The sequence below is a fragment of the Corvus moneduloides genome, chromosome 6 (genome assembly GCF_009650955.1).
Source record: "Corvus moneduloides isolate bCorMon1 chromosome 6, bCorMon1.pri, whole genome shotgun sequence".
NCBI lineage: Eukaryota > Metazoa > Chordata > Aves > Passeriformes > Corvidae > Corvus > Corvus moneduloides.
Genome location: NC_045481.1, coordinates 57,426,820 through 57,498,908, shown reverse-complemented (window position 1 = coordinate 57,498,908; position 72,089 = coordinate 57,426,820). Strand labels below are relative to the sequence as shown.

Below are 72,089 nucleotides of genomic sequence, written 5' to 3'. Positions count from 1 at the left end.
TAACATGCTTTGTTACACTGCAGTATTGAGAGATTATTAAGACTTAAAAAAGGTATATTTTAGTGCATTTATCAAGAACTATATTGTGATTCTTCCTCTGCTACATATAAGAAAAGTGTGCTAAACATGTACATGGGTCACTGCACACAGTAGATGAAGCATGAGAATGGGAGCTGTGTTCCTCTGCATTCTAGTCCTAGCTTTGACAATCATCATCTTGCTTCAGGCACATCACTTGGAACTCTTTGGTTGCAGCTTCTCTATCTACAAAATAATTAAAAATATTTTACTGTGTAAAGCTCTCACCATAAATTAAAGGCTAAGGGAACTATTATGTCCGAATTAAAAGGAGCTGAAAACAATTTTTAACTGCAAATTCTGAGGCAAACTCAGTCCAGAGGTAACCAAATGTAATCCATATGAAAAACACCAGGAATTCATTAAAAGCCTCACAGACTGTCTTTTTAACTGCATAAATTGACAGAGCAACACCAGGCCCAAAATGCTCAGCTAATTAAGCAGGTTTGTAGGGAAATAAGTTTATAAATTGATGTGCTGGGTAATAGACTTACATCTGAAATTAACATTTGTGTGTGTGTTTGTGAGATAAGAGTTCAACACTTCCGACATTTCTTCACAATAGCCGTGCCTTCCCATTCTGCCACCAGGTTTTTCTCCTCTCTGCAATTTCCCCAGTTTCTCACATAGTCACAGACTCCTAATGCCCCCTTTCAAAAAGCAGTGCTATGCATTCAAAACTGATGGAAAAGTGGAAGAATATTGAGTGCTCAGCTGGTCACATAGGACACTCACTGCACCTCAGAGAAGGCACTACAGAGCACACAAGCATGAAAGTACTTGCAGACTGCATAAGTCTAGGCTTATATATTCACAGTGCCACTGATTTTTGCTCCATTTTATTTTAGAGAGCTTTCTTCATTCCAGTTAGCATAAGATCTATTTACCTACTTTGGTTTTTAAAAGGTCACCTTTTCCCTGGGATAGAAATCTGAAATTCCATTTTATTATAAAAGCTCTAAAATGGAAAAGTGGCACTGTGCTTCTGCTTGAGTTTTACTGCTGCCTATTTTTTACTTAAAAGTACCTGGACAAAAAACCCCCTAGGAATTAATGTACAAATTGTATTTTTTATACAATATAAATTACATTTACAGTAAGGGGTAATAAAATCAAGAGGAAGAACAACACAGACCAGATTTCCCTAAAGAATTATAATACCTGAAATTCAGGCTTTATCTCTTCTGACACAGCTTAAGTTGAAAAAAAATCTGCGCAAGCTATTACATAAATCTAAGAGATAACTGCATGGTAAAAATCTCTAACTGCAACCCACAACTATCTAAACCGCTATGAAAAACATATGTTTGACATAAAAATAACTGGCATTATGTTACCATGCAATGAAATCTCAGTATAAGTCATAGTTAATTATACATTCAGGGAAAAAAGTGAATAATTTAACCCACATCTCAGAAAAACTCAAAAGAGCGAAGCAAAAAACATCCATCAATCCATTGTATCTCCACAGCATATTTCTACACAACCGTAAAAGGAATAAGCAACAAAAAGTCTTATTCTTTACTAATTGAAGGATACATCAAAACTCTAATTAAAAATGTTCTGAACTGAGATGATTACTCAAAGGTGAGATGGCGTGCCCTAATAATAACTTTAAGCCCCAGCTAAGTTGCCACAATAAGTTCAGGTTTGAGTTTCAGGAGCAGGGGGGTACAGAAGCAGGAAACTGCCATGTAAATTGTCCAGCCATGGTTTGTATGCAAGTAGGGAAAGCAGACACTACCCTGACCCGTGCTGTCCTTTCTGTTCATTTAGATTTCTTAAGCAACTCATTGATTACTGAGATTCTAAGAATCTTAGTAAGTATTCTTTTAAGAGGGGAATTCAGAAATTCATTTGTATATGAATACCATAACTATCAAGCCATAGAAATTACTCTCCTTCGAGACACAAGGCAGTAATTTTATTCATCTATCCACCCTCTGATTAGGGACTCTTAAGGGAGTCTACCCATCTGTGATCCTTTTGGTCAATGGTGAAATGTGATCCTGTCAATGGCTTTTTAGCTATTCCTACAAAGAATTTGGCTTTCCATTTTATATAATTTTATTAGCAAGGTTCTCATTATTTATGTGATTATAAGTTAGAAGATTTCATGGTTCTTTTGTTTATATATAGCACAGTGGCTAATTGCTTTTTGTGGCCTTGAGGAAATGAGGAAAGTCATTTTATTATCTACATTCATGATACTTTGATCAACTCATGTATAGGAAAGAAAGGCTTTACTTTCAACTCATGTGGAATGTCTGGGATATTAAATATGAATTCAGCCTCAACTAAATCACAAATTAAAGTATTGTTTCCAGATTCTGGACACCAGAAGACATAGCCCAGTTCAGAGGAAAGTGTAGTTCTTTGCTGCACAGGAGATCCAATTTAACATTCCTGATGGTTTCCTCTGGCATAAAAATCTACTATTTGCTTAATGTGATTATAGGATTATGGTACCGTATTTTGTATTTGGGAATTTACTTGGCTTTACAGCTTTTAATCTATGACCTAATTGAACAGAAGTCATTTCCTCTTCCCCAAATTTCACTCATACTGTCTGCACCACTCATTCCCTAATGAGAGATGATTCTAAGATGTTCTAAAGTTAGTACTTGTGCTGATTTTACCTACACAGAAAGGTTTGAGATTATTTCCTGACCTTTTGTAGCCTGCAGGAATGGCTGGAATACAAATCACATATTACAGGGTTGAATTGTGCTAAAAATGACAGGGATTCCCAAGAACACAACAGAGACCACTGTACCAGGTATGAACATGTTGAGATAAAATAGTGATATGGGACGAAGAACAGCCAAATAGTTTGGTTGTTCCTTTGATGTAAAAAATGTTGCAAAAACCTTTTCCTTTCCTCCTTTGTCTTTTCTAACACCAGATATCGTCCCTTATTATTCTCTCGTACCTCTATGCAGTCTAGCTATAATTAATGAATCATCATCTGATGATATCTAAACAAGATAACTCCCAATTCTTTTTGCTCATTTGAAATATTTTAGCTTAAGCAATTCAGATTAAAAAGAAGTTTAAAAAAAATATCCAGTAAATAAGCAGGGTGAAAAGAGAGTCACCAAAGTGGAAAAAAACCAAGAATGCTATTAGGAAAAAAATCCAAACAACCAGGATGTGCAGTGAAAAGATACAATCTAGTTCAGGGAAAAAAATGCAGAGCACTGCATGTAGGTCAGTACCTTCCAGAGTTTGTGTGCACCTCTATTCCTTTCAGTGGGTCTTTTTTACATATTGTTTTCATAATTTTGTTCATAATCACTTTGGAAAGGGAATAAATTAAAACATGGATAAGGTTTTGAAAACCAGAACTATTTTTGCAACTCTTCCAAAGATAGAAGTAGATTTTGAGATGCCACATAGTCATAAGATCTGCTTACCCTTAATGCAAATACTAAGACCATAGTCACTGTTCCATCTTCTGAAAATATAGCAATTATTTTTGGTCATCCTGCAATGCCAGCCCAGACAACTTTTAACACATCTGAAGACATACATATATACACATTGGCTTGAAAGATTTGATCAAAGCTCACTGAAATTAGTAGGAGATTTCCATTTGTTTCAATAGGCTTTGAATGAGGGCAGCAGCATTGGGGTTTTGAATATTATTGCAATGCTGGATGGATTTTACTGAGCACTTTACATAAAGGGACACTACCTACTGCAGGAAGCCAGATTAAGTGGAGATAAACATATAGGTTTAAAAAGACTTGCCCTCAAAGTTTGGCTTGCTTCGTCTTTACTGAGTTTGAATTATCCTATAAATAGAGCAAAGATGAAAAGAAGTATAAAACATTGGGCAGCATATAACCCTCTGTAAAGAAAAATGGAACAGCAATAGAAAAAAGGGAGCATACTAATAAAAACACATAAAGTAACATGTAGTATACAAATCCCTCCTTGAATAAGTTTCTTACACAGCTACTCAATTTCAGATGCTGGAGTAGCCCTGTGAGCCTTAGGGTTTCCTGGTGTTCAGACACACAGGCACAGAGCTGTGTATTGCACTGTGCAGGCACATATCCAGTGCAGTCCCAGCACTGGTTTGCCATGCAGAACAGCGAGCAAGCAGCAGTTCTACAGCCTTGCAAAAATTCTCATCAAAAACACTATTAATCAAAATACTGTGTAATAATTCTTGAGTTGAATATTCTTTCATTAAATCAATTTATGCATCCAAATGCTGACCATCATCATACAACATAGGTTCTCAAGGATTAATAGGATACTCATGTTTGATGAGAATTTACTTAATCAATTTATGGATTAAAGGTTAGCATCTTGACATTTTAGTGGTTAAAATGCTTAAAAGTAAGGATCTCATAAAAACAGAATAGATATTTAGGGAAAGATTTTTAAATGGCAACATTTAGAAATAGGGTAAATATATTTAACATTCACTTTTCCATTCCATCAAATGATGATGAGAATATATAACTGACTGTGCTAATGCACTTTAAGATCTGTTAACAAAAGACACCATCAGAGTTTTTCACTTGAAATGGAGGACTTGCATACAGAAACACCTTTCTTCATTTGCCTCTGTTATGTGCACCTCTCAAACCAGCACCTCAGTCACCTCTTCGGCATTATGGTAGTGAAAGCATTGACATCTTTCTTGCACAGCCATGAAGTCTTCGGATGATCTGGGTCTAGATTTACCATGGCAGTCACAGACTGCCTACAGAAGCCTACAGGAAGTCTGCTTACACTTCCTGCTTGCAGGTCTCCATGACTTCTTTTACACATGACATCACTTACCTCCTGCAAACGTGTAAGTGGTGGCTGTATTTGCCATCCCAAGTATGCATGACTCAGGAGAGAGAAACAGGATTATTCAGATTTCAGTCACACGTTAGGGAAAATCTGACTTGAGGACAGTTGAAATACAGTGGGTAATGCTGTGAAGAAACAATCTGAACAGTGCAGCATAGAGAGATTTTTCTATCAAAAAAAAACTAAGAAGGGGGGAAAGTATTTATACAGCTTAAAATGGGTGAATAATTTGGGACATCAGTATGGAGAAGAGAATGGGGCTGTACTTGGGAAAAAGAAGCTTATTCTTCTGACTCTTCCCTACAAAGTCCTCTTGTGGCAGCCCAATGTGAGTGCATACACAAAACATAGTATAGCCATAGAAATGATAAAATGTAATGCAGAGGGTGAGGAGACATGGTTACAGCTCTGTATACGTCATGATCCCTATTTCAGGTTCCATTATGCTTTTCTGAGGAAGTCCTATGTTCTCCCAAAGGTGACTACTGTTATGGGTCTAAAAGATTCTCCATCTCCTCTCTGCTCACCTGAAGACTCACAAGAATCTGTTCCTCTAAGTTCATCACTGAGTAACTTCTTTATGAGTATAATTTTCACTTAAACTGTTTCATTGTTTTTCTTCCACCTATTCATGTACAGGTCTAAAATTAAAATTTAAAAAATGTCTGAGGTCAGTACATTTTTTTTCTGCTACCTACTTATAGTTATTCTTTTTACTTTCCCTATGCAGAAAGAAAAGTGAATAAAGTACATGCCACTGTGCCAGGGAGACACGCTGGATTATGACAAATCTAGGCTATCTGTAGTACAAGAGATTTTCTTGTCACTTCACTATAACTATATGCAATGAAGAAAATCAAGCTTTTCAGTGTTCTGCAAGAAAATTATAATGATAGCACCCTGCATTTCAGTTCAAACTACTGTTCTGTATTTTATTCCATTGATTTGCAGAAGAAAATAGAACCCTTTGCTGAAGACTCTTTGTACCATCTTTCTGAGTTTAAGAATGATGCTCTTTTCAGAATTATAGGGAACAGTTCCAGGAGGGGAAAACTGTAATGGGAAAATGTTGTGCACTGCATCCTCCAAAAAGAGTAATTTTTGAGGAACTCTGCTGGTGGATCCCATAAAATAAGATGATACATGAATAATTTCAACTGCAACAGAGCTATGAGAATAAAGGCATGAATATACTGCTCTTTTTCACTTAAGCAAGTTTAATTGTCATTTAGATTCCTTGGATCAAAGAGATGTAATTAAGCTGCCTTTCCTCTCCCATCTGTTAATATACATACTGTGGAGAAAATGAGGAGCATAGATAGTAACACCAGAGCATTAGCACTTGTGAAAAATGTTATACTGGCAGAGTAGAAAGCAAAATGATCTACAGTGCTGAGAGCAGGGATGGTCCACAATATAACCTATGACATTCTGTATTTGGCATGTTCCAATTCAGGATGTTTCAAATATTTTATTTGCACTTTCAGTCCAAGTTGTTAGTAAATTCACTAGATAAAAATGGCATATTTTTCTAATGGAGTCAGAAGCAAAGTCATGTGTCAGTTGCCTGGCAGGATTTTACACTCCTTTAATGATGGAATCTCATTATCCCTCCTGAAGATTTGATCTCCACATTATATTCAGTTTTATCATGATCAGATTTCTCACTTCATCACCAAAGGATAACTGAAGTAACAAGTATTTACTGTAAATTTTGCTTTTGTCTCATATCTGGCATTTTAACTGTAGCAGTGCAAGTGGCTCCAGCCATTCTGTCTCCTGAGGAGAACTCAGACAACCTGCTGTGGTGGTCAGCAACCCAAGTTTAGTATATAACTTTGAGAATCCATACTTTCTTTATTCTGATGTTTGCATGTTTTCCCCTGATTGGTTAATGCTTTCCCCTCCCTGTTTTATGTGTGAAGTTACGTATATTCATTTCCCTTCTTTAATATGTATCAGTTCTAGAAAGTTCTCTGTTCCTCGAGGCCCCATTGGATCCTTCCCTAAGTCCCGCCTACATAATGTTCCCATTGGTTCCTTTGCTGTCAACCCCACCTACTTGCCTTTACTCCATTGGTTGAGATCCCTTTCCCTGCCTATCGTACTCAGTGTAAGACCCCGGGACCCCACCTACCAATTCGTCTCGTTGTCCCTGTCATTTCAGTGGAGTAAAGCTGCATGGAACACATACGGACAGTCCCCTCTCTTTTTTGTCTTTGCTCACATGCCTGCTGAACAGGGACAGGAAGACACAGCCCCTTTTGGGTAAGGAGTTCTGCTACCCCTTTTTATTGTGTGTTGGGCACTGAGTGCCGCCTTCCAGAGGGCTTTCAGCGTTCACCTCCGGGCTTCTTTGTGAGCTGGCATGCGAGGGGTAAATCCCCTTTTGCCAGCTCACAGCTGCAAAACCCCTCATTTAACAGTCTTAATTTTATTTTTGTGGTATCTTATTTTATCTTTTAAAGTCTTTCTTCAGTTTAAATTTTTTCTACTTTTTCAGTGTCATTTAAAACAAGGTTGCCGAAATTTAACTGAGAAGCATTTAAGAGAAAAATAGGCCTTAACTCATTAAACATATTTTTCCAGTTGAAAAATTCTGAAGGAAAGCAGAAGCTGTGAATCCAGTTACTTAACATATTGAATGTCAGCCATAATAGAAAATTTAAAAAGAAGTATTAATCAAATTTAGAGGGTTTTTATTAGTTTGGGTTTAGTTGTTTCATTTGTTGAGAGTGTGTTTGATGAGAAACATGACTGGATCAAACGACCTGCAACCCAGAGCACCCAGTTTCTGTCTCATGCTCTGCTTATGACCTTGAGGCCATCATGCAATTTTTCCATTCCCCTCTTTCTACAGTCTCTCTCTTGTTGTGATGGATTTGCAGCTGCCTTGAAATAATATATTAATACTTCATGTTGACCTGCTACAGGGAAGATGAATGGTCTGAATAAATTCAGTGAGGCCCTGTCTGGAGAAGCAGACAGGAAGAAAATGCCTGTTTCAAGACAGGCATCTCCATACACAGTACTCCTAAGGAACACACTCAGAACTCTCATTTATAGTCAGCCTACAAAACTCCTTTTGTATAAAGAGCCTCAAGAAAGAAGATTCCCAAAGACCTGAAGCACAGCTTCAAAGTTGGCTACTCTCCAGCAAAGAGAAGCAGTAGTTCTTTCTGGGAATAAGATTCACATATAGAATCCTAATGAGACCATTAAAAAAGCTTCACCTGCCAAACCATCATCTGTGCACGGTGAGACTTACGGTTAGGTAGGTTTGTAGGCCTGCTAGCAAAAAGATTTTTTCCAAGTCATTTTTGTTCACTGAAAGCTTTGTTTCCAGTGTTAAAAGAAATACTACTTCGATGAAGAAAGACCCTTGCCACACATTCTACCAACACCAGCATTTAAGGTGCTCTAGCAATCTAGTCAAGAGAAGACAAAGAGATGTACTTTTATGGATAAAGGATTCTCCAGATTTAACATTTGGCTATTGAATTGTTTTGGTAGATTGCCTGACAATATGCGAGCTTTGTGGTAAACAAATCTGAAAAAAAGCAATATATTCTATATTTTTAAATGAAGAGGAAGATGTGGGTGTAGAAGAAATGTAGGGACTATCAGCCAGCTACTGACACTTCAGTTGATGTAAAAATACAGCAATTTCTCAAACAAACTACTCACAAGCAACTGGAAGAAAAAAAGGAAACAACGCACCTCTTTACAGGTGTAAAAGCCAACTCAGAAAATGGCTACCTCTGGCACCTGATGAGAAAGAAAAGGCTTTGTCTGAAGTCTTACATGAGCCTTCTGTACTGTTTGACACTGGTTTGAGTACTACTGGTTGTTTTCATTAGCACCTTGCCTGGTTTTGTGTGGCAATATGTTACAGCTTACTGAAAGTAGAATGCATGGGCAACTGGAAAAGTGGAGTGGAAAGAGGAAGCATTCCTTTCATATCTCAACAGAACCTAAATTGATGACTGCATATGCTAAAGTCAGTTTATATTTGTCAGGAAGCTTGACAGATATGTGGAGTCTTAGTCTTGGTCTAACAGTAGTGAAACAGTGACATTCCGCCCTGGTAATGGGAAAAAAAAGTACAATTCATTGTGCACAGGAGTAAGTAACAAAAACTTTTATACCATGTTATCCATCTCAGCTTTAAACCATGACAATGAAATCCTTTGGAGCAAGTATATCTTTTTCTCCACAACCTTTTGAAAGCAGCTTTCCACAAGGAAGACCCCATCTCACTCTAAGGCAATTCTGTAGGTGTTACGATTACATAAAAGATTATGCCAATAGGCTTGCTTGCTAAATTCATTGTAGTTATATATCAAAACTAAAATAAGGTGCAATTAACAGTATAATTTTATTTCTGTACATAATTTCATTCAAGTTTTCTTTTACTTAAATGTCCTGATGTTAATTTCTATACTCTCTTTCTTCTCCACAAACTACAATATATCTAAACCATGATTTATATTTTTTTTGTGCAAGAGAAATGTTAAGGATTAAGGCCAAGATTTTTAAAATGCTGCTGCAAAAGAAAAATCCAGAAATTTAAAATCTTGTAAGCCAAGAAAGAAAATCAGTGTTATAAAAGATGACAACATCACTAAACATGAAGTGAGATTACTGTGGTAATGATTGACCAAGTCATGGTACAGGATTTCACAAAGTGATGTAGGGTAACATTTAGTCAAGGCAGACTAATCCTAGAGATCCAAAGGTGGTAGGTTTTAAATTTTTTTTTTTTTTTTTTTTTTTTTTGAGGGATCTAGCTTCCAGATATGAGACAGTTTGTTAAGACTGTAGTCCCACAGGGCAAGGATGACAGTCTTACCAGCACCACTACTGACCACCACTATTCCCTGGTGTGGTATCCACATCAGAACCCAAGCGGCAGGCTAAGGAATCACTCAGCCATTATCATTTTGTCAAGCATCATGCAAGGTCATGTTCATTGAGCTGTACCATCGTTTTCTGAGCCCCTCGGTTTCCAACATAAGTGGAAGTGTTAAGGATGATCATGAAAAAAAAAATCCTGTTATTACAATTGTGCCTCTTCTGATACACACTATCTACCTTGTCTTCATAAAAAGAAATTAGAAACCAAAATTTTAAAAAAAGGAAAATATAAAAAAATTTAAAATTAAAACTTTCCTATTAAAATGACAAGTGTGCAAGTAGACCTAGAATTGAAAATAATTTGCAGAATTTTTTGCATCAAAAAACTAAATAATCAGAAGAAAAAGAACAAGAATGAGAACTTTTAAGGGCATTTTAGGATAGATAAGCTAAAATTAACTAGCTCAATTGTAACATGAAACCAGTATGAGGTGGTTAGATGGAAAAAGTATGTTACTTTTGGGACACAGCTGTCAATATTCTGTTTTTTTCCATTTGTATCAACTCCACATAAAACCCAGAAGACATAAGTCTTTACTGTACTTAAACACGAATGATTTATAAGTGTACAAAATACCCATAAGTATAAAAAAAAAAGACATTCATAATTCTGACCTAAAGTGAAGTCTACCCTCTGCCCACACACAAAAGCTTCAGAGCTGTTAAATTTTATTTCTCCAAAGAGAAACTAAACCCCCGTTTCACATGTTCATAGTGCAAAATTTTTATTTAGTTACCAGTTGAAGAATCAGCTATACTAAAATTAAAGGAACAGTTTTATTAACTATCACAGTGGTGTTCATAGTGCAAATCTAGGGCAGAACAGTAACATTCCCTGTAAGAGGCAAATAAAACAAGATCAAGCATTTGGAAGAAACTCACTACTGTAATATCTGCACTTGTCCACATTTAGCAGCACTCACCATCTGCATTTGGCCTGAATGTCATTTCTGCATAAATTATGTCAATTTGCACCTTAAGTACTTTCTATAGCTTTGTGTCCACAGCAGAACAAATCCAGCCTATCTGCTCCAGCTTCTGTTCCCTTTCTCATTCCATCTCTGAACCTTTCTTTCCAACATCTGTGTTCATCTTTCTCTATCACAAAAGCTTCCTCTCCTTTTTTAACTTTTGGATTTGAAACAGTCTGCTTCTATTCTCTGTACCTTACCTAACTTTTACAGATTGACATGCTTTATCTGGTTTTACTTAGATTTGCATGATCTTTAGGGTAGAGAAAGTATGGTTTTCAATGCATGCTAAAGTCCTCTGTAAATGTATAATTGTTACTGCTAGTGTATTATTACAGCTACAGTTCATGTCCAATCCACATTTCTTTCTGATCACGTTTCGTATCTTTTACCATTCAGTTTATTTTCAAGATTTTCCTTTTGCTGCATATTAGTGCAAAGACTTGATTATAAAAATAGAAAATATAAATGTTTGCTACTGTTATTCTGCTGTGCCAAGCAGCTTTTGCAGTACTTGGTTCTAAACACCTAATCCATCAGACACTCAGGTTTTGAAATCCCTGATGTACCGGCCATGACAAAACTATCTTAAGAGCAGTATTTATGTACACTCTGGTCTTCATACAAACCTTGTGATCAGCTTTCTGCACAAACCAAAAAAAACCCAATCACGCTATAACCTGTTCTGTAAAATCTTGTCCCTTTTTCAGCATATTATGTTCTTGCAAGTCCTCCAGTATTTTTGCAAGATTGAGAGTGACAAATAACAGACATCTTTTCTATGGAATTTTCTTTTATACACTTCACAGTTTCTGCAGTCCCAAATGCAGAGAAATCTTTTCCCATCCATTCTACAAAAAGCCTTCTTCTGTGAATTCTGGTGGATATAGCTCTTGTCATAAATATTTTCATTCTGCTTATAGGGTAATTTCTACAGGAATCTAACCTACTAGCGACACAAATTTGCAGCAATTTAACTGTATATTCAGGTCACAAGTATAACTCAATCTACAGGAGGATTCCAAGCATTCCATGTGTGTACCAACCTACCCTCACATCCCTCACTTGGCAGTCTGGAAAATCCTGTGTAAATCAGTATTTTGACTGTCAAATGTTTCTTCATCGTAAGTACTACACACAGAGCCCCTATCAAAACCCTTAAATATTATTCATTATTACCAAAGCTTTTTCATGTATGATCAAGTAAATTTCAGTCATTCAAGAACTGCAATTACAATCTGCAGAAGGATGCTTGAATTAACATAGCCTGAAACTGTACATTAACAATTTAGGAGAAGATAATGATGATGATAAAAATATCCTGAAAACCTAGAATAAAAAATAAATAGATAAAGCTTTAGATGTTGGATGACAAAGTATTTGAAGTTGACAAAGATGATCAGAGTTAACAAGGCTGTATTGTAACTTCTTTGGAACTGGGGAAGCCTTAAAATAAATCATTCAGTAAACACAGGGATGAAGAATTAAGTAAACTGTGATCTGGGGATCTTGCCAGAAATCCCTCATATTTAAGTATGAGCTCAACAAATTACCTGGCAACACAACTGGAACATGTTCTAAGTACAGAGCCTTAAGCCAGTTCACATTTATTCCTTCCAAAACAGGATGGCAGATTAAGACTTGGAAGCTGAAAAAGTGTTTCAACAAGCACAGTTATTATTGCACCTCCGCCAACACCATCACTAAAAATTACTGTCTTCCAAAGAAAAACAAAGAGCAAGTTGAATCAAGAAATACAGGTCTTGAGCCAAGTCTTGCAAAAGTAAAGTTACCAGTCTCATTGACACCAACAATTTCAGTTTTGATCCATAAACTTCAAGAAAAAGTAACACAAAACACTATTTATTAATTAGTATCAGTACAGCTATGAAGCTATGTACTTGTTTATTACGATTTTTTAATACATGCTTTGAGACCGTTGCAAATTTTTAGTAGATATTATTGCAAAAATGAAAAAAAAATAGAATTTATCACAGTACAGAAAAGCAAAATTAAGTAAGAAACAGTAAGAACTTGGATTTTACATGTATATTATTCCACATAGTAATACACTTCAAGTATTTTAAGTTCTATACCAGTATGAGAGATGTCATAATTGTGAGCAGTTTTACAGTGGTAAGAACTTACTCTGAAGCAGCCAAAGAGCCAGAGGAAAGCATATATAGACATATATAGATGGCATATATTAGCTCAATGACTTTTGAATAATTCAAAGAAAATCTTCTAAGACTGAAAGCTTAATATACTGGTTTGCTTTAAAAATGATGCCAATAAGGTAGAGCTTAAAACATGCCTACAAAGCACCGCACGGTGAGCCTCCAGCAGTAATATTATCGAGATCATCCAGGGGATACCATATATTTCCAGCCAAGTGGAAAAGGTCATATCAATACTGACCCTAGAGAAATTCAGTAAGGTGTTCATTTGTAGGAGAAAATATAACTATCCACTACAGTTTCGCAAGAGTTCTGACAGTCTCTCAGTGTTTTCAGTGTATAAACTTATACAGGGTTTTCCTCTAATGTAATACGGTTCCAGCTGAAATGCAAGTCTTGTGGTTTAATCCCCAGCCAGCAACCAAGTACTGCTGCAGCCTCCCCCTCTGGTAGCATGGGGAGAAGAAGCTTCATTTCCAGGTCACACAATATTCTGAGTTGGAAGGGACCCATAAGGAACTTCAAAGTCCAGCTCTTACATGAATGGCCCATCCAGGGACTGAACCCACCACCTTGGTGTTATTTGCATCATACTCTGACCAACTGAGCTATTCTCATCAAAGAGTTGAGTAAGAAGAGTTTCAGAATTGAAATACCAAAAAACAGAATAATAATTGTAAAGAAAAGGGAGGCTACAAAAAGAGAGGCAGCAACAAGGCCAAAGAGGGACAGGAAACTAAAAAGTCATGGATAATACCACTGCTCATCACCAGCTGGACAGTGCCCAGGCAGTCCCTGAGCTGTGATTGGTCCCCCCAGCCAACTCCCTCCAGTTTCTATACAGGACATGACCTTCTATGGACGGAACATCCCTTTGGCCAGTTCGGGTCACCTGTCCTAGCCATGCTCCCTCCCAGCCTCTTGTGCACCTGGTCACTGGCAGCGCATGGGACATGGAAAAGTCCTGGAATTAGGGTAAGCCCTACGTAGCAACAACCAAAACAGCAACATGGTATCAATGTGGTATCAGTTAATCTCATACTGCATCCAAAACACAGCACTGTACCAGCTATTGGGAAGAAAAGTAGCTCTATCCCAACCAAAACCAGGAAAACAAGTTTGAGTGTTTCAGTCTGTCTGTAATGAGATGCTTTTTGAGATAAGGGAAAAGACAGCAGGGTGAAGCCACTTGAGCAGGTGCTTCCTGTACAGGGCCTGCTGCAGGGGTAAAAACACCAACTTTCCAGAGCGTCTGTTTGGAATTTATCACCACTACACAATTCTCTCCTGAAAAGGAATTTCAGACTTCAAACCTACTGCGCTTTTCTCACAAGTCACGCTCTGCATACTGTACATAGTTTCTCCTACATTCAATACTATGGGTATTACCTAGTTTTGAGATAACCTTTACTCAGTGTCTCCAAATATAATGAAGACATTTAATGTCACATAACACATATATTTCTCATGGCAGGCAGATGGTGTTATGTATAATCTGTAAAATGTCCTTGAAAAATTTGCATGATTACATATAAACTTGAAAAAAAGAATAACGTGTAACAGCGCTAGTGTTGTAGCAACTGTGTCTTCTACAATTCTGCTTTCTGTTGAAGCAAAAAGAGAACCAAATATATTGGTACAGTCTTCCTTCTCAGTTTTCTGCCCCAAAATCTGTAACACTGTCTTAGCTATCACAATAGGAGCATAGGAGTTGAAAAAGTGCAGAACTTCCTGGGCTAAGCCATGTAAGGCTTTGAGACATTCATTGGTACTCTAACTTGCACATAAAAGTGAACAAGAAGCTGGTGCCATGTTTCAATACCAGTATAAAATCTATAAAAGTTACTGCTTATGAAAGCCAGTATTTCAAAATCCTTTTTGTAGCAGAAGATTTTCTGTAGGCTCACTTTGCAAGGGGAGCAAACATAAGGTTTACTTTCACATACCTCTCCGTGTTGACTCCTCCTCATAATTTGAAACAGTAGGAGTATGTGTCATTATCTGCTCAAAAAAATCACCCATGATCTGTACAAGTATAATAATACATTCTCATTTCATTGTCATCACAAGGCGATTGTAGGTGTGCATAGAGGTGCGTTGTATAGCAACAGTTGTTTCTCTATGCAATGTTGGCATTTAGTGTAGGATGCTTTGAAGGGTAATCTCAAGAGCCAAGAGGAGGTTTTTGTGCTTCAGTTGAAGTGCCGAAATGTTATATTAAGTAGGATATTGGTATCAATACATGTAAGTTGAGCCATTATATTTCCATGGTGGTCCTGTGAAGCCTCACTACCTGTTTGAGCTGTAAGAAACTCTTCCAGGTGTTAAAGGCATAATGCTTTAATGATTCTAGAGATGACCCTATGTGCTACATAGTATTTCTTGTCACTTATTGCATGCTTGCAACAGTTACAGGTTTCACTGTAGTGCCAACCCTTTTCCTTCATCAGATGCTTCTCTAGATATTAGCTTAACCCACCTTCTACCCAAGTAGCAAAGAATTTCTGCATTTGCTGAAGAGCAAAAGTGAAACCTGATTTTTTCTCTCATGAACAGCAAAACTAAAACCTGAACATTTCTCCTTGAACTGGTACAGTGTCAAATGAAGTTCAGAATCCTTCCTAAGAGGAAAAGTTACTACCTGATTCCCTAGGACACCTTACAAGGGAAGCAGGACACACAACTTTGATACAACATTGTCTCCTGAAAAAGACACTGACCTGAAAGAAGCACAAAGAGCACACTACTTAAACTTATCTCTGGCTCCAAGCCATCAGTGAAAACAGTTAAGCATCTGCTGTTTCTGGCATTCAAAAACCAATGAACAGGAGACCATAATGGTTGTCTGCTGTATAATTTTCTAAGTATCTATATATTTGTTATGTTTGATTTATGATGTTTCCATGGCACAAAAATATTTTGTCTGACCTGACTTTTCAGAAAAATATTTGAAATATTTCACAAATGTGGTATGTAACATCACTTTTTAGTAAAATAGTTGTATTGTAAATTAATGGCCAATCCATTTACCTTTTTGCAGCATCACAAATTATGCAACAAGCTGCTTTTGTTGGATTCTTATTGCAGCCTCCAGTGATGTGATGAGGAATTTTGTTAGGTCAAGCTTGAATATGTGTCCTGTATGTTACAGAGGCAATCTTCCACATCCAAAAAAGACTGAAAGAGACTGGGAATTAATCCTCTCAATATGGTTCCTGTAGACTACTACACATTAGCTCATCCCTAATGCAGTTCAGTCTGTAGCATGCAATAAAGAGATTGTGTGACCCATTTCAGGCTTCATAAATTTCTAAGATTTTCTTCCTGACGTGCTTCAGGATTGGCAAAACTTGACTGACTCCTCTGTTGCTGAACTCCCTTCTGTGCCTCCACAGAGCTGTTGCTGTACTTGAGCAAGACATAACACATCACCTTCAGCCATGTCTTTGGCCCTGATGAGCATCTAGTAAGAGGCACTAACATATCAATCTAAATAGACAGACCTAGATCTGCTTCCTTCCGTTCTTTTCCTTCCTCACTCAACAGCACTCTTGCACAGCAAGAACTTTATCTATCTTCCAATTAAGCAACTTATATTTTACCACCACACTGCCATATGCAAAGCCTTTTTTTGAAAAATAAAACCTTTCATATAATAAATTGGAGCTGCTCTTTTTGTTTTGTTTGGTATCTTTTCCAAAACATTCACGTACTACAGAAAATAATCATAACATTCAAAATAACACTTTAAATATTCAGCTGCTATCCTAAGGGTACAAAACCACTAAAAAAAATTTCACAGTCGTGTAAATTATTCATCCATTCTGAAGTAAATACTTTAGAGCATATCAAGCTGGGTTGTGCTCAGTAGCTGTAGGATTGACAGACACCAGTGAGAGAGCAGCTTGAGAACTTGCTCTTGGGTGCCTATAGCAACCATCAATAATAAAAACGTCCCCGAACTACCAACATTCCTGCAATTTTTTAAGTATATATGAGACTTGGTTTTTAACAAAAGGAGCTGGTGTACTGGTGGGAAAACCCTACATGATCATGTAGGGTTCCTACAGCAGAGAAAAAAAAAAAGAAGGAAAGGAGCTGAAACCAGTCTAAGGCAAATATATTCAGTGGCAAAAGCATACATATTCCTGGAACAGGAAGGCAAGTGGCAGATTATTAACATGAAGTGGTGACAGCATGATGCTATATGAGTCAAATTGCCTGTTATTGTTAAGAATGCAATTAATTTTGTAAAATGTTGTCCTAGGCTGACAGACAATTATCAGAAAAGTTTAAGAACTCAATCAAGTGCCAGAAAATGGCAGTGAGTGGAATAGAAAGTGTTGAACTGCCTGATTTCAGATAGAAAGATTGGCAGGAGAAAAACAAAAACAAGAGAAAAATGAAAAAAAGAGATGTAGGATGTGGCATGCCTTTTTGTGTGACATTTTCTGCAATGCATCTGCTTCTCAATTATCTTTTAGAAGAGAAGCCCGTTCCCAAGGCTGAGTTTCAAACAAATAAATAAGTGTCTTCTGACACATTTCATTTATTCTTTGTCTTTCTCAGAAACGGATTGTGTAAAACTAGTTCTTCTGAAACTTTAACCGTGACTTTGCTCAGGACTACCGCTCAGTCATTATTCCAAAAGACAGTTTATTTTAAAAATATTTAGTTATCCTGCCACTTTCTAAATATCAAGCAATTAATCAGTCTCTCTATAGGCCTTTTAACTATTAAACTGAGAGCCTATTCCCATATCTACCATGCCAACCACCCCTAAGTACTTTGGACCAAACTTGCAATTCTTCTCACCCATTCTCAGTAAGAAAATTATTTAAATACAGAACTCCTTCTGATATTAAAAAAATGATCATTGTCAAAAGGTCAGTTTGTTCCTTTCCATTTGAGCAGAAGAAAAAAAAAAATTTTTTTATAGTAGTTTGATCTCTTTCAGTTCATTTTCAAAAAATAAGTTTATCTTTACCATAAGATGTCTTTAAAATTATGGTATGACCTCAAGAGATTTACTGTGTACTAGCTGTGATCTGCTTCCCACTTGTCTCATGATTTTGGAATACTAAAATTTATTACTCTATATTAATTTATTAAGATTTAACTCCTTAATCTGTACCATTTTACTGTATGATTCAGAGGGGAAATTCTGCAAACATTACAGTAACAAAGAGGATATTAAATTGTCATTGACTTGACATTTTCTTATTACTGAATTGCTTAACATGTTACATAAGTGTTCTTTCATTGTTGAGATCTCTTTCTTTAAAGTAGGGGTACTTCAGAAAGTTCAGTGATCTTTCCTTCTGATATTTTTGAAATATAGGAAAGTGAAAAAACACCAAACTTTGCAGAAATGTATCTTTTAGTCCACTTTTTAGAGAAAAGCTAAGTCTGATCAGAGACTGAAGCAAATTACTAAGTAACAATTAATTATCCACCAATTGTTCCTGTGACTTAAGCTTTACTACAGCCATTTCTCTTCCTTTTTAAAGACTTAATACCAAAGCCAAGAAATCACACTGAAACCAAATAAATTATCCACTGAATTGTAAATTGGTTTCTAAAATATTTTTGACTGAAAGAAAACTTGTTTTCATTAGAAATAACTGTTAAACAAAACTGTTGCAGGTCCTGACTTGACAAAGTCTGCTCTGTACTTCCAGCACAGCTGCAGCACAGCCTCAGGAGGGACTAAAGGCTTCAGGAAGTATTTTCTCTGTAAAATACTCCATCCACAGTCTGTGTAGCACTTGTAGCACTGCATTCTTCCAGACCTAGGCTGACTGAAATTTATACCATCTGAAAACCTTCCTCTGTTAGAGCATGCAGATCCAGAGTGGTAAAAATTTCCTTCAGCTACACAGAGATGGGGGCAAAGGGTAAGTACAAGCAAAACTCAAAGAAGATACATTTCACACAAACAAGAAACCCCCAAGAACTTAAACTTTGTCTGCAGCTACTTGAGTTTAATCCCACATGTAACTGGAATTTGATGGAAAGAAATAAGGGTAGAAGTTTGACCTTGAGTACAAAGAACCTGGAAGCTAATAGAAGTCCTCAGACTTCCAAAATCTGGATTTCAGCCACACTGAATGGACAAAGTTGTCTCATAAAATATAACAGACAGCCCCAAACCTGTTTGGTTTGGATTTTTTCCAGAAAAGAGTTACATACCCATTTTCAGCCATGGTAGCTAAAATTCAGCTAAAACACAGTAGATAAAAGAAAACTTGACTGAAATTTGAGGACAAAGGCAGTCTGGTAACTTCTGATCATAATTATTTCTTTTCAGGAATGCAGAGGAAAAACAATGTCAGAGTTTTTGCTGGACTGATCAGATCCTTAACTCAGCACACCCTGAAAATGCATAACCAAGAATAACATACAGGACCAAAGGCTCTGGATAATATTAAACAGAAGACACTTAACCAAGGATAACAATCAGCACAGAAGATTGTGTTGTGTAATTGCCCCTGGCAGCATCAAAGCAGTACTGGTGTGATTAAAATAGAAACCTATAAATTTACTGGGAACAAATACGGAAAAACTGTGGTTTTCAAAAAGCCAGGACCTTGAAGATCCATGAAATGTGCACCCAAGGCCCTCTGGATAAGAGTAGGAAGAGTGTCCTTCCAATGTCTCTGACACTACAGCGTACTGAGAATTCTTTTTCTGAAAAATACAATCACGAAGCATGTCACAGGGAATGCTGAAGTTTGAATCCTTATTTCTGTCACACAGACATAAATGCAGAGAAATTCCATTGACTATTGCTGTGAAAAGAAACAGTCTACTAAAATTCTATCTAAAAATACTAACTTTAAAAAACCAGGAATGGATAATAGCAAATTGACATACATCAACTGAGTATCTAGAACAAAGGGAGCTAAGAGCAAAGAATAGGTAGAACACATACTTAAGAACTAAACAATCCTATTGAATAATATGGGATTGTCTTTTTTTCATTAAAAACCAGTTGATACTGTTGAGAAGGTCAAGCCTGTTGCAATGATGGGCACATCCATAAACTGGAGTGGACACCTGTTACGTATTCAGCTTTTGACAGAGCTGCTGTACAGCCACAGTAAGGCTGATCTAAGTGTTGACCCACATGTTATGATCTGCCAGCAACAAAATTTGTTCCTATACTCCTACCTTTTGCATACTTGTGTCAATCTGAGAATACTTTTTTCTTAATCTGAGACAATAGACATTTTCCTTCTTTTTATTACACTCATCAGGAATGTTCACATAGTACTAGCAAAGAGGTTTTTGTAATTTCTGTATCTAGGTTCTATTCATGAATTTTCTATTAGATAAAAAAGTGCCAAGTCACTTTATAGACAAAGAGGCAGTGGTACAAAATGCTTACAAGTGACCACTCAGATTTTATAATTCAGCACACTTGGACAGTCATGATTAAGCAAAATTTCATGGGACAGGGCTCCTTACCTGCACCTATCTTTGGGCTAATCACTTACTCATGACATAAAGGATTTTTTAATATTGGAAGTATTAGAAAATCCCAGTGTGTAACCATGACCTAAACATGGCTCAGTGATGCCAGACCACAGAAAACAAAAAGAAGGAATGATGATTCACAGGCAAGAAAATAATAGAACAGCACTTCTATACAGAGAACTATCCTTTACTTGAGGAGAAAGCTATTTAAATTGAAAAACATAATATTCATACTCTTAGACTTGCATGAAGAACATAGTGGCTTTATGGAATAACAGCAGAAGCAGCACGTTCACAGCAATGGCTGCACATGAATTAATATTTCCTCAAGTCCATGACAAATTGCTCAATGAAAAGTGTTGCTTCCCCCAGAATTAGAAATAATTAGAACAAGTTATTCAATTAAGAATATTCCAGTCCTCACCTTATGAAGTGTATGCTCATTGCAAATCATTAACTTTTTCAATTCAGAAAACAGTTTTCCTCTGCAGCTCTAATAATCAGTGGCAGACAAATTTTAAAAAAAATATGTATTTACTGTCCTACTGAGGCAAAACATACATACAGGAAATACAAAACAGGAAAAAAAATAAATACATTTTAAGGTTGCATATTGAAGGAACTGTAGCACTGTACATGCTAAGGGTGGCATTATGGACATACTTCATGTTATGTTGAACTAAACATTGGGGTGAACAAGTATGTCCTTCACAGGGTTTAGGGACTAGTTACAAAAAGCACTGTCTGCAGAGGCCTACTGCAGCGTTGGACTGCTCCTTTCAAACCTGAGAGTGGGAAACCACTGGAGCTCAAGGGCCTGGGCTGGGGGGTCCTCACAGTTCTTACTGCTCTCAGCAACACTGAAGGTCATTCACTAAATTATAATTCAAATAAAATTAGGATCAAAGGACTGACATCACAAACAGAAATACAAAAGTTTGAAAGAACTGTCTGAATTTGAGTTCCCTTTTTCCCACTAGCCCAGCAGGGGCTGAGTTTCTTTATGATGAAGGCCCTCAGCAAAGGTCTGAGAACTGAAAACGTGAGGGATGGTCAGCATTTCTCTGTACTCACATGGCAGTGACAGGAAGTCCCGTGTGCAAGGGGAATATAGGCTGCAACAGTTAAAGCAACACGGGGACAGCAGAGATTTAGCAGAGAGTCATGGGAGTTGTGTGAGCTGGACAGAACATGAGCAGCGCTAGTAAAGGACCCACATGCAGGTAATACAGTGTGGTTTGTGTGCACACATGTACAGCCCCTGTGTAACTCTGCCAACCAGCTGAATCCTCCCATTACTTTCCTCTCTTCCCCATCTTCTACTCCTCATGCACGTGAGTGTGTGTGCCCACCTCATCGAATTGTGCATTTTGGTCAACCTTGCTTTCTGTCCTCATTCCGTTTCAAGACCCTCTGTGCAAGCTAGAAAATTTTTTATAAAATATCTCTGTATGGGTTATCAGCATTGTGCTACTTTGTATAAGTTCTGCCTCAGTTAGTAGGACTGCAGTGGTGAAACCAAGGGAAGACTCAACCTGAGGAGATATATTTTCTAGTCATTACCCTTTGAAGTGAGGATAATGAGTTTCATCACAAATAGACTGTCTTTGAATATATCAAAACACCCAACATAGCATTATTGAAAAACCCAAACCACTGAGTATCTTTTCTCAACAGACACCTGTGTCTGCACAGACATCCTGACCCTGGATCTATGTAGCTCCATCCTTATCACTGTCTTGTCACCTGCACTGCAGCCATTCCACTTCAGGGGGTCAGCTGGCACAAATAGTGGTTAAACAAGGTCTATCCAATGTTTAAGCTTAAGATGAGTAAAAAAAGAAAAACCAATTCCTTATTCAAGGGCAGAGAAAAGTAACATTACAAGAAAAATTTAGCAGCCTAAAGGAACAGCCTCACAGTCAGCTATCGCTACTTTTTCCTTGCATTGATTTTATCTCCAAAACTCTGTTAAACCTTTGATTTTGCAATCCACCCTGAAGAAACTATAACCATTTATAAAAAATTTAAATAGATGGAAAAAAAAAAAGAAGAAAAAAATTAATTAAATGTTTAGACTAGAATGAGAAAAGAATCCTTTCAGATCAGAGTGAGGTTCTTCACTGTAGCTTGTTGGCATTAGTGGTTACTTTCTGTTAGGCTGACATCTTTGTCATTATATCAAGTGTAACAACAACAAAAAAATGCCTCCCTTTAAAGCCCTCTTTGAGGCTTGTGGTCTGACAGATGGATAGATTCCTTCAGCCTAGATCTCCTTAGTCTCTTCAACTTTTACTGGGAGATATGTTGTTTCTCTTAAAATTAGCTTGCTGTTTATTTAAGTGAAGAACTAGATGTCTGAACTGTACTGGGCATGTCAGAAAGACGTTGCCTCCCAAGGTGGCAAAAGCAGCAGATAATCTGCTGGCAAGCTGCTCCAAATACATTCCAGGCAGCTTGTCTTGTGAGGAAGCTTTAAGTTCAGTGGAAAGCTAAATACCAAAGCTAGAAAAATCCTTCTATTCATAAAAGAAAGATTCAATTTAAAAGTCCTTCTAAATTCAAAAAAAGAGACCAACTCATTGAAGCTTCAAAAGTTTACCTCTATTCTTCCACCATGAAGTGAGTCAAATGTATAGGAATTATATTCATGAACATGGCCAGGCACAACAGTAAAGGTGATGCTGATTTTCACTGTTAAGATATTACTACACTAATGACTACCTGGATTTTACAAGAGAACTCTCTCAATTATTTTACTTAGAAAATTTATTAATGAAAACAACACTGTCCAGGGAAGTGAATTAGTGTTGGTCCACTGAAATAGCAGTTACACAATTTATTTTATTCCTGCCAGCAGATCCACAGTTAAGATCCCTCAAGCAAACAGAATCCAGAGGCACAATTGAGTTTAAGTACAGGATTATGTTCAGTCCACTATTTGATTAACTTAATCCTGATCTCTAGAACTGGCTTCTTTCACCAAGTCATTCCAGACCACTGAGCTGCTGAGATATAGAAAGCTTCTGGAAGTGGCAGTTATAGACAGAAAAGAACATTTTTCACTCAATGGAATTCAGGGACTTCCTTAATTTATGCCTCTAACTGAACTAATTTGATTAAAGTTTTGTTCCATTTTCTTTTAATTAGCCAGGGCAGCTTAAATTAATTATGTCTTATGTATGGATGCTGTACCAGGATGTTTCATGCAGGAACAAATATGAAATTAAAAAAAAAAAAAAAAAGTCTAAAGGTTGTTTAATCTAAGCTACCAAGAAAGATGCACTGAAATGTAGTATTGATTTGCCTTCATTGATAAAAATGCAATGTCCCGTTCACCACGTGGCGGTTTAAAAGCTATCGTGGCCAGTGCTGCATGAAAATCTCCACACCAAATTGTGTGTAACGCTGCTGGGTGTACACTGAAGGGTAATGCTGTGCAGCCACCAGCCTGGAGCAGTCATTGCTCTGCTCCTGATGACAAGGACACAGTCTGTACATGAACCTAACTCAGGGACAGAGAGGTGAAATTTTTAAGTTATCTGCCTCCAGTGCCTATTTGCGTAAAGCTAAATACAATCTAGTACACATTTAGATATGGGTATGTTCTGAGTTAATCAATTCCACCAAGCTATTCTCTGGTGTAAATAAAAGAAAAGTCTGGTCTGAACTGTGCATGTATTGTCTCTGCTGGTAGAAAATGTAGGCACGCCTCATGGACAACTGGACAATTGAAAGTTCTTGGTGTAGCATTCCCCGTTAAAAGCAGTTAAATCTGTTGACCTCATTTGTCTTTGATGGTTACATCACTTCGAGACAACTGAGGACAAATCTCACTTTCCAGTGCTACTGTTCCAAGCTGTTCAGCAGCAAGCACCAGTAGGTAACAAGCGCCATGCCACATCCTCACAGTCAGAGCTGATGGAGAAAGAATACCTGCTTTTTAGCCAGAGCAAAAATCTGCAAATTGACAAAGAAACAATGGTAAAAATTCAAACCTCTGATTTTTTAAAGAAAGATGGGGGTTATACTCTCCCTCTTGTTGTACATAGGTACAGTATTTCTTCTCTTTTCTACCAGCCATCACTGGTTTATTTCTTTCTACCTGGTGAGTCAAAGTTTGAAGCATAGCTTTCTGTAACTTCTTCCTCCATAGCTGCTGTCTTTTTTTATAGGTTCCTTGCTGGATACAGCAAATCTGCTTTACGCTGTGGCAGTCATACCACATTATATATCACAGAGCACAGCTTGCTTATTTTGCCATGGCTATTGCAGACAGCTAGCTAATATGGTGAGAAATACTGTGCCCCAAAACAAACTGCATATGAAATTGTTAGGACAGGGGCTGTATGCTAGCACAATGTAGAATTAAGCTTGCATACCACACTTGTAAATTAGTGGGAAGAAGAATCATAGCTGGCTATTAAAATGTATTGCTTTTAATGCAAGGGGCTCTCTTATGTTTGTTCTTAAACACTGGGGGTTTCTTCCTTTTAGTTTGTATTGAAAGCTTGACATTCCAGACTGTGAAGTTTAAAAAAGCTGACCTTGAAAACACAGTCACATTTATTTTTGAATGTTAGTTTAGCTTCACACCCTGGAAGTGGCTTCCTGCCTTCCAGATTTTGCTGAGCATTGTATGACCAACCATGCCTGAACTCACTGCACAGCTCCCTTCAGGCCACACTACAACCATTCAGAACCCATCCACTGACAGCTTGAAATACAAAAAATGTCTGTTTTAGTAACCCATGCCACGATTCTAATCACCTCCACCCTCCTTCACCAAACAGTGACCTGCTCAGTTGCACCCCTGATCATTTTCAGAGGTGGCAGGCCAGCTCTCTGTAGCAAAATTTTTCTGGGATCTTCCTCAGCATCAGCTCAAGGGCATTTTTACTTCCTCACAGACTTCATGCAGTGCTCCCACTGATTTCACACCCAGGCAGGTACTTCCAAAGGAGGACCTTTTCCACCTAGAAAGCTGAAGCAGTCTTGCTGAAGGTTTTGCACTCCCCACACAGAGCAAGCAGAGCACAGCTCCCTGACACCTGCTAAGCTGTGAGAATTCTCTTCATAACAGCAATCTGACAGGCTGACATTAAGGGTGAAGGGGTTGCTCTGTTGATACCAACTTGTAACATTTCCATGAAAATTCCCTAACAGCAGTAGTATTACTATCTACGCAGTAATATTGATAGGCACTGCGAGAAGCAAACTATGAGAAAACATGCACAGTGTTCTATGGGGAAATGTGGGATCCTGTCAGTGTTGTTGACACAGCTGGACTTTAGCAGTAGGTACAGCGCTCAATTCAGGCATTAACTTTATGCTCTCAGGCTTTCCCGGGCACTAAAGATGCTGGGCTAAAGACACTCAGATATAGACAATTCCCAGAGATGGCTGTTGAAACACAGAACACTGTCCTAATTCCTGAGATTTCCAGGTAGCTGCAAGCTCTGAACAATTAAATTTCAGATAGCTGTGAAAGAATCTACAGTACATTACATTTAAGTTTATATTTCTTTCACATATGACCCAGTTCAGAAAGGCTTACTTGGAAGGTATTTCTCCATCTTACAAAGTCACTTACTCACCACTCAAATGGACAATACCCTCTTCCTCACACCTCATGTTTCACATTTAGCGTCACATTTAACTAGATTTACAACACTGTCTTTAATAGAATTGCTCCTGAAATGTACTAATGCAGTCCATAATTAGGGAATAAGCACATGACATAGCAAAATCAGGATAGAGTAGTTTACCTGTTTATGACTGAGAGATGAGCTCTTGTAACTTATTACATGTACACTCTTAGTTTATCCCAATGACGAAGTAAACCGGGCTAACCTAAGCCCAAACTGAAGAATGAGAGGACAGTAAATGGCTGAAAAATTATTAACATTGGGGGTACTGGCCGTTATCTACTGTGCTACAGAGAATACTGTTAAAATAAACAGCAAGAAATTCCCCTCACCACCAAATTCTCAGGGAACAATTATTGCATCTCCAACGAGAAGAAAGGAAATAACCATTAATGATTATTTTTCTATGTTAGGCTAAAACACCTGTTACAGCTTAAGGGATTTTTATTTGTTTTCACTGCACATAGTGCTGGAACACATATTGTGCAATAATACTGTTATGTCAGTGCTCTTGTAGAATCACAATTTCTTCTTAGACAGCTGCAGCATTTACACGGATTTATTAGATCCAAAAGTCCACATAATCACATCACCTGAATAAAAATTAGGCATCTGAAAGTTTTACATAACCACGGCATTTGCAGTTGGACAGGATGGTGCAGAGCTCATGCTGGAGTAGCCTTAAAAAGCAAACAGACTTCAGCAGTGCTGAAACTGCTGGTACTGCTTAACTTAAACCAGAATAACCAGAAGTTGAATCTTTGTGTAACACTATGTTAGTCCCTTCCAAAGACACAAGCGAAATCAGAAATCAGGGCTCTCAGATTAATTTGTCTTTGGCTCATTATGACACACTCAGTCTTCGCTTGATCCTTACTCCAGGTAGGCTGGTATGAACTCATTTAACTCCACTCAATTAAACAGAGAATTGCAAAATTATGCCAGCTGATATTTCAGGACTGTGATTCTTCATTAAAAGGGTTCTGCTAAATATCAATTTATTTTGCTTAATAAAATGAAATGCTGTGCTATCCAGCACATTGTCAGAATAATGCTTTCAAGTACATGGGGGATGTAATTCTCTGCATAAAGACAGACTGAGAACAGCAAGATTCACAGCAGGTGTGAGAGCTCAGTTCCACAGCACTGAGAGCAAAACACTGCAAAATCTCAGTGTGGCAAACTGCACCATACACAGGCACAGGACCAAGCTTGTATCCTTTAGAGCTCTCAGGATAACATACAGAAAGATGAGAACAGCATGTTCTCAGTCACCCTAACACCCTGGTGCAGACCCACTATGACTGGACATTAGCAACTACCACACCAAAAGCCAGCCAATCTTTTTAGCCGTTTTACAGCTGCCATTTAAACTACATCAGTACTGCAGACAGCCCAGGAAAAGGAGTTATTGGACCTGGTAGACAACAATAAATAACAATCAGTGGGTACCATCAGTCATGATATGATTTAATACTGGGCTGAAGGTGCTTTCAAAACCAAAAGTATTTATAGATAGCTGGCTAAAAACACTGACAACAAACAGCCATAGAACAAAAAAAAATGTTAGCATTTTCTGGATGTCCTTTTTCAAAAGCAAATATACAGTGATTTACTTCAAAGCAGCTAGAATAACTGCTGAAGCTGATGTTTATAAAATCTAAATACAGTTGACACAAATGAAAAAAACTCTGCTTTCAGTTACACATGTAGAACCTCTGTAAGGAGCAGAATTTGTCCCCAAGGGAACATACTGTGCCTAAGAGGAAAAGGGCCTTAGAGCCAGACATAAGCTAACTGGCCCAGTTCTCTTCTCAGCTATACCCCCTTAACTGTGCTTCTGCAGCGAAAAAAATCATGGCACTTCTTAAAAATAATCAAGTCAAAGGAAAAGGGTATTTTAAAACTGAGTATCAACTTTGTCAGGAAAATCAAGGGGACAAACCATCAAAGACAGCTTAAAGATTCAAGTAAGTAAATATTGGCATTTTTTGGTGGCATATTGCCCCAGCTGCAGTCACACTCTTGAGACATTCCCAAGTTTAGGGAGAAACTGCAAGGTGTTTGTAAGGAATAAATGAAAAATGTCATCCCATAAGTTACAATCAGATTTCTGCCACTGTGCAGTAAACAGCATCTCCATCTCCAAAAAAACACTGGAACAAATAGAGAAAGATGTAAAAGGGGAAGTGAGAGAAGCAAGAGAAGAGTTCAAGTTACGGTGACAAACAATTCACGTTCATATCCTGTAAAACTGGAAAGTCAAAGACTTCACATCTTCCAGCTCCATCTATGTGTTATGTGGCTTCTTCAGGGCTACAGCTGGCCCATACTTTGGTCCAAATTCACCAGTTCTCCACAAGTTTTTTCTGTACTTTCCTCTTATTCATTCTTCAATACTGCACACCTTTTTCTTTTTTTTCAAGTCATTCTTCAGCACTGCTCTTATCTCTTTTCAATTACTGAAATCATTGTTCATCAATTTTAAATGAGCTCAAGGAGCTCATATAAATAATTTTAAAATCCATCTTTCTGTTATAAATTAGTATTTCCAGAATTCATTCATTCTTCCACTCATTCTACTATGTCACTAACCTTCTACCCAAGAATTTCCTGAATATTTTCCACTTTTGGTCTAAATTAAGAAGTTGACCTCTGAAACTCTTCAGCATTCTATTTTTACCACCTTAGACATGAACATGAGCAGAAGCACATAAAACCGATCTCAACTTCTACTGAGTTGGCAAGAAAAATTCTCATTCACTTTTAGAGTAATTTAGGAATAACAATTCAACACTAACTCTCTACAGTGTTACAGTCTACAACTGGGAGCCTCAAAACATTCCTCTGAATTTAAAAGGCTTTGCTGAATCACCAGAGTTCCTTTCAAAACACCTTTGATCTTCAAACCTGGAGGGAACTTTTAAAGTTTATTTTTTCCTCGACTGCCTTCACTGGCTGACAGAGCATGTGCTATAGCCACCTTGAATCCTTATAAACCACCGGGATGCAGTGCTGGAGCAAACTGGGTGAAGCCATCAATGTGCCTCCTCACACAGGTTCCAGCACTGCCAAGCAGCCCTCCCAAGGGCATTTTGAATATCAGACAGGGCAAATTTTCATTTTAAATAACCCATAGTGCTATTGAGAGCATTGGAAGCTGCCCAGACATGAGCTTCCAGTGTCCTGAAAAGCCATAATTAGCCTGATTGCTCAGGGAAAGGATGACAGAGATAAACTTGCCAGTTAGTGGTCATTCAAGCACAAAGACCTAAAGAAAAACCACTGCTTCACCAACTGCTTGGAACAGGCCAGCACTGGAATGCCAACAAACTCTGGCTTAGTTTGGGAAAAACAACTCACCAAATGGAATGAAAAGGAGCAGAAAAAAGGAAGAAGACTCTGCAATTTCCCAGCAACATCCAGCCCCACATGAACTAGTCCTCAGCATTAAGTTCTCACTCAAGGAAATGACTGGTAGAGCTCAACATTGTTTGTAGTAATAACATAAAGTATGTATAATTAATACAGTCCAGCTCTCATACCTTATAAAATAGTAACATTTCTTATGTAAATGCAGAGAGTGCCATATTTAAAGCAATTGTCAAAAGATGACACAGTTCAATTTAAAAAAAACATATTTCTTTCTGTTTAGCCTGTACTGCCTAACCCAGACTCACCAATAATTTAAGGCAGGTACCTCCACAAAACAAACTTATTAAAGTAGTTCTTAAGCAACCAAGAACAATCAAGACCCATTGTGCTCTAGCAGTATTTTGTTACCCTCTTGAATTGTTACCCTCTCTACCTTGCACACATTACAGAGCAGAGGTTATTCTGTGGCTGACCACAGTGAATTGCTCTTTTATCACTAATGCATTTTCTTTCACGATGCTGCTTCAGTAGCACTTTGCAGCAAGTTCACACCAGTTTCTGAATTTCTTGCTTCTGGTGTCACTCTTCCTTATGCTGCCAGCTTCCACCACCTAGCTGCTCCCACTTTTCCTGAATGACTGTAGAGCACAGCCTCTGGCATTGGAAACACAGCCCAGGGCTGCCATTCTCAGAGGATGCACTTCACCCCACAGATAGTCACCAGTATTTCCTACTCTGCAAGTATAAAAATATAAAAATAAAATATAAAATATAAAATATAAAAATAAAGCCTATTGATTCCTATTGCATTTAATACTTTTTTTTTTTTTTTAATAAAAAGATGCCACATAAAAAAGGGTTGGAAGACAAAGTGCAGAGCACATTTCCAAATATCCATGAATTAATGTTAATGTGTAGATAATTTTTTTTTTTTTTAAAGTCTTCTAAAGTGCATGTTACAATAGTAAGTGACTAAAGTAATTTCTCTGATGCATGGAAGTACACAAATATAACAGAAAACTATTTTTAAAGTATTATATATTTTACATGCACAAACTAATTCACTATCCAGCATAAAGTACTGCAGCATTACTTCCATTAAATGAAACTAATTTTCCAGAGAGGCAAAGAAGAAGAAGCCACAGTTCTGACTGAGAAGCTACTGACCAACTATAAACTATCCATTATTATCAACTGGTCATTACTCTAACAATTACAAAAATAACTAAATACTTCAGCTACTAAGTCAGAACTGTGTTAACAAACTGGTGCTTGATTATTAGAAGACACTTCCAGTATGGAAAATGGAGAAATTTTCTTTATTCTATCTAGAATTTTTTTCCAGTACCTATTCTTATCTAGCAGTGTTTAATCACGGGTTCCATTTACACTATTCAAGTTTTCTGTAACTAAGTTTTAGTCTAAAATATATACTTTGCCTGTGAGCCTCTATTAATAGGAAACTCAATATCTAAGCCATAAAATGCAATCTCTAATTTTAACTAATGTGATGGCAAATGCTAACTCAGGACGACGAGATGCCTCTCCCATGGTGTCCCACAGGGACATCAAGCACAAGGAAACTACATTGCAGCACATTCCCAGTGATAACAGACATGCTCTGGTTCTTTCACCAAAACTCTGCTGAAGTGCATCAAAACTTCCTGCCTGGGAGAATCAGACTCCACCATCTATGTCCATGAAACTCATCAACGGTGAGTTCAGCAAACTGGCATCAGCAGAAGCAAAAAAAGAAGTAAGAACTACCTCAACCAGAGGGCCACACTCAGTGGCTTATTTATTACTGACTGGATTGTCTCTACATTTTAGGATGTTTTAAGCTATTTAACAGAAAACTGTGTTAACAGCTATTATTCATACTGGCTTTCTGTTTAAAAACAGCAATTCTTTTCTTTTGCAACTTATATCGACATGTAAATTCTTATAACTAAACAAACATCAGTACAAAACACTATTATTGTGAATATAATTTTCTATTTTGCAACACTGGGTGAAGCAATTCAGTAAATTTAGAAACCATCCATAATAATAATGAACTACACATTTAAGCCGTCTTGCATCATCAGTTTTCAAGCAGAACACATTAGTGAGTGATCACACTAATCAGAATGTACTACAGCTTGATAATGTTTTTCATAATTAGAATTATTTTGTCAGTCATTTTAGGCCAAGTATTTAAAACACAAAATTACAAATATTTCAACAACTAAAATCTCGAAACCTCATGGGATTTTTTCCTCACTTCTCATGAGTGTAATTTTTCTTGTGTATTTGTATTTCTTTGGAGTCCTCTCAAGAATGGCACCATAGCACGAGAACCAGAAAAAAAACTTACTAGAAAGAGAAGTAGAAAGAAGCTCTCCAGCTAGAAAAATTTAGCAAGATACTGAATTCGTTTTTATATCACAATCATTTTCCAAGTCCAATTTCAGCTATTCATTTTATATAGCATTTCCCAATTGCTCTTGAATCTATTTATGTTCTTTGACTATAGATTTTGCTATGTAGTTAAGTAAAAGACACCTGAAAAAAGATTAGCAATGATATTCTCACTGGTTTAAAGTAAAAGAAATTAAATATACCCAATGTAATTTGTTCTCTGCTAAAATTACTCTTCCATGGTTAGTTACTGAGTTTTCTTATTAGGTCACATATACTTAAGAACAGTGATATCCCACTAGTTCATGTTACTGACAATGGAACATTGCCTGTCCCTGTTCAAGGCCAGGTATCAGAATAAACCCTAACATATAGGAATGTCTCTCCCATGATCACCTCTTAGCTACAAAGGGCAACTCAGTTAAAAATGCACGATGATATAGATGGAAATAGAAGCATCCCTCAAGAAACAGGGGTGATTGTAACCAGTAATCATTTTGGATTAGGAAGAGAAAGTTCTTGCTAAAGGAAAAGGGAGGATGACACATTTGGATCGTCAGTCATGGAGTCCATACTTTCCTTCTTGCTTCCCTCTGAGGAAGATGCCTGGCAGTTATGTACTCAAGTCCCTTTAGGACAAATCATATCGTTGCCTCACATTCCTGGAAGAGTTGGCTGTTACGTGACAAACAAAATCCTTTCTTCTTTAAAGTCACAACAGGAGGTTGCCTGTTCTCACAGCATTGCCTCTTCTACAAGTCCAGAGTCTCTGCAGAAGAAAGTAGCAAGCCGAGTGGATTTGGGAGCAACAAGCAGAGCATGCTCTGTAGCTCCTCAGGAGATCCTGTCTGCAGGATTCCCCTGTACTCACAGAGAAACCCTGCAAAAATGTCCCATAGACTCAGAGAATCACAAAATGGTTTGGGTTGGAAGGGACCCTAAAGCTCATCTCATTCCAACCCCCCTGACATGGGCAGGGACACCTTCCACCAGACCAGGTTGCCCAAAGCCCCATCCAACCTGGCCTTGGACACTTCCAGGGATGGGGCATCCACAGCTGCTCAGGACAACCTTTTCCAGTGCCTCACCAGCTCATGACACAGCTGCTGTGCTGGCCACAAGGAGTACCAGACCCCCAGAAGAAATGCATGACTTTATCACTCATGGCTGTTCTGGGCCCATTAAATTTAAAAGTAGCTCCATGTCCTCTTCCATGAATGTACATAATATACATTGATCTTTACGTAATAAAAAGAGAGAGAGATTACTAATGAAGCATCCTGGATATTATCTAAATCACTAATTATTTTTTCACATTTTGACATACAGTACCATTTAATATTTTATGTTGATGATAGCCAGTCCACCAAGAGGTTTTCACTGAATTGCAACATACTGAAATGCTGCATTGAAATATTGAAGTCTCAAAACGAAGATAAGATAACACACTTGTAGGAAATAAAGCTCTAAAAACAAACTCTGCATTTATAAAATAAATGGAAAAATTCCTCATGCATTTAACAAGAGTAAAAGGAGTTAGAAAGATGAGAGACTGTGGAATGTTAACTACAGCATTAAAAAGAAGCATTTTCTTCATTTAATACAATACCTTCTTTGTATAGGCTGAAAACATAAAATATTACTGAATATATAAATCTCAAACAGAAGTAGCTGTAGGTGGCTTGGAACAAGTAAATGCTGTGTTTATACAAGTACAGTGTTCTGCAAGCAATATTAGTCAGCCATTGAGCAGGTTCCCTGTGCTCCAGTACACTGAATACGTGCATAATTAGGGCTTGTTTGCGTGACATCTGGTGGGGAAATAATATCACATCTGATATGAAAGATACAAAAATATTTTCATAAAACAAAAAATTGCAGGGGAACAGGACCGTGATGTTCCTTTTCATAACAAGCAGCCTCACATCAATAAAATTCAATCATCCTACAATACTGACTGTATCAGCTCTCCAGAACAGAAAATAAGTCAGTATGCAATTAGATGCAATTTTCCAAGATTTGAAAAATTCAATTTCCTTTATCTCCTTGTGTCCACAGAAAAGATAGAACTCAGGTAATGTCAAATGGACGCAGATGACTGGTGTTGAGTAAATCAATTTATTAGTCAAAGATCTGACTGAGCATCCCAAAGCTTTCATTGCTTAGAAGCATTTTATATATGCATAGTCCTAATAAATCTGTGCTGTACACATTATTCTGCAGCATAATGTCTGTAGAGCAAAGTCTGTTCCCTTCTGAGTGTCACTGGATTAGAATTGGGGTATGAAACCTTGTTGTCTGCAACATTCTCAACAGTAAGAAAACAAAAAGTGAATCCAAATGAAAATGAAAATGAATCCAAAGGGGGAAGAGTTGGAGTGTTGCACTGGACTCTAAAGATAAATCTCTATTCTTGCTTATATTAAATTAAGGATGTTTAGTGATCACACAAATACCCCTCCCTGTATTCTGGGCAGGGCTGTTCCAAGTCCTGAGCAGATTTGCTCAGAACTGGCTCAAATACCAGAGCACTGTGCCATGTCCTGCTTGAGCTGTGTCACATTAACATACTCATTATAACTTCTGCATTACTGACCACCTCTTCCTCCCAAATACAAAGATTACTCTTACATAGCTCAAAATTCAAGTCAGTGGCATGAACAGAAATGAGGCCAAACTCAAAAAACAAGAATCCTACACATCTCTGGTTCTGATTTTTCAGGATCAGGTTGTGCAAAACACTGCAGATTTTCATATCTTCCTAAGCAGGGATCTTCATCCTGCAGAATGCGGTGCCCTGCTTGATGCCTATGCATATACAATATAATTTATGCCATTGAATAATTTTTTAGATTTCTCTTTTTTTAGCATGGAAAGCCTGTATGGAATGAGGATGACAACACCATTTTGAACATTTCTGTTGTAATTATTTATTTGGGCAATAACATCCAGTAAAAATAGATCATGATCCACCTCAAGTGGTTTCAGACAAGACCACTGTCTATAAATCCAGCAGAAAAAGAGCAGTGTCTGAACTTTCAGAAAGAACGAAGTAAAGCTGCTCCACAGTCAGAAACACTGTGGGTTATTGCAGAAGCAAAGTAATTCCTGTCAAGTACTCCTTAACCGCGGGATTTAAAAGCATTTTTCCCAAGTGTGTGAAACTCATTATCAATGTGAAACACTATAGTTGCTGCTACTCGCTGTATCAGCATAAGAAATCTCCCCTCAGCATTTCTCCTTGCCCAGTGTGTGAGCAGACAGCTCACAGACCTGGAGCAAGGGAACAGCACGCTGCTCTCTTGAGCTGAACAGTTGCTTCTGCTGAGCTCCAAATGGCATCCCCGAGTAGCTTTTCCCATTCACTGAAAGTGGGACTTGTGCTGTAGCCCTTCCTTCTCCTAAGGACTGTGTACCACTGACATACAAACCACCACAGCCCTGCCTTCGCAGCAGGCACTCACAGGACAGGAGCTGCCTCGTTAAGAAAACCAGCTCCAAACGGGAAAAAGCTTTTAATCCTTTACAACGGAAATACCAGTCCTTAGAAGGAGCAAGGTTCAAGATACAACAGCTTGAAGGCTGGAGAGGATGTAATAATGAATCTGCCTTTGGAGGCAGCGGTGAACCTCTCTAATTAACACAATATTCTTACCAGCAGTTACTGAAAAATAACAACAAAAACCTCTTAACTTTGCTCACTGTATTTATGAAGTTTTCTGTCATTTGGACTCAGTTCCTGAGTCTGCTTGGATTCATTAACACCAGAGAGCTACAAAAATGAAGTGCTCATCACAGAGAAAGGGTCCAGAGAATGCTCACAGCACTGTATCAAATACTAGGAGTTCAGGAAAAAAATTAAGCTGAAGGAAGGCATTGCAATATATTGATTGCATATTTTATTTAAGGCTTTTATTCCAAGCTATTTGGGATGGATGTTCTCCTTCACCTTCATATTTTCAGTGCTTATGATTGCTCCTTTCTGGGACTTCCAGTGGGCTACAGAGGTGATGAGGGTGGTTGAGGGCTCTGTAAAGAAGCAAGCCCTAGGAAAGAGATGGAATTTTGCTTTGTGACCCTCAAAACTTAAACCTTGGTGTTTGGGCTGACAGGTGCTCTGGAATTTTCCATCATGTTTCAGTCTGCAGGCATGGATGGTCCCGTGAAAACTGCTTGGATATTCTGGTTCTCAAATATGTGCATCTGTGTGCACAAATATTGGAGAAACCACTCCGGCTTTCTTTGAAACAATGGCATTGCAGGTCCAATCACCATTTTAACAACATATTCCACATTCAGAATTTCAGTACAAACCACGTAGCTCACCTCCCACCTTTGGCAAACTGGCCAAATGGAAAGCATCACTCCAGCATTTTTTCATTAATTTAGTCCGTATCAGGCTAATTTTTAGACACCTTTTCAAGTATTTCAACCATTATACAATGATGGTACAGAGCTAAGATACTTTGTAATACATACAAGACACAAATTTAGATATGCTGTCATTTGCTATGGCTGTGTTTACTTAATACCAACATCTGCTCCAGTTCCAACAATGACACTGCTGCAAGAACAGCAAAAAAACCTAATTGTCTCAATGAAAAGATTAAGAAATACTACACATCATGCTCTAGGCACCTTTCTGGATGTCAGCCCAAATCAGAACATCATTAGTTATTTCCCAGCTTCCCAGTACCATCTTTGGGACCCATACATCCAACAGCTGAAAAATAGCCTTGTGTTTGAAAATCCATGAAAACCTTCTGGCCTACCAGCACAAGGAAGCTGTCTAAAAAAAGGAAGTGGTAACACAGCTTAGGAGAAATAGTCGTAGATGTACTGGCAGCAGTAAAACACTGAAGAAATGAGACCTGGGGATGATTCAGGGACAAAAAACAAGAGTAGCAAAACGCTTAACAATTGGTCAGTACTTAAGGCTCTGAAAAACGTACGTTTTCAATTTTGGGTGGCGCAATAGAAACCTTGAGCTACAACTGCATCTTAGAAGAGCAGACCCAGACCTGCTGTCTATGGTTACCAGCAAATGCAAGGCTTTTGTCAGGGCCCAAATAGGCCTGAACAGTCCTCCCCAGCCTCACCTGCTGCCCCCACCCACAGCCCTGCCTGTGGCTCCAGGAGCCCCATTTAACGCTCCTCCGAGGACAGTGAGGAGGCCCCAGCCCCCGTGGCTGTGAGATTGTGCTCAGCTCCTGCCTTTCCCAGCCCTTGGGAAAGGAGCCAGCCCTTGCTGCCCCCAAACACATTTCTTTCACCACCTCAAATTGCCATTCATGTTATGTGTTAGTCTGGCATCAGGAGAACCTTTTAAAGCATTGAACAGAGGTCAAAAGTATTGGGAGCATTTCTTTGGACAATCCTATAATGTAAGATGCCCGACTGGTTAGGTGAACTTTTTAAATCACATCTATTGTTTCATGTGGCAGTACAACTGAGACTGTGCTTGAAAATCTTGTGGGTTCTCTGGCTGCTTCTATTAGGTATAATTCAAAACTACAGAAAATCACAGAAATAAAAAAGAAAGCTGAAATATCTTTTGTTCTCTCCTCTCAAAAGAAACAAGTCAGTCAAGCCATCAGAAATTTTCAAAAATAAGTAATGGTCTGAATGTCTTTATTTCTGGGTGCCCAAGAATGAGACAATTTCAAAAGCACTTTTTCTGCATGAATTCAAAAGTAAATCTCTTTACAATGACTCCATTTCGCTTAGGAGTTGAGTTGTCCAGTATCACTAATCAATTCTGGAAATATTTTCTTGTAAAATAGGTCAAAGAGCAGCAAATTAGTACAATTTCTAATTACTAGAGTCTTCTCACATTTTCTAAATATTTCAAAGCTAGAAAAATGCTAATTGTCCATTAAACTATGAGCAACGGAAAATATTTTATTAGCCAGAGAAAACAGTTCTGTCTTCTAACTTATGGAATCACCCTATCAGTTATTAGAGGAGATGTTCACAAGTAAAATGGCACCAAAATAACAATTTCTTCTTGCAGATTCTCAGAAGCATTAGACCTTGTTCCCCATATTTACTCGGACCTTTATAGCATTTTTATCATTAATTTTGAGATCTATGAGTCCTGGATAAGTAACAGTGCTTATAATAGCTATAATAGAAATAGCTATAATAATAGAAATATAAGAAATTAAATGTAAATTAATAAGAAATTTAATATAAGAAATAAACATATACAGAAATAGATGCTGGAGTATAAATTACTATACAATTCCTCTGCTGTGCTCTCTGCAGTAGGATAGATTCTTGCTAAAATAACATTTATCTGAGCTTGTCATCTGGCACAGAGTAAAAAACAATGATGCCCTTTAAATATTGAATTAAAAATATTTTCTATTTCTTCCCTGTGATGAAACCATATTTTTCTTTAGTATGTGTATCTGCAGCTAATATTTAAGAAATACTTTAACAGAAAAGATATTATTCCTCAGCTTCTTAACCTGAAAATATGCAAGATTTCTACTTTGAAATAATGCCCTGCCATTTTGAATGCAAAGAGGGATCATCTTCCTTCATGCTTGAAACCTGAAAAATAGTCCATGTCTTAAATTCCTGAAGAATTCAGGGCAAATTGAGGGCATCTTTAAAGTACAAACACGCTAATGAAGCAGAACGTATTTAACCTGAAATATACAGTCTGGGGAATGTGTAACTTGTAATACAAATACAGTTTTGGATAGAAAAACAAGAGATACCTTTGATCAGTATCAACAGTCCTCTTCAGTTTTCTGCATTCAGGCTCCCTGTGCTATTCAGGCTCCACTGTGCAAGGAAAAACTCACTGAATGACACCCTGAATTCATTACAAAGCTGTGCCAGCAGGGAGACAATAGGCAGAAATTAAAGTTCATTCATACAGTGGATGATCCACAACAAGGACAGATATCACGGGCTCCGATTGAAAACCAAACCTCCACTGATCTCAGTGGAATGTGGCTGAATCCACAGTGCAGGGCAATACCCCAGCAGTGTCCTTTGATTGCACAAGGCACAGGAAACAAGGGAATGCAGTCTCCCCGCGTATGTGATTGGATTTCTTTCCACAGCGCATCGTGGGGTGCTGCTCCCCTTGCAATGAGGATGAACACACAGTGGAGCACCCTGGAACATCCCTTCTCTCCAGCAAAATTCTGCACCAAAATCATACCAACATAAATACTTGGTTGTCCTACACTGCAGTGCCAGGTGCTGCCTAGTATTGACACAAGAAACTTTGCAAGACTTCAATAATTTTTAAAAAACCCTTACTTTATTCTGACTGCTAAGAACAGAAAAAAAGTATGTATCTAAAATCAAAGATGATGCCTTTGACCTACCTGACTACCTGACTATCCATCCTCCTCCCTTACTCTGAACACAAATGCCCCAAGAACATTTGAGCAAGACATTAAAAACAAAGAGAGACCAAAATCTCTCTTGAACATGTGCTGTCGCTTCCGACACTCCTTCGTGTAGCAGCTGCAACACCTGGGAAACCTGCTCCACCACAGTGTCCCTTTTGACTTTAAGCAAATTGCTTGTTCCTCAGTTCAGGAAGCATTTTACAACCCAATTCCTTGTGAAATGAATGGAATTCAGGTACTGAAAAATACATTTAGTGAATGCAGACCTGAGACCCTTTACAGCTTAGGAACTGGCAGATTGGAGTCTTTGAGACCTCCCTGTCTGGAAAGATTGCATGGCATTACCAAGCAAATAATAGAACTTTTGCACTCAGCAGGATACTTGTGGTAGGAGCATGGACTTCCCAGCCAGACTGAAAATCTCACAGGACCCTGTCCCACCCCACTTGGTGCTGCCCAGCGCAAGGAGCATCTTCCCAATCACACAATGCCACAGCAGCAGCTGCTGCTGCTCCTGAGACCAGGGTACCTGGAAGAGAAACAATTCATGAAGCACCTCTTTGTAGCTGCAGATCAATTCAACCAGTTTGCTCCCAGTTTGGTTTTACTGGCAATACCATAAATGCACAAATGAAGGAAATAAAAGAAGTTTTCACTTACCTACTTTCCCTCAATTAGTATATTTTATGAGTTTTTTTTACATGTAATGTAAGATTTCTCTTCTTTCCTTCTTATGTATTTATTTTCCAAAGGGCCTGTTGCAGAAAAGGTCTCAAGGCATATTATAATTGTACAGAAAAGGATTAAAAATAAGAATTAATTCAACTATCTCAGTGCGTAGTTCTTTAATGAGTTTTCCTTCAGAATTAATGTCATCAGAATTCTGAACACACAGAAAGCATGGCAGCAATATGTAGAGTACCTGGGTGTCAGGTACAAAACATTTAGGCACTTTAACCCACAATTAATCTGTCAATCACTTTGTCCACATTAGATGGTCTCTGTGGAAATGAAGGGACGTTCATTTTTACAAAAGTGCCATTTTTCTGCAAGCATTTGTTTCAAATGGAGGTGCAAAAATATGATAAATCTGTCAACTAGTATTCACTGCAAAATTTGAAGCATTTGGACATTCAAGAGGACATAGCAAGAGGAAAGTGTATACCCTGCCCCATGTCTACAGAAGTTATTCTGTTATTTAGATTTATTTAATGATAAGAAAAGTATATAATTTATATGCTGGATATTATAGTTGGGCATTTTTTAAGGTTTGCTTTTATTTCTTACTCTCTCATGTCAATTAATTAAAAATTTTAAAATATTTATGTATTTATAACTGGGTCCAATGACACTAAAAAGTAATAAGGAACCAGTAAAAATTAGAGGAAGTCAGTGACATGGTCTAAACACAATGGATATATTATATTTAATTTGAGGATTATCTATAAAGTTTAAATATTATGTTAAAAATTAATTGATATTCAGAATTAGTTTAATGAGTCCAGGATGACCAGAAACACACATTTCATTTTTCATTGCTGTGAGAGATAGATTTTTCAGGAACTTGCTACAAATGGAATAGGCTTTCTGATATTTTGCTGGTTTTCCATAGTGCATTTATCCTACATTTATGCAAATATGAAGTACCTCCTGTTCTTGGGCAGCTCAGCACCGAATTTTCAAATCCCAAGTCAAATGACTCTCAACACCTGAAAGCAAACTTGACAGGAATCTTCCATGTCAGGAGTTGCACTCCAAGATCCTTTATTCAAGGTTATGGCCTGATCCCAAACTCCACACCAGCATTATGCAAAATCATTTTCACATTCCAAAGCTATTTGAAAAGATTTACGGACTGAAAACACGCTCAAATCCCAACTTTTATGAGCACAAGAATGCCTGTTAGTATCCCCAAACACCAAGGACACTATAGTCATAAATGAGATGTAATCATAATAGCAATGGGGCTTTTCATCCCCTGGATCTCCCAAATTTATTCTGCATTACATGAACACCACAGAGGTGGATTCTACACACAAGAACCTATGTAAACAGAAGAATTTTCCTTCAAATACAAACAAATCATATTTTCCATCAAATGGAATTAGCCTCTTGTGGAATCATTCCAGAAAGCTTAACTGAACACTAGAAACCTTCACCACTAACTGGGTTACACAACACTTCTTTTGGTAGAAGGTTCAGCATCCAGGCTGATGTTTTCAAGGAATAAATGTAACATCAGAAATGTATTAAAGAAAAAATTTATGGATCTCTGAAGTCAGCCATTAAATCCAATGCTTCAGCTAGCAAAACTCTCTCCTTATGAGCCTGGCCTTGGCACTTAAGATTACTATAAAAATACTTAGAAAATTCTTTCAATAAATGCCAGCACACTGTTAAGTATCAGACTATATTTGAAATCCGATTTGGTGCCGCTGTGATTCCATGAATTCTAATGGAACTCCTCCAATTTTTTCACCACTGCAAGTGAACCTGAAATATCTCATTTTGCATTATTTTTAGCTGAAATGTATGTCAATGTGAAATCATTTGAACTACATTAGTAGAACTAAAATGATCCCCAGTGTAAATCCATTCACATCAGCTACATCAGGAATGCATTTACCACTATAATTTAAAATGTAAAATGCCCAAGTCACAATAAAATTATTTTTCTGAGAGTTGTCTGTATCACTGGGAAAGGTGTGACAGAAGCAGGAGTAGTAACTTAGAGCCATAACAGCTCAATTAGAGGGTTTCTCTGGCACACAATTTCAACCGAAGTAATACTTAACACAAATTTCTATTTCTTGTAAAGTACTTGGGATCTTTGGGTTTTAGCATGTTAGTGGTAGGACTATTGGCATTTTAAAACTATGTTGTGACTGGACCAATAGATAGTTGAATAATCAAATTAGAAAGCCAAGTAGAGCTATTTGCCATTCTGGAATGCACAATTCTTTCTGTGAGTCAGAATGTTCTACCCAACTGATAGCACAAGCTAGCATTGAGCTATATAGTTTTTTTTATCATGACAAAGTACAGAGGTTTATTCACTGCAGCAGGCTCCGTTGTTACCTGAGGATACACCTCCCCAGCACTGCAGTGTGTAGGGCTGACACACCCAGAATGTTGCTCTGCCAACTGCTATGAAGCCCTACAGTCAGACCTTTTCCTTCTGAGAGCAAGGTACTGCTCTGGAAACAGCACAGCACAGACATCACATGCTTGTTTTAAATTGAAAAGGTGTGTACTGGTAGCAGAGCAGATGAACAACCAGCTGGAGCACTCCCCTCATGCTGAGCTCTGTGGCTACAGTATGAATGTATTTTAAAAGTGATTCAAAGTGTTTTCTTAGCTCCATTAGAGGTCTGGAATTCCACTTCTTATGAACCACCTCACCTTCCAACCAGTCAATACTGCAAACATGTACTACTTATCTTCTCTAAGTTCTTTATTTACCTAATTAGTATTTTGTTCACTCCTGTCCCCTTGCCATGGTCCCAGGCTCTGTGTAGTCTCTGGTGTCAGACAGAACTAGTACCAAGCCATTTAGGAAGAAGGCCCTTTAGGCCATTAACTGCTATCTGTGAAAGAAATACTTTCAGTTACAGATTTTTACTGGATTTTATAGAATGCTCATCCTCACTGCTGATACTGCCCCTGTAGAAAAAAGTATTTAGCACATTAAACTCAGGTGAGCTGGAGTGAAATGTAGTTTTAAATTTTGGCAAATGCCAATGTATAAAATTACTGAGTCACTTCATTCAAAACACAGTTGGAATTAACATCACCACAATAAAAAGGAGCTCTGTTGTGAAGCTAGTGCTTCACATCAAAAATATAGCAAAGCCTGCTCTGTGTCTTTAAATTAGGAATCAGACACTTAAACACACATCTTGAAGCAGAGCTCAGCACAACACAGTCTTTTGTGTGTCTTTTTTTTATTTTTCTGCAATGCAAAGAAGACAAGCATAGAAACTTTTTGAAGAGACTCAGAAAAACCATGAAGGCAAAACCCAACCATTAAAGAGAAGCCTATGTCTGCAGCTCTGTTTGGTGCCACTGGATACAGCAAACAAGGCTTATCTGATGGATCATGTGCAATGTCGTGGATGCCCAATTCAGACTGCTTTTGTTGTTCCTATAAGTCAGTCACTAACAAGTTCTCCCCCCTGCAAAAACCCTACACTCGACTTTAAATGAATATTGCAAACGACTGAAATTCTATAGTGTTGGTAAGTCCTTTTCTCTCCCATAATAGCCTGTCCCAGGCCTTAAAGTGCATATGCCAATTTGGTTCAAGTTTTATGATCTGGAATGTTCCACAGTGCCTCTTCAAAACAAGTCACAGTTTAATTGTGCCTTCCCTTGGTAATGGTAAGTCTAAAAGAAAACTTGTTCTGAATCTATTATTTATGTTGGATGCAGCGATATTTTACCTATCTCATTCTGGACGCTGGAATATACTGCAGGCCAGGTAATCCTTACCTACCTGAATCTCCTAGGATGGGCAATGGGAGGTTTTGACACATAGTAAAATATACCTGGCCTAAGAATCAGTGAAAAGAAACCATGGAATGTTTTCACCAGGACTCCATGGGACCCATTATGTTCATTTTGAAGCCCAGAATGCCTATTTTAGATCTTAAATGTTGCTTCAAATATACATGGGTGAAAGCTGTAATCAAGGGAAAATGCAGCACCAATAATAGCACATTATTAAAAGTCAGCAATCCTCAATTGTCAGTACTGTAACCACTGAATATCTTATTACTTCTACCTTCTCCTCCCATATACTGAATTTCCTCAATACTGACAAAGTGCATCTACTAATCATAGACTCTGAATGGTAAACTAAGCAGAAAAAAAGATATAAATTAGGTACTTCTTGAGGGCATCAGTAGAAAACACCGCTTTCAAATAATTTTGATTATAAAATTTTACTTCACAATCCTTTTCCAGATCACAGATATTCATAATTAAAAAGAGTATGGAATTAATGTAATGTTAGCTGTTTTGCCATCAGCATCACAAAGAAAGAAAAACAATAAAATATGATGCAGAATTCACTCTTCCAATGATTGTCATTGAACTATTACATTAGTAAACATTCACAGTATGAAGTCTCTTTCAATATATCTCCAGCATATAAAGTAGTGCAAAAAAGCATTCCAGTCATTTTGCCTTTGCAGTCAGACCAGGTTAAACGATTCTCTTACTTCATTTCTTTCATTATTAGACAACAAATGCTGCAATGCCTCCAAAGAGAGTTATAAAAATAAACAATTTCTGGAGGGTCAACAGCCTTTTCAAAGTAAATTTCCAGTTAAAAACAAGCATTATAGATTTCAAGGAAAAAAAATTTAGATCTATCTTCTGTAGAATATCTTTTTACAATAAATTTACCATTTGAAAAACAATGACTATGGTATCCAATGATTTATGGTAGCTGCTATTAAAGCACTGATAAATAGATAAATGACTACCAAACTTCATTGTTTCTTACATAGTAAATACCTCTGAATGCCAACTTTTACCACAGAGCTGTTATTAGTGATGTCGACAGTTCATGCACCCACTTTAAAACTGACTTGGTTTTAATAAATTTCTCAGCCTCATGTGCAAAACACTTGCATTCTAATAAAAATATAAAGTCTGAAAATGTATCAGATTGAGCAATCCTTTCCTCAAGTTGTACCACTTACTTGATATGTAATACATGTTTAGCAATGCTTTTTATTTGTATTTAACCATTAAATGGCATACTATTGTATGCTGCAGACTCTTGTTTGCATATTTCATTATTTTCACTGCACTCTTTAATGCATAAATATATTTGGAAACGTTCAAAATTACACATCAGTTTCCACAGAATTTGAATTTACACAGTTTTTCTTCTCTGACTCACTGCTATTCCCTGTGTCCTGACTTTTATTCTCCTTTACACAAAGAGATTCTTTAACTCCTTCTTCCATCTCCAAATACTCTGATTTATCCTCTGTGGATGAAGATGATGAGCTTCTAAATTTCTTCAGTAAATTTGTTGGGAGGTAAGGGCAACTGACTGCATTTTGCATCATCTGTGTGTGTTCTTCATTCTCAGTTTCTCTGTGGTAGAAATAGTTAAAATTGGAGACAATCACTGGCACTGGTAAAGCAATGGTTAACACTCCTGCAATGGCACACAGGGACCCGACTATTTTCCCACCCACAGTTATGGGTTTCATGTCCCCATAACCAACTGTAGTCATGGTCACCACAGCCCACCAAAAGGCATCTGGGATGCTTTGAAAATGGGTGGCAGGCTCATCAGCTTCTGCGAAGTAAACAGCACTGGAAAATAAAATGACTCCAATAAAAAGAAAAAAGATGAGGAGGCCAAGTTCCCTCATGCTGGCCCTGAGCGTGTGACCCAGGATCTGCAAACCCTTGGAGTGCCTGGAGAGCTTGAAGATGCGAAACACCCTGACCAGACGGATGATCCTCAGGATGGCAAAAGACATGGCCTGCTGACTGCCCTGCTCCTGTGCCAGGTCAGTGCCCAGGGTGATGAAGTAAGGCAAGATGGAGACAATGTCTATGATGTTCATGACGTTCTTGAAGAAGTGTGCTTTGCTCGGACATGCAAAGCAGCGCACTGTAAACTCAAAGGAGAACCAAATGATGCACACGGTCTCTACAATGAAAAAAGGGTCATTGAAGATGGTGTGCTCCCCAGCATCCAGGCGAAGAGACTCATTGGAAAGCCCCTTCCCTAAGCTCAGGGACATTACGAATTCTTTGTCATCTCTGAACTCTGGTAAAGTCTCCAGACAAAAGATGACAATGGAGATCAAGATGACCAAAACAGAGACAATGGCAATGCCTCTGGCTGGACTGGAGCTTTCCGGGTACTCAAACAGCAGCCAAACCTGCCTCTTAAACTCATTCTCTGGCAAAACCTTTTCCTCTTCCTCTTTGACAAAACCTTCATCCTCCCTGAACTTGAGCATGGCCTCCTCCCCAAGTTGGTAGAACTTCACCTCCTCAGAGAAGATGTCAAAGGGTACATTGACTGGTCTCTTCAGCCGACCACCGCTCTGGTAGTAGTACAGGATGGCATCAAAGCTGGGTCGGTTCCTATCAAAGAAGTACTCATTCCTGAGAGGATCAAAGTATCTCCCTCGCTTGGCTGGATCACCCAGCAGTGTCTCCGGGAACTGAGCTAATGTCTTCAGCTGGGTCTCAAACCGCAGTCCTGACACGTTGATCACCACACGCTCACAGCACTCGTACTCGCTGTAGCGGACAGAGCTGTAACCCCCAGGGCCTCCACCATCATCGGGTGGCTGGTCCGAGTATGAAAACTCATCCTCCCCATAGTCATCACTGTAGTAGAGCTTTCCTTCTTCCTCATCATCTTCATCCTCATCTTCATCCTCCTCTTCCTCCTCACTCAAGTCCTTCAGTATTCTCTCCTCAGAACCACTGAGCGGCAGCAGCTCAGAACAGGGGAAGGAGGCCCCACACTCCCTACTTCCTAAGTGGTGGCTCCTCTTTTTCCCTTTCTTCCTCCTCTTACCACTCTGGCGGTGGGGCAGGCCGCTGCGTGATGCGCTCCCACCGTGTGAGGAGGCTGCCCCTCGGCTCTGCTCCTGATGGTAATGGTGGTATGGTCCCCCTCCACCTGCCGCCCCACCTTCCACCGCTGCTGTGGCTGCTGCTACGGCCGCGGCTGCGGCGGCCCTGGACTGCGCCAGCCGCTCTCGCTCCCGGGCCCGCGCCTGGGCCGCGTATCCGTAGGGCATGTGGGTGTTGCACCCGGAGCTGTCTGCACTCACCATTGCAACCTCCATTTTGCAACTGTTTGGTTTTTTTCAATCACTTACTGTAACAAGGTTTTGTTTTATTTACACTGTCACCTTAACTTTCACTAGAAAGTTCAAAGCCATTTGCATTTGGAGGACAGTCCCCTGGGCATCGAGTATGGCAACATGGTTGTAACACTGAATCTATATTTTGGAAAACCACAGATCTGCATTTTCTTGTTCTCCAGAATGTTTGACACAAACTACCGTTTTGCTAATAATAAAAGATGAAATTCTCAAACTGAACCAGAGAACAGCTGAGACCTTGTTCTTCCATCCACCAAGCCCCTTTATTTTCATTTATCTCCTGCAGCAATCACAGCTGTATCTGACCAGAATCATGACTGCCTCGCAGGCTATAAAGGCTGCATTCCTCAGGAAAAAAAAAATACGCAAACCAAAGGGTACCTGTTCTCCACAGATGGTTTTAGCTCATCATTGAAACCAAATGCAAATAGTCTCTTTCCTCATTATTTATTCCTGGTAATGTTTTGGCCTAGCAAACTTACTGTTTAATATCATTACTTGGGGAGTTGAAGTTAATTCCAGCCATCACTTCATTTACACAGTGAGGAGGTCTTTGCAAATCCTTTCTTCAGCCTGTCAACAATGTCTCAAACCTGGGAGCAGCACCCAGGGCATCAGCAGCAGTGGTAAGAGGAGGAGGAGGAGGTGGAGGAAGAGGAGGAGATGAAGACTGAGAAACTGGCTCTGAAGTCCCCATAGGACATAAGGGAGTGGATGGGTCACCCTTTGGTTATGGTCATGCAGAAGAATCACTTAACCTGAGGCACATGCACAAACACACAAAAATAAACAAAACAAAAAGGGAAAAGATTGGATTGTTTTCCTAAAAGGTCACACCGATCAAATGAAACTGTGTCATCTATTACCACGGCATTCAAATCTTCTCCTGCCCACACTATTCACACTTCTACATTACATACACACCCACATCACATGCACAGAGATTTTGAACGACTCTGTGGGTAAGGATGTGGGTGGGTATGTCACATATATATATAGACAGATACAAAATCCCCACCCATATAAGCACTTGCATCCATACACAAACATATGCATGCTTCTGAAACACCAACACATATAAACACTAATAAAAATACTGCAACACACAATGCATTCAGGTCTTTGAGCACATACGTAAGAGATACATCTACATATATCCATATGAAACATTAAAGAATCAATGTATCTACACAAAGAGCTTTTGTTATATTTGTAGAAACACATCAAATGTGGGAATGTTACATTTTAATCTGCAGCAGAATTGTGTTTCGATCACAATGAACATCTCACTGGATTTGATTTGGAAACAGGCACGTACAGTGCTCAGCCAAGTAAAAATACTGTGATATGTCAAGAAAACAACTGCAGGTGCACTGAAGCAACATCTACATGCAAGCACACACACAAAAATACACAGCCCCCCACACTCCCCTTTTAAACAGAAGCCTCATTTATAGCCACATCTATTAATACACGAGAGAAGGTGAACACGAATTATTAAATGACGCTATTTTTAAAATCATACCTACGTGTCATGCAGAAAAAGATCCTAAAAACGCTGTTATACTTACTGATCCTAGGCAGAGAAATAGCAGCGCTCTTCCCGCTAGCGTAAGGAGCGGGTGGCAGCAGTCCTGAGGGGGCTGTGCCGGCTGATCCACAGTCGCAGGTGGCTGTGGTCAGTGCGCACCACAGGTTGACGAGTTATTTCTGCCCCTTCTTGCTGGGTGCCGGGAGAGCGCCGGGAGCGAGCCGGGGAGGCGGCTGGGGCTGGGGGCACTCGGCACCGCCACAGCCGCTCCCGCTCGCCTCGGCATTGGCGACAAGGCAACAAGCGAGGGTCTCGTCCCCAGAGGGAAAATCGAAGGCGGTGTGCGTGTGCTTGTTGTGTGTGAGGCGGAATGAAGGGACAGGCGCGCTCACTGGTCTCTCCAAGACCGGCTCTCGCAGCAGATCTGTAGATCAGCGCTGGATAATCCGTGCGCGGAGCCGGGTTCCAGCGGCGGCAGGACGGGGGTCGCTCCGTGCGGCCCCTGCCCTACACGTCCAGGGACGGCGCTCAGCCGGCTCCCGCCCGCGCCATCCACTTGTTGTGCGGTTCGGGGAGAGCGGGCCAAGGAGCCGCGGGCCGGAGCGCGGACCGCGCCGGGCGCTGCTGGGGCCGAGGGTGCCCGGCGCTGGGAGCCGGGAGCCGGGAGCCGGGAGCTGGGCCAGCCCGCGGCACCGCGCCCCGGCGCTCCCGAGCCGGCCCTGTTGCTCCGAGCCGCCGCCCGCCGCTCCCGCCGCTCCCGGCCCGCCGCCGGCCCCTGGCGGCCGCCGCCCGCACTGCGCCGCGCACGGCTCCGGCTCGGCTCCTGCCCCCGCCTCGCTCCCCGCGTCCTATTAACGCCTTAATTATTGGAATCAATATTCCCGCGCTGGATGACGCCCGGGCTGGCGAACAAAACTCTCTGCAAGGAGCGGTGCTGCCAACCCTGGCCTCTGCTCCCATGGAAGCCCTTAAGCCCTTAAGGAAGCCAAACGCATTGTTGAGGTCGCTCGGAGAATTCCAAACCCAAGCCCGGATCAAATTTCCCAGAAAAAGAAAAAAGCTCCCCGCACCTCCACGCTGCTGTCTCACTCGGCCCCAAGCCCCCAGCAGTACAAGCAAACATTCCCTCTGCTCCTGCCCAGCACACCCAGGCTCCTGCAGCCACCTCGCAAATGAAACCAAATTAACTTTCACTCCTAATTCTGTACCTAAAGAGAAAGTAGGTCCTAGATCGTGACTAGAGGGTACCGTTGTGTATTTGGCAGAGCTAACACCTCAAATCGCTGTTCTCTCTTCCTGCTGCAACACAAGCAGAATATAAACTGCCCATTCCTTTTGCACCTAGAAAATTGAAGCTGTGGCACATTCCACTCTCTGTAAGGGATCGCCATGAAAATGCAGCTTGGCCATATTTGACACCACAGCTACAATTCTACCATCTCAGTACAAACTAAATGTAGGCACTCCTACTTCCCCTCATAGAGAAAGAAAAGACTGAATCGAGAAGAAATCAAAGGCAGCACTCACACCAGACACTTTGCCTTAAGGTGTTTGCAACTGGAGACAAATTCAATATGCACAGCAAGTGGGTTGGGCATTTGTTTCATTGCCTAGGTCCTCCTCCACAGAGAAACCAAGAGTGCCTGGTGACTTGTTGCCTTTAGATCCCTGGCAGCACAACCCACATTATCCATGTCACTTTGCCATCTCTGCTGCCTACATCAGTTACTGCCCATACCCTGAATCCCACTCATGTCAGTAGATGACCTATGACTATATAGAGGAGCATGGAGGATCAGCCAAATAAACATACTGAACGTCAGGCATCAGTTCTTGCTAACAGTACTGTGAAACATGTAAATGGCACTTAGAGCTAACCATTTCTTCAACAATCACAATACTTCAAGTTCCACAGTAAATATGAAGTGATAAACATAGATAAATCCCTAATGTCATCCCAAATGCCATTAAAATACAATGTGTTCTGTCATCACAAAAGCAGTCCAAAATTTTGGTGCTCTTGGATGCAGTTAAAAAACATTCTATAAATTCATTTCCAATACCAAAACCCAGATTCTTCTGTAACCTGGCACAGGAGCATACCTAAGTCATGGATCAAACCCCCACCACCCCTTAAGCACCAGGACATGTACGAAGCCATAAAAATATCAGAGTTATCATAGGTAAACTTCTTGAATCATTAGGAGCACCTAGACTTTCTCCTATATCAGTAAATTTTCATTCTAGGGGCATTTTCCAGAGTTCAGTCAGTTCATTCTCTAACAAGTCTTACGTTGCTTTTAATCAGTAGGATTTGAACACCCTTTTATTTCTTTTTTGAGATGTTTCAAGAGCTTGGAGCAAAACATAATGGCTTATTTAGCTTTTACTTCTCTTTCAAAATTTCAGATGCACTGTCTTATCATTATCTCATGTGACTGTTAAACTGAAAAATTCAGTGGATATCTGAGTAAAAAAGACAAGTAGAAACAGACCAACCACTAGTATTCCTTTTTGAGCACTGTTATTTTTTTGTTGTTTTTAATAGCTAAATGGTGTTCTTCAGCAAAGATAAATAAACTGTGATGTATGATTCTATGCACACATAATACACATATAACTGACAATGGGAGAAGCAGAATAGCCTTTTAAAATCCATTCTAATGTGATAGGGATCACGTAACTACATGCAATTCAATCTAGCTCAGAGGTCTTACTTGATCTAATTTTTAACTGATTTAAAACCGAAAAACAAGCTTTAAGTATTTACAGATGAATAGAGTGACTCATTTCATTCAGCTTTGTATTTCCATAGTATTCAAAGAGAAATTTTTATTTAAAAGCTATTACGTTTCCTCTGTTCCTTCACATTCATACGGGATAATATTATTGGTAGAACAGAGAGAATACCTACATGTCACTATCTTCGATAGTAATGTATTATTGTATCACAGTAAAGGATCTCTAAGCTATGCTGTCACACAGATTTGTCCCATTTTACAGTGATGTAGGTGAGAAATATGCATTATTGCTTAGCTATGTGTACAGTGCCAGAAAAAATACACAGCAATTTAATACATTTTCATGCAAAGGGAACAAAGGATTTGAAAAGCTTAATTTATGTTTCTATGCCCAATATTAATTTATGCTTTCCCCCAGTTGCTGCAATTCACACTGGCAGGGTCTGGCCCCAGTCCAACACTAACCTTCCTGCTGTAATCAAGAGTTCTGCGCAGCAAATAAGACTGAACTACAGCTCAGTACTTACTGCTCTTCTAGACCATGAATGATTCTGCTTCTCCTTTAGCCTTCTCTTTTTGCTCTTCTGCTCTTTCCTATACTTGCTTCACTACTGTTTCTATTAACCTCTCAAGGCAACACAGCCAATGTCCTGTAAGACCAGGGACTCCTTTCAAAACAAGCAAAATGTTGCAGCAGTGGGAACTCAGGATAATCTAGTGAAAAGACTGTGGTCACTATGTCATTTCAGATGTGCTGAAACATGATTCAGAACTTGAATTTCCCCCTCCTCTCAGTTGTTTACCGTGCTAGAGACCCTTAGGTACCAAAGTAGCAATGAATTCTTGCCTCCACAAATAAGTTTTCTTTCCCAGTGGTTGTATCACTTCAGGAAGTTCATATTTTATTCATAATTTACCAACTAGGCTCTGTAAGGCACCCCTGTCAAAGAATCTGGCTCAAGTACTCTTCTTTTGAATATGACTGGCAATATTTAATGAGATACTTAGCAGACGAAAATACATTCTATCCTCAGTCGGTTCTTCTACGCAACCTATATGAATAGCACATCTGTTCATTACTTGTACTTCAACAGGATAATCCAAGGAACTTGATGCTCCAGAGGACAGCAGACCTTTCATATTTTCTTAGGAAAGTTTGCAAAACCATGTCCATTTATCATCCATGAGTTTAGGATGAGTAGCAATAAAAACTGATGATATTTTTACTTGGAGAATGATTTCTTGTACCAGAGTGTGGATTTACTCAGAAAACAGGATAAAAATACCACATATGTTCTATTTTTGGACTTGAATATTTCTCCATTCATTCTGAGCAGACAGGGACTCATATCAAGTCTATTCTGAAGAATGACAATAGCAAAAAAAATAATAAGGGTAGTCTGAAGAGAAAGCTTCTAAATGAGGAACCAGATTTCCAAGATACCCACAGCCACATCAATCTTAATACTGACATCCTTTTTCTATCCAGTATAACAAGGGTTATTTATCACCCTCCTTTTTTTTTTTTCTCTCCTAATAATTTGGTTTTAGTTAAAATGGAAGAACCTGGATCACGCACTGCGCCTTTTTACAGATATGCCAAGTAGTAGTGAGAAGGGTGGACCTGCAGTCTGGAAACTGTTATTTTAATTAAATCATGACGGAGATGAATTAGTTTCACAGAATTACTTAAATTACCGTGTCATTGGATTTGCTCTACTTCTGCATTTAAGAATAAATGTATTATTCTGAATACACATTTTCCAACTATGCTGACAGAAAACATAATGATTATAAAACCTGAAAATATCAGATGCTAAATTCCTGTTTGCATACATTTTTGTCCAGATCAGAAAACATTATGAGGGCATAGTAGACTTATTTCTCCCTGGGATTTTATAAGGAATGTTCTGGAGAAAAATCAGGTAGTAGGCTAATAATTAATGTAAATTTGCATTATTAAGTTAACCATGACTTGAGGAGCAGCTGGAAAGAAAGACAAGAGCTCAAAACCATTCCTGTTAAAATATATAATAGTTGTTAGCTGAAAGTTCAAGTACCTCATGCTCCAGGAACATGCAGTAGCAAAAACTGTTATGTGAAAAAGCATGTAAAGAAAGGAAATTTAGATGGCATCAAACATTGCTCACATACATGCTTGTAGGTAAAAAAGGATATTTCTATAAACTTCTAGAAGATAGATGATGATAAATTTCTAGTAAATATTTTTTTATGATTCCTATTTAAGAAATGGGTATGAATGGAAGACACGTATGAGGGAACTGCAGAATCAAACTAAAAGTAGGGATACACCATTGTACCTGTAACAGTCCAAATCTTACTAGAAGGCTCCACTCACACTGATTGTTACACATAAATTAGATGATAAATTTACTGGACTAGAACATTTCCCACTAAAGATTTGGGCCTGTAACTGCAGTAGGTACGCGTTTCACAGGTAACAGTCTTGGTTCATAATTTGATGGTAATCATATATAGCTTCCAGATGAGCCTCTGGGTCAAAACCAGCATAGTCTGCCCTGGCATCATTTTGTCACCCTGCTGACAAATACAAAACAGCCAGGAGAGACACCAGGTGGGACTGGAAGAGAGAAGCAGCCACCAGACCTCATAACCTTCCTGTTAAGTAGGACAACAGAGAAAGGACCACAGGCATTTTCTTTTGATGTTTAAAGGTGTTTGTGAGGCAATGCTTTCATGCCACCATTGCACTAAAGGATCATTCTTCTCCTACTGTAATAAGGATGCAGAAAATTGCTCCATGTTTTAAGAGGAAACTCATTCTGATAGATCTGATTTAATGACATGTAGCAGAACTATGTCAGAGTATTCAGATACGAGGCAAAAATTTGATTCCACTCTTTTTCCAAAACATGCAAACACAAATTCTGGAGGAATGTGTGTGGGTTTTTAACCACTCTTGATAGCCTTGCATATCTGAGATAATGTAAGAAATTTTTAATAAGGAGGCCTATGTCGACAAAAATGAGAATCTATTCAATCTTATTCCTAATGGCTTCAAAATGAGATTCACATGGGAAATGGATGTCTGGAAGTTTTAAGTGCCATGTGTATCAATCCAAATAAACTGTGCCCAAATAAATTATACACTCATAACAGTTTATTAAACCTTTTTATTTTGGAGATGCTGTTGTATGATCTCAGGGGCCTATTAAGCACAGAGTTAACACAGAAAAAAATGTTTCCAGCTTGAATAAACACACAGAATTAACCAACTTTAGCACGGTGTAACAGTTACTACTATACAAAGTTGGAGAAAAAATGAATTAAGATTATTAAATGAAATAAATATTCTTGTGGCCAATTTTGAACTAACAGACAGTGTAAAAAGAATCCTATAATAGCCTTTGTTTTGGTGTGAGGTAAACAAAGAGTTTTGTTGTTCTTTTCAGTGTGACATTTACTGAGGAAAACCTTTCCAGAATGGAAGTGCCCTTTCTAGCATATCATCATTGTTCTGGGGTCCAGGGACTAGCTAGGAAACAAGAAGTTAAAATAGGTAGCACAAAGGCAATATAAAAATTGTTTTAATACTGATGCATAAATGGAGTTACTAAAAATACTTTGAAAATTACCCTTTTGAAGAAGACCTGCAGTTCAGAACACTGAGGATCATTTACAGTAATGCTTGGGAGCCCTAAGGTGCAGTTAACACAGGAAAATATTAAATTCTGTATGTTGAATGAAGCATCCAGCCTGTTGTCTTTTCTCCAGAGGGAACAGGAAATAGTGTTCTGGAAATCATATGCTGCCTTCCCTCACGTTCACACACAGCTGCCACAAGCAGGAGAGGGGAGGATGTGCAGTCAGAAGCATCCTTTGTCTGTCTGCACAAGGCAGGTAAAACTGCAAGGTATTTATTCTCATAGCCTCATTAGTACATCCCAACAGAGAGGGCCCAAAAGTCATCCAAATAAATAATTTGCATATAGAGACCAGAAATAATCTGTAGAGAGTTGATGTTCTCTTGTACACTGGTGGCAGAGTAACTCCCGAAAAACCCCTAGTTAATATTAGCTCAGTTCTACCCTATTCCTATCCCAGGTCAGTAAAACCTTCATATCAACCTCTAAATTTAGAGAAATCTTGTGGTTCTCAGCTGCAGCATACTGTAGCAAATTTCCTCATATCTATCAGTGTGGGAACTCTCACTTTGTTATTACGTGCTTATGGGCATTGCTTAACTATTGTTGAACATAAGCAGGACAGGAGTTTTCATACAGAGATCAAAAGCCAAACCATTTGCAATTTATGAATACAATTATTATTTTTATGAGAGCCTGAGAACTGAATTAAACTTAGCTACTCTAAAAAGTGGGCATTATACCTGTGTCAAAACCCTGTGTCAGAAATTAGAATGTGGAACTTAACAGCCCAAGAGTTAATCTTGGCATGGAAGCCCAAGGTTGAAAGTCTTACTGAAGTGTGCTGTTAAACTCAGAGAGTTAAGTCAATCTAATGATCCAGGTACTTCAGATATTTTCAGGCTAACATGGATTAATTCCTTTCCTCTATTGAAGTCAAAAGCTTCAATGAATTGTTCAAGACTAGGTCTGTGTAGCAAATTAGTTGGAACTGGAACCTTTAGTAGGCAGCAGATAGCTTGCTCTGTGGGACACAGAGCTACATATATAATATATTTAGGAACAGCTCATCACATTCCCCATGTGGATCTCTACAAAAGGCACATAAAACAATTAGACATCTATCTCCCGCCTAAATCTAATAGGAATAGAGTTGAAATGAACTTCCAGTTTTGTCAATATAATTCTCTATACCCATTAACTAAAAGAGCTTCATGCCAAAGAATTTGGTCAGGTTTCTGATGAACTCAAGAAGAGCTCTAAACCCCTCTGTGTTGACTGGCAGGACCTATCTGCCCAGGCTCTTAGGTCCCCTTATCCGACTCCCAGCAACACTCTCCTTATGAATACAGAGCTTCACACAGGGGATTGTTGATGTGTCAGCTGTGAAAGCTCCTCTGCACTGGCTCTGAGCTGAACATTCACCCCATTTCTGCACCACCATCTGAGCACACCATGAAATGGACTAATCAGTGAATATTGCACACAGCCACCACACTAACAACACAGCACTTTCTATCCACAAATAGAAATAACAACTTAAGAGTGAAACCTTTCCCTAAACAACAACAAAAGCCCACCAAACTCACAGTCTGTTGGCTGTGTTGTCATGCCGTGATCCTTCTAATCTGTTGAACATGCACTCTTTGGTAAAATAATTTTAGGTCATTATAGTTATGAAATAAATAAATAAGTAGTTGCTGCAGGAATAGACTCCTTTCTGATTAGAATGACCTTTAGAAGGCAAACTCATGTTCAGGAATGTTCATTGGGAGCTTTAATAAGGCAAAAGCCAAGACAACTAATGTATCCAGTACATCTTTTTACCTGGACAGGCTTTTCATCCTTTTTGTCATGCACACTTCAGGAAGCCACATTCAGATATCCTTGGGGAAATTTTAGGAAGTAATATCTCCCATTTTTTCCTTTCCTGAGGAAAAATAAGGAATGCCAAGTTTTTCCAGACACCCTAAACCAGAGAAGGAATATTTGAGAGTGAGTGTAGTGCTGATGAGGGTGCTCTAGAGACCAAGGTTTTCTCTTCAGCCATAGTCAAACACTGTAAAAAGCATTAAGTCATATTTCTGGGCACTTTTATATCTCTGTAGCGACCTGTTAGGTGAGAAGGTTCTGCAATTATTTCCTGTATCCTCCGGTGAACAACAACATGCTTGTAGAACTCCCTTAGCACTTCACTAAGAGAACTGCATTCACAAATGCTGCCATTGCTGACAGTACTGAAACTAAGAAAATGAAGATACTTTACTTACAAGTTGATTTTCTTGTGAGTCATTAACATCGTAAGCTCAAAATCCACCCAGATTCATCCACTTCAATAAGTTCAAACTCCATTTTAAGCAAAATCTCTTTACTAGGTTAGGAAGGAGTCAAGTGAATCTCTGTAACACAAAGCTCAGCTCGGTCTTCAGGGCCTCTTCGTAATTACAATTTGAACATACAGATGTCCATTATTTATCAATACAAACAAATATCAAAACCACAAGGTTTACTAATTTAACACCACCAAGAGTCTTCCAATGGAAGGTGTTGAGGGTGGCCTACAATGTTTGTTCTGACAAAATGGATGGTTTATATTAAACAATGCTAGTTAAGCAAAGGCATCTGAACAACGCAGAAGTGTGTGCAATCGACCTGGAGCTGAATTCTAGACTCACACCTTGTTGGTACAAAGTTATTTACACTAAAAAAGTTTATTTCAAGAAATGTCTACCAATGTCTTTTCTGCGAAGTGGAATTGGTACATTTCTACTGCCCATGTATGTGCAGAACTATGGACACACATCTGCACGGACACACATACATCAGTATGCAGGGGCATACTCCACATAACTCAGTTACCTGAGCGTTTCCTTTGGGTATCCCCAGGGTTGTTAAGTGACAGAAAATGTAAAGAAGGGAAAAAGGATTCCAACTGTGATTTAAAACCAAAACAATAAAAATTCTTTCTGTGAAACAAATTCCTAATTTGCATATTTCTCTTGTTGGCAGTGTGGCAAAGGAAAAGACAAGGTTTAAGTGAAATATCAATCTAAATGTGGCTAAAGTAGTCCAGTATACACTTAGAATAATAAAGGTAGGTATTAGCATTTTAATGATGGGAAAGTGAATGAATCCTGACAAAAGCTTTCTCTGAATACAGTCAAAACAAATTTCCTGTTTTATCCACAAATAAAGAACTTTTTGCATTGCTCATGTATGTCAGAATCCATTACCTATCTTTAGGATGTTCTTTAGCAAGAGAGATAAATGAGCAACTACCAACTTTGTGGGGTTATTTATAAAGTCTTGGTTCTGCAAAGTAGGAGTTCTAAACATATGTTATTTTACATTTGAGAAAATGTCTGACAGATCAGAGGGATTTATGCAGTTCTAGAACTTACTTTATATTAACAACGCATTCTGTCAAAATAGTAAAAAAATTCTGGTATAAGAAAGTCCATTATCAAGGGAACTCATAATTGGCTTTCATATCAGCTTTCCTTCTTAAAATAAACAAATAAACAAAGCAGATTATTGCAAAGCTCACAGAGTAGTGATTGTATTCTGACTATAACAATCAAGATGCCATCAGACTAAAAACCTATTACACACATAAAAGGCTAAATTTTTGTTTAAAGGTGACAATAAAGCCAACCTTTAAAAGGTATTTGTGCCATCCCTTAATGCATTCTACTGAGATTTACTCATTTTGTTTGTGGCATTTCAGCACTTTGTACACTCTAGTCCAACGAGGTAAACAAACATATTTTACAAAAGGGAAGTGATTAGTTCTGTTGCCTTTTGTGGATCACTTTTTTGTACTCCAACACATCCTGATGCTCCTTGCTTAACTGTGCTGTAACTAACTCTTAACATATCTGAATATCTTCCTTTTGTTCTCTCTCACACAATGGGAATTTGTCTGTAGCTGTTCTTATGCAATTCGACGTAACTGACATCATTCCTACCATACTTTTCCATAGCTGTGTTATTTGCACAAGCATAGCCCAAACAGCCAATTCCACTGGACCACAGTACACAAAATGGCGTTGGGTGAGGTTTTGTCCCAGCAGGATTGTTTGTTCCAGTCTTGTATTCAGCCCAGAGTTCTGCCTCTGATTTCACCTTGCTATTTTTTGATGATGATGAGAAAAATGTTAATCTTTAAAAAAAAATCATTACTTTGCTTCAAAAATTCATAAAGACGACATGAAAATGATACCATCAAAATATGGTATCATTTTATATTTAGCATCAAAATATGTCATCACTCAGCAGCAATCTTCTGTTTTCTGCTGCTTTTGCTAAGAAACTGATATTTATTAAATCTTGCCATTGTAATTAAGCTATGAATTTTGTCACTTCTTTTGAAAAGACCTTTATCTGATTTTCTGCAATTTCCCTCATTTTCAAGGAATTTCTCTTTGGACTTATAGTACCTTCCTTCCTATGTTTTTCTGGGGCAGCATAAATAAACAAAAATGTGGAGAATTTAATATATCATACCAAATATATCACACCAAAAAAAAACCCCAGTAAAAGGCACAAAATAATTTTCAGTCTTTACGTTAGCAAGAGCTCTGAACAATTCTCAGGTGTAGTTCTCTGTACCTGACTCTTCTGGCAGAAGTGAGAAGTATTTCCCAGGCTGAAGTCTACTCATTAGTAAGTCTGTAGAAATAAGGTCTGTGAATTTTATGGTAAAACAATGCCAAACATAGCCCAAAGACCAGGATTTAGAAGCAACATCTTCCAAATGAGGTACTGAATGTAAACATAAGTGCCCTGTTTTTCCAGTGACATGAATCAGAATGTCCTGGGAAAAAATCCTTCCTTAATACATGTGCTGAGATTTTCACCTTGCAAGTAGAGAAAGAGACTCCTGTTTTGCATAATTATACAGTAAGAACTTTTTTTCTTTTCTAAAATGACCAGCACTTTAACTATTCTGCCCACTGCCTGATTTTCATAATTGAACCCTCTTTTCATTTCTCTGACAAAACATAATTCCCTAGGGATATGAGTCGTGTAATGGTTGGACTCTTTCCACTTGTACCTGTCATCCTTGAATTCTTCCTCAGTTACAAGAAAGTTTTCCTCCCTTTAGATTAGCCTCCTGGTAAAGCTGTTTTTAATGGTAAATCTTCATACCACCCATAACTAGAGTTCTACTGATGTTTTGTTTGATACATGGGCAACACTGGAAATCTCAAGTTTGCCAAAACAGTGTAACCGAAGAGGCCACAGGAGTCAATGTGCTGGCAAGACAAGCACAGGTAACATTTAACTGTTTCATTAAAATCAAAGATCCTATTACCCTCTTAGCAGTAAAATAGTCAAGTATGACATTCAAGCAAAGAGTAACGCCCAATTAATTTTTTTTTTAAAAAAGTCTTTATAGTTAACTGATATGGAATAAGCCATAAGGAGAGGTTTCATGCACCTTTGACATTCCAATGGACCTCAATGAACGGTAACTAGAAAGAGCTATGTCCATACTAACTAAAGCAGATGAAGACAGGTGAAACCTTTATCTGATGAAGTTCATACTCATCCAGAGGATGTTCCTGAGATCTTTTATATTTGCAAAATACATTTACTGCACAAACCAGCAAATCATAAGGAAGTAAAATACAGCTGTACAGACTAAACCAAAAAGACTGAAGTGCCACAGTGAAAATATCATGTGGTAAGATGTCACAGAAATAAATTCTGACTGTGGTCACGAACACAAGGAATGAAAATAGAGATTGGCTGTTGAGAATGAAATGGTACAAAAAGGAGAGAGCACAATGATTCCAAAGATGATGTATTCAGAAATTCAGCTGGGAGAAGGGAATTCGCTATGTACAACTCTGTATACATTAAATGAGAAATGTCTGGACCAAGAATGACTGGAAAAAAAAAAGAAATCATCAGAAATTTTGAGCCTGAGGCAAGTACAACAGTAAATGAACAGAAGTCTCTTTTTTAGTGAGGCACAACCAGGCAGCAATTGGCAATACAATTATAATCAACACAAGCACAATCATGAGGCACCATTGTGACTTAGCTGGGGCTACAAGAAGCACATCTTAGTTCAAATGAATACATTCAAGGATAATTTTTACAATATTAATAGTGGAATCTCCAGAATTCTTGTTTATTTTAGTCTTTGAAAGGTAAGAACTTAGGCAGCATACTATATATAAAAATGGGTTCAAAAGAGAGATTATAGCTTCCTTATGTAGTGACATTCTATCCAAACCCTCATTCTGATTTTACAAAACTTGGGAAAGAATCAAGTTCCAGTTCTGAAGTCTTTGCATCACTCTAACTCCCACTGTTGGCTGAAGGACTTTTAGTGAATCACAAATGCAAAACTCAGACTTAAACAGACTGAGTAGTTTTAGATAGAGATGTATTCTGTAAAATGATTATTACAGAAATCCTCCTTCACCATTTTTCTGATTATCTAGAATACTGTGCTATAATGAAAAAAAAATATATAAATCCGCAAAATTTAGAAGAACATCATTTCTAAAAATGAAACACACCTTACTAGAGGCATTTTTCATGATCAGATTAGCATTTCACAGTAAAGACTTCCTACAGATATTTCTTAAGAGCTCAGCTTTCAAAATGCAGCCAGCCATGTATCGTACTGATAGCTGCTCATTTTTGTTGATTTGGCTGCAAGTTTGCACTAGGACCTTACAGGAACTGTATTCATTGTAGGCTTTGAGTTGTGTCTTTGTGATACGTACAGCCCCTCAATCTTCTCTCACCTACCTCGTTCCTCCTCAGTTTGCACTGTTTTTTGATGAAGACTCTCCTTGCAGCTGAACAGAAGTTGGGGCACATATGAAAACTTGGTGAATACGTGGGTGTTGTGCTCACAAAGTACCAAACTATTCATTGCCCCTCACAGGATGCTCACAAGGCAAGCACATACAGTAGGAGACTGGGGATAATGGAGTTTAATAGTTTTCCACTGAGAATTGAAAGATCATTACCTCGAACACAAGAACTGTTGGCAAAACAGTTTTTGATGGTACAGCATTGATAGGGTGACTCTTATACTCACATTGCATCTGCTGCTGTAATATATTGTAACCCCAAAAATCTGCAAATACTTGTCTTTACAACATTCCTCTGAAGTAAAAATATCCTGCTGAACCTCATCTTATTGTGAGGACATTCACTCACAAGAAGCCAAGTGGCTTTCTGCAGTCCTAAAGGAAGTTGTAATTACACAGACCTTAATCAGAACACTTACCTCTCATTAGTATGGCAGTGGCCCAACCATGAGCCATTCACCTGCTTCAGTTATTGATGTTAGGCAGCCCCAAATGTGAAGTACAACAGGATCCAGTCATAATTTATGACTGTGAGGAGCAAAACAGGATTAGCAGTTCTCCTCAGCTTCTAATCTCGCAAAAGTAAGCTACTAAAGTCTGAAAGCACTGAAGAGTTTCTGTGAAATAAAGACCAAACTGAGCTGTGAAGGCATTTACAGCTTAATAAAAATTACAAATTCAGCCTCTGGATGCTGGCTTTCAAAGACTGTAGATCAAGCCATTTTTGTGTATGTGCCCCATATGGGATAATGCAATGTAGTACAAACTATTTAAAGGACAATAGCCTCTTTTTCTTTCCTCAAATCAAAAAACATGAAGAAACCACCTGGGGTAGAATGAGCATACTGCAGTCATTTTCTCAGACCATTGCACTACTCAAACATTTATTCAGCTCTGAAGAAAAGCGGTCTGACTTTCAAAATTGCTTTCTCTGGTCTTGCAATCAGTCCCTTACAGACAGGAAAGGAAGAACAGAATCTGTATTAAAAACATGCAAGGGCCATATTTTCTCTCTGCCTGTGTGAAGAGACCACTGAAGGATGGTGGTCTGAATCCTACTCCTCCACGTCATGAATCAGAGATGGCAGGCAAGCAGATGGCATGTGATTAACCACTTCAATGCTCTCCTAACCTTGTTTAGTAATTAATTTTGCACTAATTTGAGATTGCAGGAATACCATTGTTTATGACTCAAGTAGCAAATAATTTCTCAGGTTCAAACCTCAATTTTAGCCAAATTGTACCTTCTTCTTGGCATTGTATTCAGCAGTTATAAAGCCTGTTACTCAAAACCCAAAACCAACAGACAGCATTCCTGTGGAGAACAAGTTTCCTAAGTTTTCAGAACACCGTGCCTGTCAATCAAGTTGTCTATTCGTGTGTATTTTCATTTTGAGAATATAAAAGAGAATCTTACTTTTGTTTTATGATACAGCTCAAAAATTGCATTGCAAAACCCAAAGTGCTTACTATCTATGTATTTTTCTGTAGTAGCACTAATAGTTTTTTCATCACAGGGCAAGAAGAAGCCTACAGTGCCACATGCAATTTCACCTCTCCAACAGCTGCGTTGGATGCAGTACAGGGTGGGGTTTATTGGAAGTCTATGATATGCTGGGAATGAGCTTCACTTCCCATTCTTTCTGAATTTGCACTGTAAAATCCCAGGCTCATGTAGCAGTCCAAGCAAAACACACGAAAGAGAAGCAGCTTATCATTATATGAATGTGTTGCTCTTGATGAATGGCTGATTAAGTACCACTATTTTTTTATATTTATTTGATTGTGTCTTGATCTTAAGCTATCACAAAGATACCACTGTGCTTACCATCAGTGACTAATACTGCATAATTAAAGAGCAAGACTATTTTTAATCTAATCTATCCAGGATTTTGCTGACAGGAGTTCATCGCGATGAACCATGCATTGTCTCATGTAACATCAAAGAAAGATTCTCATTCTTGTTCAGAAGCAAAATCTCAGAGGAACAAATGAGTGTACAACGTGTGTCATGGAGGAAAGTGTGCATGCAACAAGAATGTATCATCAGTCCTAATGTCTGCCATGGCAGCACAGAATCAGCCCTTGAGTGGAAGGATAACAAGACACCTGTTTGTCGAGCAAAAGCTGTAAAACAGCCTCAAACCAAAATTCACACGGTACCTTAGCATCAACATCGGTCTTCACTGCATTCAGATTAAGAGAAGCAGAGAAACCTTTGGATTTGGAGGGACCTCTCTCCTCATATGAAAGGGGAAAATAGGTTCAGAATATTCCTGAACACTCAGGATATGTGTCCTAAGAGAACAATTGTTCTTTGAGAAAGAAATGTTTCCATTTCTACATAAACACTTCGTGAACATTCCTGCTGTGGGAAAATGTTCCCTTCTCCCATAAAAGTTTCTCTCATCTAGATATACACGTGTTTTTCCTGCCATCTTGTGATAGTCCAGACTGTTCTCATACAGCCCACTAGACACTACAAGTCTCACGTAGGACTGGATTTTATGATATATTTGTATCTAGACTCATAGCAGTATCTGACTGGATCCCCCTCCAGGCCCACTGCAATATACATGAATTGAGAGGATAGAACACATGTGAGCTTTAAACAAATCAGGAGTTTGCAGAATTTTTTTGTGCAGTAAGAACAATAACAAAATAAAACATTTTTTATTACACAACCAACTCACAACCTACTTTGACTATCAGACACTGGAAGTGAAATGAAAAATGATGGATCATGCCACAAAGGGCTCACAAGGGCAATATAATTGCAAAAACAATGCCATGTGGATGGAACAGATCTGGGAGAGAAGAGGAACATACCAAACAACAATAAGAAAACAATTAATTAGGAAACATTAGAGTATAGAAGCTGCCCAGTCCTTATCAGATGTTCCCTGTAGCCTGAGAATTGTAAATTTTAATAAAGCATATTAAAAGCTATTTCCTTTCATCTGTTTAAGATTATGTAACACCTTCCTAAGATGTTAAAAAAGGCAAAAGCAAGCCCTTTTTTGACAAAAGAACTTGGTTTGTAGCCACTGCAGAAAATCCATATATTACAAATTAATTTGGAAAAATGTATAGTGGCTTCAGATGTGTCTAATATTTGCTAAAGCTGATATATTGAACCAAGTTGTACAAATCTGTATTTCCAATATTAAATTCTAAGTAAAGTTATTTTGTTAAAGGGTGGAATTCATTACATATTATTATTATTATTACAGTGATGCTGAATTCACTTTCATAAATATATCATGAAAGAAATGCAATTAGTTAATTTTATTGTGTTTTCTAGCTATAGATTAATTACTCCTTCATCAATGTTAGACCATATGTTTTGGTAATAGAGCACACATCATTACAAGAAACAACAAGCAAGTGCTCAAGATACAGACTACAATTCAAAGTACACTCATTTTTTTTGTTTTTCTGTGAGTGGAATGCCAATTTAGGTTATTTTCAAGGTGAGATCATTATATATCTTCAGCAAATGAATAAAGATAAAATCTGATTTATACACTACATTAGGTTAGCACAAAGTCAAATACTGCAGAAACCACTTATTTCTGTTTACAACCACAGCTTACTGTTGAGCTCTGGGCCTTTCTTCAGAAGCTTTGCAACACAAATTTGAGAAGTGTTTTATAACACACAGGAGCTCCATGACCTTTGAAAACAGTAAAGTAATGATGTCTACATTGCCAGTAAACAAAGATGAAGAAATGACCCTGTAAAGGCAAAGATAACAGCATGGTACACTCAGGGAAATGTGTGACCATTTCAATCAACCTGAAAACCAATAACAAAGTGAGCTGCAGTGCATCGAGGCTTTTTCCAAAGGATTAACTGAAACATTCCATTTGAACTCTCACATACAGACAGAACTATTTGAGAACTAACCAGTAAAAATAGTCATACAAATTGGTAAATATGTCAAGATTTTTATTCAGCAGTCTCGACACTGAAGGCCTAAATTCAGTAAGTAGAAGCAGCAATCTAATTGGATTACCACACAACACCTCAAAAATAAGCACAGGATTCAAGCTTTTGACTCTGTCTCCTGAGATGAACTGCAGACTGATTAGTTTCCACAGCAAAGCCAATGTACAAAAGATTAAAAATTTCAGTGGAGAGGTAGGTAGCAGGGGCAAATCCTTAATAAAACCCAGCATTTAATCTTCTTTTTAAAATGGAAATTGTTTCCTTATTACTTAAAAACTGCTTGCTTACTTTGCTTGTATTTTTGCATTACAAAGTAATGAATAAATCAAAGATGTCTCTCTCATGCTACCTCTGTTTCTCTAGACCTTAATCCTTTCAACTCAGCCTGTCAGAAGTCACACATTCTTTAAGATCACAAAACTACTTTTTTGGGGGGGTTAAGTTTTGATAGATGTTCAGAATGTATAAAGACATAGATAGATAGATATAGATATCTCACATGATTTAGAGACACAGTATCCATTTTTTCCCCTCACAGGGGCTCAGTGTTTAAAAAAACCCAAAAAACAACTATTTTATAAGAAAATGCTACAAAGAAAAAATCAAGTATATTCACTCTGATATACACTGAAGTTTTCTGGGGATACACAAATTCTTTTTGTCTTTCCTCTCTACAAAGATTCATGCATTTCAGTTTTACTGACGTGCATCTTCAAGACGATTGAAATTCAAAATCATGGGGGGGAGTAATTGCAGATATTTGCATTTATTCACACAAATAAGGTACAAGAGAAATTATTTCTCCCATACTTAGGTACCTGTGATCTAATCAGAGTTAAAAGTTGACTTGCACATTATGAAATTTACCCCAAGAATAAATGTCAGCACAGGGCCTGCATAACTGTTAAACTCCACTACTGCCTATATAAGGACAATTTCTTATGTAAGGTAATACTATTTTTGTCCTATATTTTCATTTTACATGAAAGGCAACCTAAGAGATGACTAAAGCTGAAAGGGGAAAAAAGATGTAATTTTAAAGATAAAGGACTCCATAGCCTGGATGTATATGATATAAAAGCAAATGGTAAAATCTAAAAATTATACTATTCCCAATTTGTCCTCCAAATGCACTGAATTTTCAGGTTGTGTATGGGGTGATGAATTTTCAAGCTATGTTCTGTCAATCAAGCCTTTTTCCACTTCACTGGTAAAACCTCCCTGGATTTCAGTAATAATAGCTTTAAATTAGAAATCCTGTAATAAAAATAAATATTTCACATAGATTTTGAGGTGTCTGTTTATATAATTTGCCTTCTTCCTTTTGAACTCCAACCACATAAAATATTCTTTATCTGATTTATTCTCAGACTGTTCCTGTACTAAACATAAGAAACAAGTGCTGAACTCATATCTTATTATAATGATTTATTTCATGGACTCTAAACCAGACAGTGTAAATGCTGATCTCAAAGCATTTTCAAATTCCATTTGTGCTGCATAGCAGTGACATGGATTCAGAATTCCCAAGTACTTACAACTTTAATTATTCACTTAATTTACAGTTCTTTTTCACTGATACATATGCAGTGACAGACAAAAAATTTAAATTTACAAAACTAGGAAATCTTGTAACTCTTAGAAAGTAAAATCCTGCTATTTCCCCTGTAACTACTACGATTTGGCTCGGCAGCTACTGAATTGGCAAAATTTGTGATTTACTCTGCTGCTTGCTTACTGGAACCTTTGAAATTATGTAACATGACAGATTTTTTTTTTGAGATGTGCCTCTTTTTCCACTGAAGATTTGCAGTACTGTCTTCTTATACCCAAATTATTCAACACTCTGTGGAACACACAGCAGTTGAAAAGCAATGCAAAGGCTCAGTAACAGCCTAATAAATTCAGCTCATGGGTTCACACCATTAACAAAAGCTTCCTCTGCCCTCCCTGTCATATAATGTTTGTGGTAAACCAAAAAGTGACAATAAATATGTCTAATGTTTCCACTTCAGCATTGGGCACGTGCCTCTGAAGAATAAGACTTGGTTTTAAATCTTCTAACATCAAACATTGATTTATCAATAAAAGATGACAATCAGAAGTAATGGAAAGGTTTTCTTCAGAGGAAAAGATGATGGTATCATTTTTGAAGCAAATTATTTAATCTTATATGTTCAAGTAATCAAGTTTCTTCTTTGGAATTCTTGTATGTTTCAGAATCACGCATCTAGCAGATGTTATCGTAATTTATAAAGATTAATAGTATACCCATTAAAAGAAAACCATCTAGGAAATATTCACAGAATCATAGAATTTGCTGATTTAGAAGGGACCCATCAGGATCACCAAGTCCAGCTCCTGGACCTGCAGAGAACACCCCAAGAGTCACACCATGTGCCTGAGAGCATTGCCCAAACACTTCCTCAACTGTCAGGCTGTGATGACTTTATATGTCCTCATGTTTAAATGGACTAAATATCAGTTAAAATATGCTAAAAGCTTATATATAAGCAGATACTCCAATCAAAACTCTTCCTCAGCACTCTAAGGATGCTCGCCTCACCTACAGCTTGGAATGTGAATGGAAGTTGCACAGACCACAGGCATTTTTATGTTTAATTTGCTCTTGTCCTTGCAGCTCCTCACCATAACATTTTCTTTTCTAGATCTCTGGACTAAATGTGGGAGGTTTTAATAGAACTAGTGGAAAAGTTTATGACAAAATATTTTTAATTACTCTGTGCTAATTTTTCAAAACCTCACACCTCTTTTGATAGAACTTTTGAGTTTTAATGACCATTAATCATGAAAGTGTGAGTCAGATTAGAATCTAGAATCCTACATACATAGCCTGACCACAAATATATTTGTTTACGTTTTACTATCTAATCTTTAGTTCTTTTAAACACTGAATTGTTTACTTGAACAGAGTAAAGCTTGTATTTCATACTCCTGATCTGAATAAGGGCACATACTAGTCTTCAATATTTGTGTACAAGCTAGGCTTGTTTATACTGATTAATTGGAAAAGCTGTTAAAAGCTACTATTTTATCACATTCTTTTATTACCACATTTTTTAAGCAAGACAGCCTTGGGAATCTTGGAAAATAATCTGAAACAACTATTTCTTATCTAGCTGTAATTCTCCCTTACAACGTAGCATATTGCCTATGGGATGACCTGCAGCTGATGAAAAGTAACTGTATTTCTTGGTGTCCCACCAGGCTCCATCACAGGTATTTCTGACTGTGCAAATTGATGTAGCTATTAAGCTACAGACCAACAACACCGAGTCAGAGTGCTCTAGAACTCTGTGACTATGGAGCCAAATTCTCATACTGCTGACAGCAGATGCTTCCATAAAATTCCCAGTGCCTGGCAATATTAGAACTCATGGGCAAAAAAACTGGAGCAAGAGAATGCAATGCAGAAAGCAATAGCAAATAGAACACATTTAATCTTTTCTTCCAGAGAATAAGCACCAGAAAAAATGGCCTTTGATACTGAGAGTTCCCCAAAAATAATCCACACTCAGTGTTGGAGAGTTATATAGGTCATGTCTAATCATTTCTTCTTGCTATTACTATTTAAAAAAAAAAAAAAAAAAGAGTCTCACACTGCATGAAATCATGGTCTAAAGCTTCACAAGTGGTACAGATGATATACAATCAGTGAACTATTAAACAATGCAAAATAAGAAATCAGGTTATGCTGTGATGGATCCCAGATTCAGCAATCACGTTTCTTTAACTGTGAGAGGCTGTGTAACCATGAGAATAGACTACTTTTCAAATACAATGTTTCTCACTTTATTCTTAGAGGTAAAAAAATTCCAGCTCTTTCTGACCACCGCTAACAAAAACCCATCTCAATATTCTTGTTATTTATGGCTGCTTTTGGATGTTGATCAACAGTTCCCTGGATCTAATTCTGGATTAATACCTCAGAATCACAAAACACTCTAAGTATATGATTCTGTTATGTGAAAGAATGTGTCTGATTTTCCATGGCAAAATTTGGAAACAGCAGGTCCCAAAGTCAACTATGACTGCATTGTTTGAGGAAAACATTAACAGCTAACCAGGATTCTCGGACAAGTTATGCCTTGAAGGGCTGGAGTTATTCTTGTCTCAAATAATAACTAAAAAAACCCCGAGTTTCTCACCTTGTAGCAAAGAGTGAGCAAAGGAAAACAAATACTCATTACAGTGAATTACACAGAATTATCTTTAAATACCCATGTCTGTACAGCAGCAGTCAAACATGACCCTGTTATGAAGGAAATATCACAACACCCTCCAAGACAACCACTGACTGCCTTTTCTAGATCAGTATCAGAGACAACCCTGAGCTGTCTGAAAGGCCTCCTCTTTATTTCACAGCATAACAGAACAAACTTAAACAAGGGATGCAGTTTACCAGAATAAATTGTCTCAGAAAGTCAGTCAGAAAGACTCATTCTAGGAACTCTGACTAAGAAGAGCACATTTCAAAATTGAAAGAAATTTCATGCAACTCTATTGTTTTGTTACCCACAATGAAATTCAGTCAGGTACTCACCCTCACTTTCTGTGGAAAATTCACTAGAAAAAGTGGACTCACAGAAAGATAATTGATTGTATTCTTTGTCTTTCTAATGGAAAAAATAATTGTTTCATTCTTCAAAACTATTACATCAGACAGGCAAGCTGAAAACCCTAAAAAATAAAAAAAATTAATTTTTTTTTCTAAGCCAGATTATTTTACACCTATATAGAGCCATGTTCTTTACTTGCAATCTTTGGTCTGATTTTGTATTCTGCAACTTGGGGGAGAACAGGTTAAACTATTACAGTGAAAATTTCACTCCTACCTTACAATTAATTTGATCAATCATTTTGACTCCTCAATATTTAATGTAGTTCTTGCAGAATATACTAACATGAAAGTTATTAAGCAACACAGGAGGTTTTATTAATCAGAGAACCATTACATTGGAAGGAACCTGAAGAGTTGATGTAGCCTCCTGCTCAAAGCTGAGTGAGACCAAGCCAGATTGCCTGGGGCTTGAAAATCTCCAGATGGGTCTTGAAAATCTCCAAAACTTCACAACCTCCCTAGCAAACCAGTTCCAATGATTAATTATCTCATAATCAGGGTTTTTTTCATATATACCTAATCCAAGCTACTCCTGTCTCCATGCATGAGCACTCACTCCTTCTCCCACCACTATGCACCTCAGCTAAGATCCTGGTTCCATTTTTCTGGTAACTTCTTAGGTATTGGCATACTTTTCTATCTGTTAATGGATGCAAAATTTGTATTTGCTCAGACTGCAACAGTCAATACCTACAAATAGGGGAAATTACACTGTATTAAGTTTAACTTTCTTATACATTGACATTTCTAAGTATTTTGTACAATCAGGTTTATATTTTAGAAATAATTCTTCAAGATAAGAAAAAAAAGAAAAGGATGGGGAGAGACAGCAAAATATTATTTAGTCTGAGTGGCAGATCACAACTAAAGACTAAGAGTTAAACTACTTTCGGTTTCCCCATTACACATTCCCCTAACTGGTATCAGCATTCCTACTCATACCATGACACCAGTAGCTGTGAAAAAAGAAAACAGATCTTTAAATCTGGACAGAAATCAGGACCCTGGCAGAACCTTGTCTTAAATAACGTCCCTGTAATTAAAAGGATAAAAAGACAGAAACTATATGACAAATACCAGGGAAATAGCCTTTCGAAAGGAACTTTCACAAACATTGTAAAGCAGTTATTGGAGAAGGCTCATCCATGCTCACAGCATCCATTCCAGGAACTTTCCTTTTTCCATTGCATTGTAAAGAACATCTCAGGAGCATTGCTGCTTCTGGAGCCTCCTTTGGAGGCCAATGTAAGCTTTGCCATCACTGGATACAGGGCTGCTCTTTTACTGTTTACATGCTTCGAAATTCAGTGCACTCACATTCCCTTGGCCAATTTCTTTGATTTTATCAATTATTTCTCTGTCGGGGTCCCTTCCCTCCTGCCATGGGTTCCTGGGAGAGGGGCCCTGGGGGACAGAGACGGGGTTTCCCTGCCCCTGGTCAGCCTCGTTCCCCACTGGTTGTTTTGTGTTCCCCTGCGCGGGCAAGGACCCTCGATCCTGGGATTGTAACAGTTCCTCGGCAGAGCCCCGGCCATGCGGCTGGGGAAATAAACATCTCTGAAACATCTACCAAGAATCTGTCCATATATATTTCTTTTCCACGTGCCTCCTTGTTTGATACGCATGTTACAGTATCCGCACTGTAA

The 72,089-nt window shown here is 38.3% G+C and overlaps 1 protein-coding gene across 1 annotated transcript; it reads right to left on the bottom strand.

Moving 5' to 3' along the window:
• Nucleotides 1-37,474: 37,474 nt before the first annotated feature.
• Nucleotides 37,475-49,335, bottom strand: KCNA4 (potassium voltage-gated channel subfamily A member 4). Its single transcript, XM_032112657.1, has 2 exons — nt 48,685-49,335; nt 37,475-47,871 (listed from the first exon to the last, which is right to left on the bottom strand). Exon 2 carries the CDS (start codon nt 47,072-47,074, stop codon nt 45,092-45,094), a length of 1,983 nt encoding a protein of 660 aa, XP_031968548.1. The 5' UTR covers nt 47,075-47,871; nt 48,685-49,335; the 3' UTR covers nt 37,475-45,091.
• Between the last annotated feature and the right edge of the window lie 22,754 nt (nt 49,336-72,089).

What these genes read in the sequence shown, in the direction of transcription:
- KCNA4 (XM_032112657.1), bottom strand. Translation starts at nt 47,074, where the DNA reads ATGGAGGTTGCAATGGTGAGTGCAGACAGCTCCGGGTGCAACACCCAC.